This window comes from Sinohyriopsis cumingii, chromosome 13 (genome assembly GCF_028554795.1).
Source record: "Sinohyriopsis cumingii isolate HCF-2022 chromosome 13, ASM2855479v2, whole genome shotgun sequence".
NCBI classification, from domain to species: Eukaryota; Metazoa; Mollusca; class Bivalvia; order Unionida; family Unionidae; genus Sinohyriopsis; species Sinohyriopsis cumingii.
In genome coordinates, this window is record NC_142973.1 from 36,633,617 (window position 1) to 36,694,564 (window position 60,948).

General features: G+C 34.4%; 1 protein-coding gene across 2 annotated transcripts; it reads right to left on the minus strand.

The window, feature by feature from the left end:
* Positions 1-8,072: 8,072 nt before the first annotated feature.
* On the minus strand, positions 8,073-56,017 carry LOC149785214 (uncharacterized). 2 transcript variants are annotated; one of them, XM_089979026.1, is made up of 6 exons: positions 55,928-56,017; positions 47,904-48,103; positions 43,795-44,244; positions 41,671-42,915; positions 14,105-15,016; positions 8,073-13,068 (listed from the first exon to the last, which is right to left on the minus strand). In XM_089979026.1, exons 2-6 carry the CDS (start codon positions 48,021-48,023, stop codon positions 12,634-12,636), a joined length of 3,162 nt encoding a protein of 1,053 aa, XP_089835152.1. In that variant the 5' UTR covers positions 48,024-48,103; positions 55,928-56,017; the 3' UTR covers positions 8,073-12,633. The 2 variants fall into 2 exon arrangements, with proteins under 2 accessions (XP_089835152.1, XP_089835151.1); XM_089979025.1 differs by having other exon boundaries at positions 55,683-56,016.
* Between the last annotated feature and the right edge of the window lie 4,931 nt (positions 56,018-60,948).

Consider the following 60,948-nt stretch of genomic DNA (forward strand, 5'->3'; position numbering starts at 1 on the left):
GAGTCTGTGAAAAGCATCTTTTAATTTTTAATATAGTATGTGGAAGTTCATCATTTGTCACATCAAACCCACCCACTCACAAATAAAAAACTGAGACAAAGGCTACAACATTTTGATCAAAAGAGTTTGTAAAGTACCACTTCTGACAGTAAGTATAATTTACCTAAGAAATTAGCAACTTCAATTTTGTTATAAAAGATATAATCGATGACATTACATTTCATGGATCTGAATCTTATATTCATGAACAATTATAAAACTGGAATGGCAAAAGTCCACATTACGACACACTTATGCACAGTCTGCAGAGATTTTGCATCCCATATGTATTTACGGTATCACATAATTTTGCTGATATTATCGACAAAAAAGCACATGGGTCTCTAGTGAAAATAAAGAGTTTCAGTTTTGCAGTGCTAAAGACGCTTGAAATCCAAATGTTCATTTGGATGAGAATATAACTTTGTCATACTAAATTTAGGACTGTAGCAAATTCCTTGAGCAGGAAACAGTTGTGTCCTTATCCAGTTAATAATGTTAGCAATACAATTATTAAATGTTAAAGAGAAAAATACTAGTTTGGTAGAACCACACCGTACAAGGAAATTCCTTGAGCAGGAAACAGTTGTGTCCTTATCCAGTTAATAATGTTAGCAATACAATTATTAAATGTTAAAGAGAAAAATACTAGTTTGGTAGAACCACACCGTACAAGGTAATGGAACAGCTAAACTAAACATGGTTCCACTTATCAAGTATGATCCCTAAGATTTATGTGATCTTTCTGACCACATTTTCTTTACATAACATTCAATCTAAGACTGAATTAATCTGTACAACTTCACCACTATTAGATTCATCAATATTAATTTTCTAATAGCAAAAACATTGCCATCAGACAAATCCAGCCCAATAAAATAATTGGAATCTTCACATGAGGAATCCCACATATGTAACAATCTGCATGGAAATTACTTCCCTACTCCATCTCCTCTCTGTACACTTTCATCCAAATGGAGGCCCTTAATCCAAATGAGGTAATGTTGATGTGTTTTTCTGCTTCCTTTCATGTGAAATGCATGACACTGTTTTCAGATTCATAAAATCAAAATAAATAACAGTACATACATGTCAGCTCCTCTGTTTCCTTTTTTTAATTTTTTTTCCTTATCCAAATGGGATAAAGCTCTGACGCTTTTCTACTTCCTTTCCTCTGAAAAGTAACTTCCCATCTGCACTTAATGAGAAAGAGTCCTTATGTCTCCAAAAGTGGACCAAAGCAGTTTTTTGTTCTTTTGTCCGTTCTTTGACAGGAACATTGAACTCACCTTTCAAAAGAGAAAGGAAAAGTGCATACCTTTCTTCAGACAAGGGCCGAAGACCTCTCTCATTACATCTTAGAAAACTCTGCATCTCGAAGAAAGGGCTTAGATACCATGGCTGAAAAAGAAAAGGTATTGAAATGTTTGGACTGAAATTCAAATACAAGAACAAGACTTTAAACTCCAAAATCAATCTTAGGAGATCACAGATTTCAAAGCTTGCAGAAATACTTTTAGAAAGGTGGATCAGCATTGCAATGATGAATTTCAATACATGTAGTTACTCTGCCTGGCAATATTGTATCACAATACAAACTCATTGATGAAGAATTTCAGTAGTTACTCAGCCTGGCAATATTGTTGTCCCAATACAAACTCACTGATGAAGAATTTCAGTAGTTACTCAGCCTGGCAATATTGCTGTCCCAATACAAACTCACTGATGGAGGATTTCAGTAGTTACTCAGCCTGGCAATATTGTGTCCCAATACAAACTTATTGATGAAGAATTTCAGTAGTTACTCAGCTTGGCAATATTGTTGTCCCAATACAAACTCACTGATGAAGGATTTCAGTAGTTACTCAGCCTGGCAATATTGTGTCCCAATATAAACACACTGATGAAGAATTTCAGTAGTTACTCAGCCTGGCAATATTGAGTTCATAATATAAGCTCAAATCATGAATTTCAACAGTTACTCTGCCTGGCAATAGTGTGTCACAATATAAAAATGATAAATTTCAATAGTTACTCTGTCTTAAAAAAGTGTCACAATACAAACTCAATTATGAATTTCAATAATTACTCAGCCTGACAATAGTGTGTTAAAAAAACCTCATACTAATGATTCAGGATGATAGTACAAGGCAAAACGCAAAATGATACAAAATGTCCAAAAAATAAAAAATTTCTTGCCATCATTCTATATCTTTGAGTAGGCAAAGAAGGCTGATTTTTCAAAACCAGTATCCTTGAAAATATTATATCTACCTGATTAAATGGTATGTACACTTCTTAATTCAAAGCATCTGGATATATCACAAGATGGCAATTATCTGAAATATTTATCAAATATAGCCTATGTATATTTTGATTAATTCTGGTAAGTATTTGCTCCACTGAAGCATTGTCTGCATCTGAATACTTACTAATAGGCTGATTATTAATCTTCTGCCTTTCAAGTCTATATTATACTCTCATCATATAAATGCGTTCCTATTAACTATAAGCAAGTGTCTACTTTTGACATACTGGTACATATATTAAATAAAGGAACTCAATCAACAAAGTACAATTTATATCTTTTAGCTTTGCAATTTTACATTCAAGCTATCCATGGATATACACATTCAAAACAAAGCAAATCATGACTATGCAGGTGCCAAGCATACTTGACCCTTTGCAATTCTACTCAATACATACGCATGTTTTGGGCAGGAAAATGACATAAGCAGTCCCTGAGCATAAATGATGCTTCTATGTTTGTCTTAATTGGTCCACATCAACAACTTAGAAATGAAAAGTATATGTACCCAAAATTGCAATTAAAGAGAACATGCTGTCGCTATTAACATTTTAAACTGAGACAACCTCATCACGTACTGTCCGGTGCCATGTGCATATATTGGGCAGAATATAAGAATTGTCAAGTAACAAAATCATTTTAGTGTATGTGATCATTGTTAAGTGAAAATTTCTGTAAACAAATCATACAAATGGAAAATGTTTTTGTCAATAGAATTGAGCATATCTTATATTGGATTTATTCAATGATACAAATGATGCATCGTTTACAACATGGACTCACTTGAATATTTTTCAGTTTATTAATGTAATTTAATACTATCTTGATATATATTGAATATAACAAATTATCCTTATACAACATGGCATGCAATACACATCCATATCAAAGACAATTATCTTTATACAACATGGCTCAAAATACACAGCCATATCAAAGACAATATCCTTATACAATATGGCTTGCAATACACAGCCATATCAAAGACAATTATCCTTATACAACATGGTTTGCAATACACATCCATATCAAATACAATTATCCTTATACAACATGGCTTGAAATACACAGCCATAAAAAAGACAATTATCCTTATACAACATGGCCTGCAGTACAACATGGCTTGCAATAAACTGCCATGTCAAAGACAATTATCCTTATACAACATGGCTTGCAATACACAGCCATATCAAAGAAAATTATACTTAAACAAAATGGCTTCCAATACACAGCCATATCAAGGACAATTATCCTTATACAATATGGCATGCAGTACAAGATGGCTTGCAATACACAGCCATATCAAAGACAATTATCCTATTACAACATTGCTTGCAAGAAACAGTCATATCAAAGACAATTATCCTTATACAAAATTGCCTGCAGTACAACATGGCTTGCAATACACAGCCATGTCAAAGACAATTATCATTATACAACATGTCTTGCAATACACAGCTATATCAATGAGAATTATCCTTATACAATAAGGCTTTCAATACACAACCATATCAAAGACAATTATCCTTTTACAACAAGGCCTGCAGTACAACATGGCTTGCAATACACAGTCATATCAAAGACAATTATCCTATTACCACATTGCAATAAACAGTCATATCAAAGACAGTTATCTCTATACATCATGGCTTGCAATACACAGCCATATCAAAGACAATTACTGCAATATGTAGTGTGATACATGGTTGGTGAAATCAATCAATATCAAAGACAATTATCATAAAAGGCACTGTGACATAAAATGGCTGCTGATACCATGCCATATTAAAGACAATTATCACATCAGGTACAATGATACTCATGTCTTGTGGTACCCAGCCATTTCAAAGCCAATTGTCATTATATATGTATTGTGATAGAACATGAATCTCAAGAAGGTATTGCACAGCTTAAATAACTTTAGAATCTTTCAATTTGTGGTGAAATTTGATCTTGATTATGCAGTACAAAGCACACCATAAACTTCAATTTAATTAAACACTTTGTTAATTGAATGTTTATCACATGATATTTCACTCTACTGCATTGATACTTCAGTATTTCAGATTGGACAGTTTTGGGTGAATCTGGATATGACGACAGGTCTCAACTGACACCTAAGATAATTTTTAAAATATTAACGACAATGAAACCATTACAGTATATGTTGTTTATATCCCTGTCTAAATTTTAGAAAAATTCAATGAAACCATTACAGTATATGTTGTTTATATCCCTGTCTAAATTTTAGAACGACAATGAAACCATTACAGTATATGTTGTTTATATCCCTGTCTAAATTTCAGAACGACAATGAAACCATTTCAGTATATGTTGTTTATATCCCTGTCTAAATTTCAGAACGACAATGAAACCATTACAGTATATGTTGTTTATATCCATCTAAATTTTAGAAGAACAATGAAACCATTACAGTATATGTTGTTTATATCCCTGTCTAAATGTTAGAACATCAATGAAACCATTACAAAATTAGTATATGTTGTTTATATCCCTGTCTAAATTTCAGAACGACAATGAAACCATTACAAAATTAGTATATGTTGTTTATATCCCTGAAGATCTTAAGCTTACTGTACTGTCACTTGTTTCTGTTTCCTTTAAAAAAAGAACTATTGACGATGTCCAATCCCCTTATTGTATGTCATATTTTGTCTTTAAAATTGTATGTCATATTTTGTCTTTATTGCTGAATTTGTTGTTGTTTTGGGGTTTAACACCAATTTTCAGCACAATATAGGCTATACATGGCCGCCAGTATTAATGGTGGTGGAAGAACCCAGGAAAACCCCAGAAAAAAACACCGACCCACGAGAAGCTACCGGCAAGCTTTCTCACATACCCACATAGGCTGAACCCGAGACTCAAACCCATGCAGACAGAGGTGAGATGGCAGTGATCCATAACAGTGAGCGCTTTAGACCACTCGGGGCAACATATTTTGTCTTTAAAACTGTGACATGTTTTGTCTTTAAAATCGTATGTCATATTTTGTCTTTAAAATTGTGTCACATTTTGTCTTTAAAAGTGTATGTCATATTTTGTCTTTAAAATTGTGTCAAATTTTGTCTTTAAAATTGTGTATCATATTTTGCCTTTAAAACTGTATGTCATATTTTGTCTTTAAAATTGTATGTCATATTTTGTCTTTGTCATGTCTTGTCTTTAAACTTGTATATCATATTTTGTCTTTAAAATTATGTCATATTTTGTCTTTAAAATTGTATGTCATATTTTGTCTCATGTTTTGTTTTCAAACTTGTATATCATATTTTGTCTTTAAAACTGTGTCATATTTTGTCTTTAAAATTGCTATCCAGCATGGTGCAATAATTACCCTCCTTATTATCATCATTATCAAAAATCATCAGTCATCATCACTACCGCCATCGTCAAAAATCATCAGTCATCATCAAATATGTATTTTATTTCTATATGTGTATTTAAATAAACTGTTGTTGCTGCATATACTGCTTTATTGCTATTGTTTTTTTGTATTCATTGCTGTGTTGTATTTTATTCTTGTTCTTACATCTTACTAAGGTTGTTGTGTATTCTGTAATTTCTTCCAAAATTCATGTCTGTGCAAAGGTAAATATGTTCAATTCTTGAAGTGTGAATTTGGATACCATGTGCTTCTTGTAGTAACCACTACAGGATGCAATTTGCATAACATCTTGTACTGTTAACCTGTGCACATGATGCTATCAGTGGGTGTAAAGACAGGTGCTTGATTGCCTAAGTGTTAATTCAGTAATCATAAGTGCATGCATGATGACTGACATACACATCTAGACTGATACCAAACACTGAGATAGCAAGATGTATTTCCTCATGGTTTTAAGCAAACATTGCACAAGTGGAAAGAGAAAGTTGATAAATTAATAAAAAATGACAACATTCAACCAATCAAAGATATGATGACAGCTTAAAAGTGTCCATTTTCCCCCACTGGTCTGAGATGACCCTACCCTGCTCTATATATAAATGTATCAAACAAAATGTTATATTTTTACAATTAAGAAGATGTAAGGGTGCAAATTTTATTCAAAGGTTATTCAGCTGTGACAGGTTTCAGTGTTATTTTGACAGACTTTAAAAATCTACAGAGACAAATAGTCTAATTACAGTATAATGAACAAAGTTTGAGTCATTATAAATTGATATGTCATTGCAGTTGACCCACATAAAGCCATAATAAATGAATGTCATTGAGTTTACTCCCATAAATCCATTATAAACAGATGTGCCATTGCTACTGGCTTCAAAAAAGCCATGATAAATGGACGTGTCATTGCTACTATCTTCAATAAAACAATGATAAATGGATTATTTGTGCAGCTAACTACTACAAAGCCATAATAAATAGCTGTGTCATTGCAGTAGACTCTCATAAAGTCATGATAAATGGACATGTCATTGCAATTGACTCCCATAAAGCCATAATAAATGGCTGTGTCATTGCAGTAGGCTCTCATAATGTCATGATAAATGGACATGTCATTGCAATTGACTCCCATAAAGCCATAATAAATAGCTGTGTCATTGCAATTGACTCGCATAAAGCCATAATAAATGGCTGTGTCATTGCAGTAGACTCGCATAAAGTCAAGATAAATAGACGTGTCATTGCAATTGACTCCCATAAAGCCATCATAAATGGATGTGTCATTGCTGTTAACCAACATAAAGCAGAATAAAGTTATTTGGTAGGTTTTTAAATGTACTTTTAACACATTACTTGCTACAGGTATATAAGAGCAAGGAAACAGGAGCCAAATGACTTTCCCAAGGAACTACCAAGGCAGCCGACCTAGGTAAGCCTGGGTGGGTAAAGAACTCATGACAAAAAATGCAAACCTGATGCTCTTCCAACGAAGCTACTGCAGTTCCTCTGAAAGATTATTATATGGAAACAGTCTGAATCGAAAGGCAGATGGACAACTTGACCACTGTAGGTTACCATCAATTTCTGAGTGGGGATTTAAAAGGGGCTGATACTCTACGTATAGTCTTTATATGTTTAGTATAAACCATTGAGAATGATTACCAACATGCTGTATTAATTATGTCCCATTGGTCGTTAGCTTTTAAAAGAGTTACCTCACATCAAAACTCTTTCTACAGGAAAGCAGAGATGGTCTACTGCATCCAATATAAACAGTGAAGGGTGTTTATGCAGCTGTGAATAGCCAGTGAATATGGAGAGGCTACTATCATGACATAAAACAATCAGTCTGATTACTGAAAGAGTGGCCTTATATTGTAGAATCTTTTGAATTTAACCAATCACATTCCTGGAAAGCTTTAAAGAGGAAAATCTCAGCATAAAACTTGTGTTCCCAGTGCTTCCAGTTTAACCTCTTTCCACATCTCAAATTTGTGTCATATTTTAAAAATGTAAGATAAACAAAATCAAAATAAATAGAAAAGAAAATTGTCAAATAAATGTAATCTTATCTTATTAAGATGGATGGGAGGGGAATATGCTCTATTACTTTATCAATAATCCTCTCATTATTTATCAGAGAAAAGTTATAAAACTGTTGATATTAAGAAATGTTGCTCAGTGAGGACAAATACTTTGTAGAGTGGAGCCCTAATAACATTATCAATTTTTCCACATAAAACAGAAAAGTGCATACCAAAAACTCAAACAAATGGGTAAAAAAAATATACTTGAACAGTAACAACAAGGACATGATAATGTAAAAAACAATATCTTTTATTTTTTCTTAGAGCATTGATACAGTATGCATACAATTTATTTCTATATAATTATCAACAAAGAAAATGCTCTAATATACAAGCATAGTAAAAAATTTCTCTATCATTTCCAGTTACTGCTGAATGAATAAAAATACAATCAGTAAAAGAAAATTCTTTTACAACAAAATTTGTCATAGCTTATGGTGTTCCCTTCAGTACACGACATCTACAAGTATTAACATAAAACTCTGCAACACATAAATCAGGCATACCAATGAACCATTACACAAACAAGTTTATTCCTAATTAAAAAAAATTCTTCCAAAAGTTGAAAAACAAAAATTCAGCCAATTACATCATCATGGACAACCGAGAGTAATGTATTTGTACTTTACTTGAATCTAGCAAATAAAAATAAAAGTTGTTGTTGTTGTTATTGCAGGGTTTAATGCCATTTTTCAGCACACGACAGGCTATACATGGCAAAGGAAGAACAAGGGGAAAACCCCCTGAAAGAACCACCGACCCATGAAAAATACATTAAAATCAGAAAAACATTAACTTAGATATCTTTATCACCCCTCTGGAAAATTCAGGATAATGAAATATTGTGAGAAAGAATTTAGAGCGAATAGCAAATGGGTGAATTGAACAGCCCCCCCCCCCATTTGCTTGGCAGGGTCTTAAACACAGAACCCTGTGTTATGGAAACCTAGGTTTGGACATGAGCAACCAATGGTCATAATTCAAGGTCTCATCAATAGATATGTGCATGATGAATTTGGCTGAAATTCATTGTACCTCAGTAAAGCTATGCTGTCGTAACCAAAGCTACAATGATGGTTGATCAGCAGCCAAAACACTTCTAAAGGATAATGCAGAGTGCTGAACACATACAAGGGTCTAGTCAAGATAGAGCTGCATGCCAAATTTGGTTGAAATCAAACAATCCTTTGTAAACTAATGCTGATAACAGACAATCAGGGCCATACCACCCGTAAATGATGATGTTGTGGAATGTTTTATATCAGTGATTAAATAAACATAAAAGTGCATGCTGACTGAAATCTAAACATCTTTGGTAAAGCTACACTGCAGACACCAAAGTTATGAGGACTGAAAATTCAACAGGACTAGACAACCTCTCTCAGCCCTTCTGGCAAAAAGGAAATTTATGCTAAATTCAAGGTCTGAACACATGTACTGAAGTTACACTTAATATGTGAAATGACATGCTCTGAAAATTGTCATTTAAGATGGAATACAATGGAACTTTTGAAAGCTGTAATGTAATTAAAACCACATCCTGCAGTTTTATTAGCAATGCAAATAATTCGCGATTTATATGTATGTCACCCAAGGAATAACATTCATAACTTTTATCATTAAAGTTAACCTCAATAAATATGTATATTGACAAAAAAGTTTGAAGATTTTTTTATTGCAAAAATGAAAGAAATAAACCTACAGTACAAAAACAACGGTTTCCCAAGATTTTTCATTGATTCTTATGGCTATCCATGTAGACTTAAACCATGTAGCAACGAATAAAATGTCATCTACAATATACTAAAAAAATTCATGATATTTAAATTACTGAGAATTCATCAATGGGGAAAACTAATTATGCATAAAGAAATCTGAAATTAGTAAACTCCTGAATGTTCAAAATTGGCCTGTTTAATATTTACATTCTAACCTTACCGTTATATCTATAAAAAAAATTAGCTCCTGGTACATGATTTTATCTAATTTGTAATTTTTATTATTCATGGCTGCAAATTGTACAGAATAACATCAGTTAGATTTTCCTATGTGACTGGTGACTGTTTTAGGACTATTAAGAGTGTAAAATTACATGAGATCTATAAAAAGATGCCTGCATATGTTTTGACAATTACTGACAATAATCTTAATAATAAGACTTAATGGTGCCTTTGGATTCATTTCTCATTGGCTGATGGGGTTTGGATGGTACTAGAAGAATTCAGGAACTTTCCATTGCCTGGGCTTGGTCTGATGAATAGGCATTTTGGAATAAATTTAGTAGTGTAATCTGTCACTTAGGGTATGTTGTGGAATATAGTCGTAAAAGATGGTGAATATAAGGAGTGAACTGGGCAATCATATTCATTCTTATTTGGGGTCTTCCTCAAGTCTGAAGATATGGTTTAAGTTGTACTTAGATATTATTAGAGAGAAAAAACATTTATTTGGACTGTGCAGCAGATAGAAAGTGCTCATTATTTGGACTTTGTGAATTATTCAAAGGAGTCTGAGGACAACACCATGTTGAAAATGTCATGATTCTTGGCAACCAGTACATTTTTGATTTTGAAATTTATATGGAATGTTTCATTCTTTTGGACTTTTCTAGAACTTTATCAGAATTAATTATTTTGGATTCGCTTCATAATACTGTTCCTCTCACATTTTCATTTATAACTCTTACAAAACTTGTTGGTTTTGCTTCTTTTTGTTACTTAGTTTGTGACCCATAGATTTGTAACAACTCAAGTAAAAATTTTTAAAAAATTAAGAAATTCTCAGCATGCAAAACATTTCTCCTATACAAAAAAACTTGAACATCAATCATGCAAATTCATCCATATGACCTGTTTCATGAATGAGTTGCAGTGTAAGTCTTATCTGTAACTTAGAAAGACTAGAAACAAAATGAAATCTGCAAACCCTAAAATTAACTGTGTCAAATGATGTTGTACAATGGCTGACAAGAGTAGCTTTATCACATAATGCATAAAATATAAGTTCCCATTTAATCTGTTGATTTAGGCATTCCCAAGATTTTTTTAAAAATGAAAATTTGACATAAAAGACATACACAAAATTGAGCAAATTTAAAACTTTTGTTGTTGTTGTAGGGTTTAATGCCATTTTCAGCACACGACAGGCTATACATGGCAGCCAGTATTAATGGTGGAGGAAGAACACGGGAAGCTACTGGCAAACTTTCTCACATACCCACACTGGCTGAATCCGAGACCTGAACTGGTGCAGACAGAGGTGAGATGGCAATGATCCGTAACGGAGAGTGCTTTAGACCACTCGGCCACTTGGGGCCCCAAAATTTCAAACTATCTTGTCAGAAAAAAAGATGACATATGTAAGGTAAGGTGATCTATCAATTCTTTACATAAGCACACCCAGCATTCCAAAATCCCTAAAAATATTAAAGCTAGGGTCGACAACACTGAAGTAAGTCCATAGTACCAACCTTTAACACAACTGAAGATAAAACTACATGTACAATGTACAATGCAAAATTAATCCTTTTGAAATATGCAATATCTTTTGACAAATATATTTTTTTATTACTGATACTGTGGTGACAGTTTATTTTTACTCTAATGATACTGCAGTCATACTTTTATTTTACACTAATGATACCACAGTCATAAATTTATTTTACTCTAATGATACCAGTCATAATTTTATTTTACTCTAATGATACTGCAGCAGTCATACTTTTATTTTTCGCTAATGATACCACAGTCATAATTTTATTTTACACTAATGGATAATGTGGTCTGTGGTCTTTCAGCTATTGTTCATCACCAACATTGACAGTTTCAGCAGGGTGTGATAAGTGACCTGCTCTGGGATGTTCATGACGTGTACAAATTATTGATACAACAAAATATCAAGAAACAACAGATGATCAAACAAACAAAATTAACACCAATGCAAAAAATAGGAGAACTATGTTACCATGCAATATAATTTTATATCGTTTGTTGCATTGCTATGATAAACTCATGTGTGTGAAGTAATGGTAGACATTTCACCAAATAAACAACCCACATTATTGGACTAAAACACGAGTTATTGTGATGATGTTAAACGTAAATAAGTTCTTTTATGTCTAGCATTAAGACATCAGGTGTCAGTTCTGTCCATACTGTATTAAATGTCAATAAGTTCTTTTATGCCTAGCGTTAAGATATCAAGTCTCAGTTCTGTCCATGCTGTATTAAACATTATATCATTTCCATCATTACTCCCAATGGTCATTTGTCCTGTGTATCTGTTAATTAGTTGTTGATCTTTGTCTGCCTAACTTAACACTGATTGTGCTCTGGGACAGGTTTTCTAGATGACGTTTGAATTTCACATGCCCTTTTTAAATTGTATTTACTAACTAACCTGTTCCACTGCCATAAGAAAAAAGAACCACTGTTATTGAATTTCTATACTTCTATCTATAGGAAATTTTTGACTTTGCATTAATATTTCTCTTTTGAGCTTTGGGCATATAATACAGTTAAAATGATTACATGTAACTGTTGCATCCTCTTTCTCCAAGTTGAATATCAATCAAGATGGAATAAACAAACGGAAACTCTTCCACAGAAGTTCGAGCTTGTTTGATAATGCGTAACCAAACTCACCACCCTATTTTGGCATTCCCTTAAAGATTAATCAAGATGCTTGTTCACAAACAGTGGTCAACCAGTCAAAACTCTTCTCTGGCATTCTACACTGTTAAACTGTACATTCATTGATTTTCAATAAACTTGTCAAAGATTTGCTTGTTGTCAGTTTTTCTCTTCCTCCTCTTCATCCGTGCCTTCAGAGGAGTCAGTTGGTTCCCAGGCACTGTCAAAATCTGAAAGTATCAACATTTCCTCTTCTTTCTCAAACTGCATTTTCCTGGCTTTTGCTTCATCAGCTGTCGATTCATTCTCATCATCAGATAATTCAGATGACAGTTCATCCCCTACCAAGCTATTGTCAAATTTCTTTGGCTTAAATTGCCTGCCAAAACGGCTCACTTTTTTAGAGTCTTTATGTGGACGACTGTACACCTCACTCATACCACCAACATCTCCCGACTCAGATTCTGTTTTTGATTCGGATTCCAAATCTTTCTGAATAATTTTTCTGTATTCTGAAGGTCGCACACCACTACTCTCTGGTGAAGGCTTCCCAACATCCTTTGACTTGCAAGAGGATGTCCCTTTAGTTTTGCTCTAAAAAGAAAATAACAGATCAGAATAAAACGTAACATAGATTTCCCTAGCAGACTAACTTTTAAAATTATAGTCCAAGAAGTTCTTGAAAAATGTTTCATCCAAAAGATGTGTAAACCGAAAACTGCGATACAATATACATTCAGGAACTTGAAGAGGAAATCTTGCCAATAATGTGTGTGTGTGTTTTTGTGTGTGTGGCAATTTATTAAAAAAAGCAATACCAAACTGCCACTTTACTCTAGATCACCATATCAACATCATGAAAAATGTAAAAATGGCACCAAAGAACACTGTAAAATGGCCTCAATGAACTTCATTCAGATAGCTATATTAAGAAGCCAAATAAAATCAGTTAGTACAGTAAAAAAACACATTAATAATGAAGTTACAGTTAGTACATGTATGAACTTCACTGTATGCTGCAATCCAGGGACTTGTGGGTATTTTTTATACTTAAAATATGATTATGATGTATATAAATAAGACCTAAGAGTTTTATTGTAATTATTGTTTTGAAATTGCTGAAAAATTTCATGGTGATGAAATATACTTTGACACAAATGACTGTTACGCATTACTTGATTCTCCTCCTTGGGTATTGTAATCATTATTTAAATCACTACAGGCTAACAACCCTAAAGTCCCATAACCTTAAAGAAAAACAATACAGTACTGATCCAAGGATTTTGTTGAAGTCTTCTGCCTTAAAAATCAACAGGCCCTCCAATGATTTAAATTAATTATTTAATAATGACTTTGGAAAATTTAAATAGCCATGCTGGCCTGTGCATGTCAGTACAAACTCACACTCATAAAAACCCACAGGCCCTGAACTAGCAGGCCAGTTATTAAACTGACCCCTGATTGTACAAGGGCACACCGTGTTTGCTTATCTGGGTTGATCTGATGATGGGTATTGAACCCACCTACTTCTGGTCATAAATCACTGTGCAACCACAGCTCCACATGCCCTCCAGAAATCTGATATACAATGTCTCAAACTGCTAACACCAGTGAAACAAACAAGACTCACCTCTTCAGATGTGCTATCCTGCTTTTTCTGTCTCAGTGACTCCAGATCAATCTTATGTCGCCTTATGAAAGCAGAGTACCAATTGGATCTTCCGCGGAATGAATCCACCCCCATCAGAACAGCAAATTCACAAGCCTTCTTTCTGATCTCCACTGTAGTAAGCTTTCTTGTCGTATTTTTTTGATTCAGCACAACCCAGTCCCTGACTTTTTGCTCCAGCTCAACATACTCTGGTTTACCTTCACGGCACCTCTTTAAATGCTGATCCATCTTTTCAAGTTTACTTTTACGCTTTATCCAATCTCGTATAGTTGATTCACTAACACCAAACTTTCTCTCTGCCTTGTAATTACGATGTTTTTCTGCATATTCAATCACTTCAAGTTTGAAATCTCTTGTGTAACTTTTGCGATTAAACCCTTTATCATTGCTCATTGGGCGTTTTAGTGTAATGAATGTTTCAAGTTCTGCCTTAAATTTCCCATAAAAGTTTCGAAACCAGGACTGGCTGGCTGAAAAATGCTGAATCCCACATTCTTTTGCAACTTCTACGGCCTTTGAACAGATCTCATCTCTGTTTATTTTCTCTCCTTTTGACTTGTACTCCTCAGCTATCCATTTTTTCATCACACTGTCCAGTGATATGAGCTTTGGCGGTCTTGACCTGTTCCGTTTCATAGATTTTTTTGATAATTCAAGAAGTTCATCCTTCTTGTTTCTCCACCCACGAATTGTTGATTCTCTAACTTTAAACTTTTTCTCTGTGGCTGCCAATCCTATCTGTTCAAGACTTTCCAGAATTTTAAGTTTGACTTCAGCTGGCAAATTTCTCCTTGGAATAGACCTTCTTGTTCTGGCTTTCTTTTGCCCATCTAAGTCTTCTACCCGGATATGTTCAGGATCAAGTGAAATCTGTATAAAAATAAAAATAACACTGACCAAGAACAGACCATAAACTACATGTATTGAATTTATCTTAAACAATCAACACCAGATTTTCTGATGTGACATTAAAGGTAATGTGTGTATTAGCCTATTTTTATACAGGTAATATTGTGAATTAACTCATTCAGCCCCAAAGGTTCTTGTTGTTTTCGCCTGAAATGCACGTAGGAAAGACATTTGGGGGGCTAATTCTGAATACATCGTAATACATTGGCTTTCAACAGATTTTCCATGAGACTAATGCCTAGTTGTATTAGAAACATCATTTTCCATTGGTTATTTTGCTTGCCTAATGGACCCATCATTTTCGTATGGAGACCGCTCTTTATTCCAAAGGCCCACCTTATCCTAGTTTTTGCAAAGGATCACCTGTCTGTGTGTGCAGTTCAGACCAGTCTGTCTTAGATCTGAGGCGAAAAGGCCTAAAATCCAGACACAAAATCACATTCCAACCACGAGCAAATTTTGGGTGAAAAAAAACCAGGTCCCAAAAATGATTATTTGGTACAGTAAAACCTGTCTTGAGAGACCACTGCTATGAGAGACCACCTGTCCTGAGAGACCAGGTTCTCCATGTACAGATTTAGAGATTATATAGTGTTATAACCTGTTATGAGAGACCACCTGTCATGAGAGACCATTATGTTTTGGCAGAAGAGGTGGTCTTTCAAGACAGGTTCCACTGTATCATTTTAGAGCTATATCTGTCTGCCTTTTTGTAATACCACCCATGTTGGTGTATTTTAAATGACCTTGATGCTGCAGAGCTCGGAAATAGGGTACAGCCTCATCATGCCCACAGATGGGATTGGGGCCAAATCAGTTAAGTTATAAATCTTCATGTAGATACAATTTTGTGATCTGGGTGTAGACAATTTTGTGGGAATAAACTTTTGACAGTTCACACTATCTGCATTAACCCCCAGTCTTAATAAACACTTTCTGTGTAATGATTTCATGTTATGGATATTCATTACTCTACAAAACAAAAATAATTAACCTTCCCAAATATTAATGATTTTACAGTATTATCCAGGCTAATTTCTCTGCAGTCTGGCAAAATATTCTGTATGATTTTATAATTTTATTCACAAAAACATTCTTCAATTGGCACTGATCCAAATGCCAATCATGACTTTTTGGTTCACAATTACCCAATTAGAGTGAGAATAGTTTAGCGAAAACATAGTAAATAGACTGGAAACAAGTTACAAAACTTACAAGTTACTCCAAGTTACAACTGCAGTCATAATATACTTTATACAGCATGAGTTCATTCCAAATTAAAAGGACTTTGAATGGACTTGACTTATCCACAATTTGTATATGTACAAAATACAGGAAGACACCACTATAATATAATCCTTCATAACACAAATTCAGACACAAGTCACAGCATGACTCCCAAAATTTTAGTGTCAAAGTAAATCAGTTTGATTTATTAATTTGGCAAGAAATGTTGTAATCTTGAAAAGCAAAATGTCTTATCACTGCTTCTTTCTATAAATAAAGTTGATAAAACATTTCGATATCTGTACAGCTTTATTTGCTTTTTAAAACATTTGACAAAATTAAATTCACAGATATCATAAGTAAAAAATAATTTACTTAGACAAATTAAAATAAGTCCAATATATTTAACCGGCTTTTGTTTACACACACAATAATTTTTTTAATATCATTTATCATTTGTCAGCATATTAAGAAGATGGCACTTATGGACTCCAACTACCACATTATATCAGTCAGTCCCAACCCTATCCAATTACCACGAGGCCATATTACAATGTTCACAGGATACAGGATCATCAACTGATGCAAACCTCAATAGGGTGTAAAGCTGACCCCTCTCATGGGGAGGGCATGATTCACTATCTCAACGATGAAAATGGAGCATCTCCTCCTCAATGGGAGGTACAAACACACTAGGAGAATGGTACATCTTCTCCATGGGAGGCAGCAACATGTTATGATACAAGCAGTGCATCTCCTAAATGAACAGCAACACATTATAAGCAATGCATCTCCACAACAGAAGGCAGCAAGATGTTATGATACAAGCATTGCATCTCCTCCTAAATGGACAGCAACACATTATGAGCAGTTCATCTTCACAACAGAAGGCAGCAACATGTTATGATACAAGCAGTTCATCTCCACAACAGAAGGCAGCAACATGTTATGATACAAGCAGTGCATCTCCTAAATGGACAGCACCATATGTACAGTGTATCTCCACAACAGGAGGCAGCAACATACTATGGGATGATGAATGGTGATCTCCATATTGAGAGGAAGCAGCATGCTAAGAGATAGATGGTGAACCTTTTACACATTGGGATATATCAACACACTAAAGGTGAGCAGTGCATTTTTTCCATGTGCGACCAACTCGTATGAAACATGGTTCACTGAACTGACAAATTCCATGTCACTAATTGCTGAGTATAGCTGACTGGACTGGCTGGTCAGCAGGCAGAACACCATTGTAAGTGTAAATTGATGGAAAAATGTCACACCACATGCTCCTGGACATACAGGCCCTAAAGCCAGGTTCACATATGCTGGAGGACTTATGCCCATAATCTCCAAGTCATCATTGAGGAAAAAATGACGGGTAGCAGTGAATACATTTTCCCAAGGCCAGCAACTGCATTGTTGCCTCTTGTACTAGTCACTGCATCTGCAACTCCAACATTGCCTGTGGAGGAAATGTGGGTAACAACTCCCCAACCACTTAATTTTCCATTCTGCAGCTGACTCAATACAACCAATGTGGGCAATGGCCATATCCCTTTCGATGGGGGCAAAGACAGATAATGTGGGCAATGGACTCATCACTTTTGATGGGGGAAAGACAGATGATGTGAGCAATGGACACATCACTTTTGATGGAAGAAAGACAGGTGATGTGTGCAATGAACACATCACTTTTGATGGGGGAAAGACAGATGATGTGGGCAATGGACACATCCCTTTTGATGGGGGAAAGACAGGTGATGTGTGCAATGAACACATCACTTTTGATAGGGGCAAGACAGATGATATGGATAATGGCAACTTTTCATGTGTTCCCCACTATAATAGCCAGTGATGATGTGTAAGTAAACTTGGTACATATGTCGCAGTCATTCTCTATGAATTTGCAGCATCTCTCTGCATTAGTCCAAGATGGTGTCTGATGATGATGTGCAAATACTGCATACAGCTGTGAATAAACACACAAGGTAGGTCATATGCATATCCTCAATTGCTCCTTACATTCTTTGAATTTTGCACATTTTCTGGAAATAACCTAAACTGTTCACCACCACAAAGAATCAATGCTTGTCACTAAAGAAGCAAATAAATATCTGCAGTGTGCATGAAAACAACCAACAAGTGGTACCAACGATAACTTGTTAGAGCACAAGATCAGAACCCCCACCCAACCACAAACTGCAAGAGATTACAAACAAATATAGGTACACAGATCCTGAAGTGGCTAAACTGTACGTTTGCATCCAGATATTTGTAACCCTAATTACAAAGTTTATTTGTCTATCTACACAAACCCCCAGAAGTTTGGACATAACCATATTGGGTTGAGGTGAAACAAACAAAATGCTAATTATAAATGCAAATAGTTTAACAAAATAGGCCTTGTACAGTCTAACTGGTCCAAGTACCAGTAAAATCGGCCCTGTACATTCTAAGTGGTCCATGTATCAGTAAAATCAGCCTTGTACATTCTAACTAGTCCAAGTACCAGTAAAACTGACCTTGTACAGTCTAACTGGTCCATGTACCAGTAACATCAGCCTTGTGCATTCTAACTGGTCCAAGTACCAGTAGTTGTGCAACCCTTGCAGAATCCCTGATAAAAGCGTAGCACTATGTGTTAGCAGTATGAATATTATTAGAGTCATTACACTAATTACTAGCAAACTTTTATTGCAATTTTCTCAATGAAAGGTTATGTAAATGGGTACAAGTAATAAAAAGAATTGCTGAAAATTTGTTTTTTTTTCAAAAGAAAAGAGTACTGTTAATTGTATACATTTTGCAAGCTTCATCTCAAAAGTTTTGGATAATGGTGATAAAGTACATTATTGTTTCTAATGATGATTAAACGACATTTGATGAGACAGATCAAAATTTATTATGGTATAAACTGATATTAGATGGAGTTCTTGCATGTCTGATAAAATGCACTGCCAACATCTCACAACCCTGTTCAGTGCTGCATAAGATATAATAATATAACATGTATATTTTGATTTATTCTATAAATATTTTTGTTTGATGCAAGCAGAACTGCTCTCACTGACATTATTATCGGCATTGTTTACCAATGATATTGCACACAGTAGACACTTTATTTCAGATTGTTTTTTCTGAATGGGGCATGCATCTTAGACCACTCAGAGCCCCAAAAATAAAAACAGACTGATATCAAGGATTACCCAGAAAAGAACACATAATGTAACATGTAAAATATGACTAGAACTAAGAATGAATATCAGTTTTTACTTGAATGTCCATTTTATCAGGACCTGAGATTAAAGTAATTGACTAAATTTGACTGTTCATGGCTGAATAAGAAAAGTTTATCATAATTACATTAGAAAACTCTCGAAGAATTTTTACATTTTGCAGATCAAAAAAGGATTTTAATTTTTTATTTAAAACAATTATTCCAATACCCTCTGTATACTTAAATATATTTTTGATTTATTCATGTATTTTGGTTTTAATATTAGTCCTCTGTAAATAACACAACTTTCATTTATAAACTGCAATGTACTATTTAATGCTGAACAGGGTTAGTTTGGTTCTGTTCACTAGAACTTGTGCTTCTATGTCTAAACCAGCCACAAAAATGGTAGACCTACAAATTCACATTCCTGCATTCTGTGATGCAAGAGGATGTACGTGTTTATTCACCACCATTTCTAAACCATAATGACCGATGGAAAAGGTCATTTTTTGTAATTTGCTGATGTCTTTTAGCAGCATTTCCATCTTCTTAAGTAGCAAGCCAAGTTCCACTTCATTCAACACTGATGTAGAACAAAGTGGTTCAATGTCATGGTGATGACTGGCTAGTGAAGAAACATTTCCATGGTCTACAATGACTTACATTTTACAAAATCCATATACAGTACTAAAGCTAACTGGGCAATATGACACAGATGGATACAAGGTATGACATGTTCAGTGGAAGAGCAAATTAATGTAAGCATGAATGAAAAATGTAAAAAGTTATACATCAAGTTTTTGTATTTTTCTGCTTAGATGAATTATGCTTGTTTTTCTCTCTGTCATGCGTAAATATCCATTAAGTGTGTGTGTGTGTGTGTTTCTTTCATACTGGCTTTACACAGCAAGTTATACATCAAGACAAATTTTGTATTTTTCTGCTTAGATGAATAAGAATTATACTTGCTTTTCTCTCTTTCTCTCATGCATACACATCCAATTCAGTGTGTGTGTGTGTGTGTGTGTGTGTGTGTGTGTGTCTTTCATATTCACTTTGCCCCCACCCTGGAAAATTCCTGCAGATGCCAATTAACTCCTGCAACTCTCCATGGAATGTGAGGAAACTTGGCAGACTATGCTGACAAAAGGTAAGCACCTGCATTTGGTTATGTTAACAGTCTCTGATGCATCATATCAAAGTTAAGGCCTTTTTTGATGTTGAATATATGCACTATATTTTACTTATGCATGCCACTGGTACCATAACATTAGATTATCTGCCCTGAAAATCTGCACACATTTTTGCCATGAAGTAGAAATCTTTATGAGCTTTTGTTTTCATTCTAACACAATTTTCCAGAGTTGTGTCCCTTTTTGCCATGAAAGCAGACATCATTCTTATTTGCAAAAAGCAACAAGCTACACAAATTAAAGTTTGGTACATTAGGTGAAAAATACTGCAATGGTGAATTATTTACTCTTATAAGCACAACAAGGCATCAAATATCGCAAAAGTCTTTCCTTATGATTATTAATATAGATCTTATGATGAAAAGAAGAAAGAAAAAAAATTCATTTTACAAAACAAAATCAGACAAATAAATTACCACAGTGCATGTCCTCCCCCAAAGTTTTAACTTCCATTTCACACCTCTAAAGAGTCCCTTTTATTGTCACAATCTGAATCAGGAATAGCTGAAGCATCCCGCTGTTGACAAGACATATTTTTCCACTCATCTTTTACCACCTTTTGCAGCCCAGAAACTACTGGATACCAGACAAAGGGAAACTTCTCAATGACCGGAGCCCAGAAACTGCAAAACTCCAGCATCAACTTTACAGGAACATTACCATTCATTAGTGGTAATCATTTGGCTTGTACTGGATAGTGAAAGAATTTCTGAATTGCAAAGACTGGATATTTACTTGAATTTGATCTGGAAACTCCAAGCATGCCATCACTTCTTAGTTCCATACTTATGTGACATGTTCTCTGATACAGCTTGGAGTCTTATTTAACTTGATAGATGACCTTGGTGATGTTATACAGGTAATATGCCTTGAGCTTTGGGAAATTATCAAGTTCAGTTTTGGATGCATCCATCTTGAAATAGACATTCTGCTTATTCAGCAAGTTATTTTTCCATAGCAAGGATCTAAACTGTGTTTGGCACCTTCCACTTTTCAAGCATCCTTCTTAACATTTCAATTCTTGATGGAACCATGCTGGCAAACAGCAGTCAAAATGTATTAATTAATGAACAAATAATGCAAATAACATTCCCAATTTAAGGTACCACTGTATCTGGCACTGTTCTGTAAATAAAACTTAAGTTTTCTCTAGCATGGACACTTTCCAATGTACTTTTTTCACCAGTCTAGAAATGTCCGCATCTTCTGTTGAGTTGCCCCTGTACTTCTTGAAGGAAAACTTTCCACTTTAAATCCAGGAAACTGAAGAGTTATGGAACCTTCTGTCTATGACAAAAACAGTACACTCCTGTTACCAACTACTGTCCTCAGCATTGTACTTAACATGTATTGAGTGATGTCTGCACATTCTTATAATGTTCAATAGGTTCCCACAATGATCATGAGCTTTACAACAGATAATGTTTATGTAAACTGATGGTACATCTTGGGTAGTTATAGTTGCAACTCTCTTGTGTATGTGTGTCACTATGGACAAAAACTGCCTTTCTGCTTTCTAAGCCAAGAACTCCCTTGCATTCAGAATGGTGTGCTGGGAAACGAGAGCATCATGTGTCATGCATTGAAAATCCAAGTATTGGCCAATCAATTCAACAATAAGGGATTCTTGTATCTGTTTGAATTAGGCTTTTTATTTGTGATCTTGTCTGATTTAAAGCTGTGGATAAAATAATGTTCTGAAGGACTTTTCACAATTTGCTCAAAGAAACATGTACATGGAGATCTCCAAGGAATATGATACAGTAACTTCAAGAAGGAGAACACTACCAGTAACTGACTGGTTATGGTACTAGTCAGGACACAACAAGGAGATTGCAATGCTTATGCAGTCTTTCACATACATGTCTGTCAGCTCTAAGGATTGATGGTACCTGAAGTTTGATAAATTGCAGGATTGCTATGGTGGTACATGTTTTTGAAAAGTTTGAAAGCTGAAAATCTGACCATGTTGGGGACTGGATTTATTCAGGAACTGACAGTATTCTGTAATATTTTCTACAGTAGCTGTAGCAAATAACATCATCTTGTCTTGCAGGCCTTTGCAACAATTCTTCTGTAAGTTTTTGTAGAGTTTCTAAGTATTGGTCTTCTGGCATGTGGTTTAGCCCTCCTTAAGCATTCAAATTAATATTTTGATAAAAATTTGCATTTTCATATAGGCCAAGAAATAAATATAACACTGATATTAATATATAGAAATAAATATAACACCGATGTTAACATATAGAAATAAGCAAGAATCAGTAGGTCATTCTTACACAGCTACATAAGGTGGAGTATATGACTCCATGACATCCTTCCACCATTTTTAGTTCACGCACAATGGATTTATTATTAGATCATGCATGTGTCATATAAGAAGTAACATTTCTTATTAAATTTGCACTTTGTATGGATATTTCTAATTACCTGTAATCAGGTTAGCATTATTCTTGTCTGCCCATATGCACCTAAGCTTGGTTTACCCCGCTGAGAGATAGAAGTCGTATTTTTAGTATGTTTAACATTAAGGTGTACAGAACATTGGAAGGAAGGTCTTAAAGTTAAATTTTTGTCTTGCCTGTGAATAATAGTCGAGATACCAGTATTAATTATCTGATGTTGCTGTTACTGGCATAGGCATTCATGTCGAGTTTTGCATTCAGTTTTTTTCTCAAATGCTGTTTAATGGCAATCACGAAAACTGCTCGATTCACATCATTAGGTCAGTCATCAACACAGCAAAAAAATGTCAGTGGCTCTATCATCTATATTTTGCAGTGAGCTCCATTTCTATGACATTCTTCATTTGGAAGTGTGTGTGTGTGTGTGTGTGATTTGGATTTTTAACGTAGCTTTAACAATTTTTCAGTCATATCGCTATGATGTCTGCAGTGTGGTAGTTTAAAGTGACATCCAGCACTGGGGCATCATGCTGCAGACATGTAGCATGATGTCCCACCCAGACACATTATCCTGACACCAGGCTGACCAGTCCTAACACTAACCTCTTAATGCTGAGTGTCAAGTGAGGCAGCTGTTAGTACAATTTTTATAAGTATTTGGTTTGACTTGGCTGGGAATCAAACCCTGGACCTCCCACATCCGAGGCAGATGCTCTAGCCACAAGGCCACTGGAGCAGTGTTGAAACTTCATACCAACATTAATTTTGAGACCTGAAATCAGGGTTTCTGCATCAAAATGACTTATTTTCCAGGATATTTTAAAGAGAAAATGACAAATTTCAAGACTTATGTTTAAAGTCTGATACTTTAATTAAAGACAAAATACTGCAGCTGAAGGCACATGTGTACAAATCTCTTAGTTACCAAACTCAATCATGGCTACCAATGTAATATGACAATAGTTGCAAAATCATTCAATGCGAAGTTGCAGTGGAAAAATAATGTATTTTCTCTTTAAAATTTTTTACTTTAGCTTTTTAATATCAAATTCCAGAACATGTTATGAAGAAAAAAATTTCACTAAGGTTTCCAGCATATATCTGTTTCATTCAAATTCCAGCTGGAATCCAGCATCTCCTTAAAAATCAGGAGGGTGACGGAACCCTGTGGAATTCACATTTATGAAAAACAGCTCACAGTGACACACTTCTGCTTTTGTAATGATAGATTTTTATATTCTATCTTAGCAAAGTAGGCAGAATAAAGCATTGTGCTAGAATTATTAAACTTCATCAGTTGCAAAAAAAGGTATGTATGTGTTTCCAGTTGGCTGACTGTCCCTGTTTTTCATTGCTGACCCTAGCACTTCCCCCACTAATAAAAAAAAAATCACATTTAATATATAGCATGTTTAAAAAGACAATAAAATATGTATAATGTTTAACATAAAATGCAACCTGCCTGCCCTAATTTTAAAACCAGTGCAATAGGAAACACATTTTTGGGGGCCATAGTACCATATCCTTGCAATATGAAGTTATCTGGACCAACATTTCAAATTTGACTACTTGGGGTCAAATTTCAGCATTTTTGCTCATGACTGCATATGCTTTTCCATGCTATATACAAGTCAACCTACATAATATCATGAAAGATGGTACAGGATCAATGCAAATGTATGTCACTATGGCCCATATTTAACATTTTCATTACTCTGCTTAAATTTTGGTTTAGAAAATAATTCCTCAGGCACTCTTCATGGCAGAATAATTAAACTTGATGAATTCCTCTTAGTAAAACACTCTTACAACAAAAGATAGTGTGACCTATATTTCAAATTTTACTGGCTTTTTGTTATGTTTTTGTGTTAGCTCACAACGGCAATAGGTTTTCTGGAATCTCCTCACCAAGTTTTATGCCAGCCAACTAATCATTCCAAAAAAATGTATCTGTGACCTAAATTTCATGCTTCACCATTGTTCATTTCTTGTGAGTGAGTGACCTAGATTTTTAACGTAGCTTTTAAATTTTTTTAGTCATATTGCTACGATGTCTGCAGTGTGAGAGTTTATAGTGATGTCTAGCACTGGGGCATCATGCCGCAGACATGTAGCATGATGTTCCACCCAGTCACATCATCTTGACACCAGGCTGACCAGTTCTAACACTAACCTCTTAATGCTGAGCACAAAGTGAGGCAACTGTAAGCACCATTTTTTAAAGTCTTTGGTATGACTTGGCCAGGGATCAAACCCACAACCTACCACATCTTAGACGGATGCTCTAACCACTAGGCCACCGGAGCAGTTGTTCATTTCTTGAATACTATTCATGTAAATCATGAAATTGGACAATTGGATGCATCTCTATCAAATACTATACCCGTACAACCATTTTTCCTCATTATAAACAAATTTAACATCCATAAGCTTTGTTTGATTTTAATGCCCCTCATTATAACATGTGTTATGAATCTATGCTCTTAAAATAAGTAACAGAAAAGAGTGAAGACAACAAGCTTTGTAAAATATAACAAATTATTTATTTTCTTAGACTACAAAGCAATAAAAAATAAGAAAAAAGAACTTGTGGTATTGCAAATTAAATCCAAATATTAAAACACAAGTCCAATCAATGAAAAGATCAAAGTTAATCACAGTTCAAATCCCAATGAAAATCCAAGATGGAAGGCGATGCCATATGCAATAGTCAGTGCTATACTGATGTGTCAACAGTCTCTTGTTGAATCACAGAAAATATTATTCCAGTTTTTGAATTCCATATAAATTCCAGTAAATGTCTTTGTCAAAGAAGTAATTTAAAGCACTTTTGTATTTCCAAGGAAAACAATTAGTTGAATTCAACAATTTGAAGAAAATAAAAATTCAGCCCCAAACTGGACACAACATAAAACAACTTGACTTCTCAATTGTTAAGGCAAAACTGATAGAATTCTTATCATAACATCAGTTATAAGACTAACTAAAATGCAAAACAGATTCCTGGATGGGGGTCAAGAGTTCATCGTTCTGGAAATAATATTTGTTTGTTTATTAATTAACACATGCCTCATGTCATGTAGTTCAGGTATGACTTTGACTCAATGATTCTTACTTTGAGAAAGAATTTTTTTTTAAAGTTGTCTACAGATTCCGGGATGGGAGTCATGAGTTCATCCTTCTGGAAAAAATAGAAGTTTACATGCCTCACATCATGTAGTCCAGGTATGATGAAAGAATACAAAAAATAAAAAAATAAAACAAGTTTACAAAACTGTCACTGATTTTAAGGTCAGCAACTAGACACAATGTTTCTATTATTAGGTAGTTACATCAATAAAATAAATATTTAAAAAATCAATTAAGTCAAACAGAACTGAACTTAATTTCTATAAAAAAATCAAGTCCAGTAAACAATATTATATTACATTAACATGTAATGGAATAAAAAATATTTAAAAACTAACCAACAAATTAATTTAAATATACATAACACTTCCCCCATAAAAGAAAACGAAAGTTTGATACAATAAAGCCTTTTTTTATACCATAGGTCAATTATACATGTGGTTTACAAAAAAAAAATAAGAATAAATTTTATGAATGATACAAAGTATACATGAAATAATATATTTCTTTAAATGGGAAAGTGCATCTGCTATTAATCTGTCTTTTCCCTTGATGAGCCTGATGTCAATATTATATTCCTGTAACAAACTCCACCTTAACAATCTCTGTTTTTATCTTTCCAATGAAAGTAAGGGGTTTGTGATCACTAAACACAATAAATGGAGAAGGAGCTGAACTAATGTAAACTTCAAAGTGTTGTAATCCCAATATCAAAGCCAAACATTCCTACTCAATTGCTGAATAATTTCTTTGGTGCTTATTTAATTTCTAAGAAAAATAGCACACCGGATGATCAACGCCATTTTTGTCTTCTTGAATCAATACTGCTCCAACCCCAATATCACCTGCATCTTCAGACAAGTTAAATGATTGGCTGAAATTTGGAGCTGTAAGAACTGGCACATTTTTAAGTATGGCTTTTAACTTATCAAAAGCCTCCTGATATTCTTCAGTCCAAAGAAACTTATTTTTCTTGCTCAATAAATTTGTCAGGGGTTCAGTAATTATGAAAAAATTGGAACAAAATTTCCAATGGTATCGAGCCATGCCCAAAAATTGCATCAGCTGCTTTTTATTGTTAGGCACAGGGAGTTCAGAGATAGTCTTGACCTTAGCATCTATAGCATTAACTTGTCCATGTAACGATATGTCCTAGAAATGTTACACAAGCAGGGCAAAACTCGCTTTTGGATAAATTGATTGTCAAACTTGCATCATTGAGTCTGTCAAAGAATTTCTGAATTGTCACTAAATGTTCTTTCCAGGTGTCATTGCAGATGATGACATCATCAATGTAAGCATCACAGTTATCTAGACCAGATGTAATCATGTTCTTTAAACATTGAAAAGTACTTGGTGAACCCTTCATCCCAAATGACATCACTTTATATTGATACATATAATCTGGAGTCATGAATGCAGAAATTTCCTTTGCCCTTTCCATCAGCTGAATTTGTCAAAATCCATTCAGAAGGTCAAATCTGTTGATATACTTTGTATTTCCAATTTTATCAATGCAGTCATCGATTCTTGGTAATGGAAATGAATCTGTTTTAGTCACACTTTTCATGTTCCTATGATCAGTGCACATACTGATAGTTTTATCTGGAACATCATATATACATGGTGAACTACAGTCACTTTTACTCGGCTCTATGAAATCATTCTCCAGCAAATACTGAATTTCCTTTTTCAAGTATTCCTGTTTGAGAGGGTTCATCCTGTATGGGTGTTGTTTCACAGGTTTGGAATTTACAATTTTAACATCATGGAAAATTGTCTTGTAGGAACATGACATGATTTTGGTATCCCACAAAAAACCTGAAAATTTAAAAGGAGGATTTGGGGGTCTTGAGGGGCAGTGACCCTCGATCTGGGGATCCAAGATATCAAAGGCCCCTGGACAAAAATGCATTTTACAATCATAAAAAACTGCTCCTGGAGCAACTTATGATCATAATATATAACAAAATAATCATTTGAAAAACTAACAAACTTACCAAAAGCTTTCAACTTGGCTTGAATAATTTCACAATATTTATTGTCACATGAATTTGTTCTCCAATACTATTGGTGCTTAAGTTATTTCATGTTCATGTCAGTGTTCACAATAATTTCTCAGTTTTGCAGCAACTGTATTATACTTCTCTCTTTTCATAGAAAATCTGTAAAATAAACACCCAAGTACATCAACTATATATAAATAATCCCATACATTCACTTCTCTTTTTCTCCAATAGACACAACCTGTTGATATGCCAATCAAGCTCTTTTTTGCGAATTGGCAAAGATTTCTTTAGCCTTCCTTTTTGACAGACTTTTTTGGCTCAATGTGCAATCGTTTTTTTTCCTTCTCAATGAGAGCCTTTTTCCTTTCAAGCTGATGCTTGTATTGGCAATATGCAGTGCATGTATTCTAACAGAGAGCTACATCTGTTCTCTCATGCAAGAAATCTTTCTTCTTATAGTAATTAATTTACTTTTTCCAGATGCCTTCTGAGCTTCAATTTTTCCGTATACAGCTTCTTTTGTAGGTGCCGTTCCAAGCTCTTCCAACAGCGATTACTGTAGAGCAGAGGTCACAAAATGCCAGTCCTCTAGCATTCAGTTTTCTTATAAACTGACCAAATAAATTTCCGTTGACTCTTCGCTCCAGCCATTCCCATTTCCATATGTTTTTTAAACCTTTATCTAAACTTCTCATGTCATTATCTCTCTCAACAACTTGGGATGCCATTTTTTGCAAGCACGCTTTTTCTTTCCATTGCCATCAGTTTACATTACATGAATTACATTGGATGAATTTAAACTTCTGACCAATCAAAATACTCTTTACAAGAGTCATGGTTTAACTAATATATGGAACAAATACGTAACAAGGGTCATTGCAGAATAGGACCAAACAGACCGTTTTTAAAAAACCAGATCAAAGATGATTAAAAGAAACAGACTATATCAAGAAAAATCAGATTCAATTCAGAAGAAAACAGAATTCTGCTTTAACATGGAGAAAAATCATCTAAAATAAGTGCTCATATTCAAGTAACAACTGTTTAAGTTCATTCCTTTCTTGTTGTTCCAAATGTGAAAGTTTCTGGTCCAAATTATTCATAATTTCTAAATTCTGAAGATTCATCACTCCAAAATCAATAGTCTCATTGTACTCCTCTGCTTAAATTCTCAGTGAGTGGGACAGGTACAACTAAAGTAATTGCATGATTAATCTGGCTATCTCTCTCAACATACTCCTTTAACATATTTATATATTTATATGGCAAAGTTGTTTTTGTTTTCGACTCCAATGACTATTTATGACATAATTTAGATCATTTACTTTCTTTTCAACTGCTGGATCCTCAATAATCCCATTTTTCAGCACAGGATAGGCTATACATTGTGGCCAGTATTAATGGTGGAGGAAGAACCTGGGAAAACCCCGGAAAGAACCACCGACCCACGAGAAGCTACTGGCAAGCTTTCTCACATAGCCTCATAGGCTGAACCTCAGATTGAACCCACACATGCAGAGGTGAGATGGCAGTGATCCGTAACGGTGAGCGTTTTAGACCACTCGGGGCCCCAATCCCAGATGATGCTACACAGATGATGATACATGTAGCTCTGTATCAACATACAATTCAAAAATGAAAGCAAGGTTTTATCAGTGCTATCAGACTCAAATGTCTCTATAAGATTGGAAACCTCCTCAAATGTTGAATCTCCTGATAATTTTTCTGATGTGGAGACTAGCAGTAAAGAAGATGCAAATTATTCATCAGGAAGAAACAGCAATGATGAAGTGAAAAAGATACAACCACAGTCTCTATCAGAAAATGAACTGCAAGCTTTAAAAATTCTTTCTCTCTTTCAAAGACATAATTTAACAACCAGTGCCTGTAAAGACATTCTTTAAACTGTGAAAAGTGTGTTCCCTAACTCCAAATGTGTTGATGTCCTAGACTTGGAGTATATATACTCTTTAGTTGATATCACCTAAATAAAGAAGTACATTACTGTGACACACGTGACAAGGTATTTCCAAACAATTTGGATGAATTTAGATGTAGCTTGGAAAATTGTGGAGGCTTTCTTTACAAAGAAGATTGTTGGATCAACAAAAAAAGGATCGACAACCGAGGAAAAGTTTTATACTGATACCAAAAAACTGTTGAAACATCTACTTGAGACACCAGGTATAGATAAGTTTATGGTTGTATATTTAGAATCCTTAACTGAGGGACTGTGTATACTTTTACATAGTTAATGGGAAAATTTGTTGAGGAGGATTGCATGTTTCTTGTTTGATAGTGCAATATCATGAATTGTTTGCACTTAATACCTTAAAAAGGTTAATACCTACTAAACTAATTAAGTAAATCTTGTATATATATATATATATATATATATATATATATATATATATATATATATATATATATATATATATATATATATATATATATATATATGTATGTTCAAATAAGGCATATATACTAAATCTAGCTCTATTCTGTTCAAGAATGAACTCCTGTAAATATAATCTTCAACTGAAGTAACTTTGTTCTATTTCTCGTCTTTTCCAGGTATTCTGAAAGATATTGAAAATTGTAAAGCAGCACTTGAGGACAGGAAAAGCTCTAGAATTTTGACCGACATAACTGATGGGTTTGCATACAGAGAAATGCTAAATGAAGATGGTTTTCTACATATTCTATACAACTTAAGTGCCATCATCAATACAGATCGAGTAATCTGTATTCATCCTCGAAAATAGAATTGTGGCCAATTTTTATGGCTATAAATGAGTCGAGTCCCAAAGCAAGATTTTCAAAGGATAACGTTATTGGTTGACATATGGCAAGCAAAGTCAAAACACCCTTTTAAACAGTATAGTTTCAGTGAAGAAATGAATAGTTTGTACAATGAAGGGGTTTAAGTTATATGGGACAACAAATTAATTGTTGCAAAAGTTGCTGTTATTGTGCTGTATTTGATCTACCTGCTAAAGCAGGTATTCTAAATATGACACATTTTAATGAGACTGAGGCATGCATTACATGTGAACAGCCTGGTATTGTTGTAAAACAAGGAAAAGGAAACTCGCGATGTTATCCTCACTGGAATGTTGAAACACAGTATTGATTACAAAATAGGAAGTTTTACAAAACATGCAAAATGAAACAAACAAACAAAAAGTTTAAAGGCTTTATGGGCTTGTCTGGTCTTGCATTTCTTCAGTCCTCTGACCTGGTTAAAGGTGTAGTGCCAGATTACATGCATGGAATTTTATTAGGTATAACAAATACATTATTGAGCAAATGGTTCTCCCCAACACAAAGTGGTAAGAATTATTTTATTGGAAAACATATTAAAACTGTTTCCAAAAGACTTTAAAATATTCAACCTCCAATCAGTACTGAGATATTACCCTGTGATTTGGGAAAACATTATGCAAACCTCAAAGCTACAGAATTGCAAGCATGGTTGTTGTTTTATGCACTCCCATGTTTAGATGGAATACTACCAGAAGTTTATCTGAAACATTTTTCATATCTATCAGAAGCTGTGTATATTCTTCTTTAAGACAATATATTGCCAGGACAATTGGACGGAGCAGCTGTTCTTTTTGACTTCTCTTTTGCTGATTTATATGGCCAAGGATCAAGTGGTCTCAATGTCCATTATGCTTGTATTCATTTGGTTTGGTATGTAAAGCTGTGGGGACCAATGTGGGCATGGAGCTATTTCCCATTTGAGGATAATAATGCAATGTTTCTACAGCCTGTACATGGAACGGGTAATGTTATGAAGCAAGTAATGAAGTACAAACAAGCAGTGTCAGGTATGCGCATCGACAGCACTCTGGAAAAAGACTGCTGAGGCTGCAACTTCTGATAAATCGGGGAAGGTGAAATATTTTAGAGATGGTGAAGTGACAGATGAAGTTTTGGATAGATTTAGACTGTCATAAGGATTTGAGAAAGGTTGACATAATTTGCATAAGTACAAACAATTCTGCTCTTCACAGTACTTGAGAATGCAGATAAGAGTCTGTAGTGTTGTGCTATATAACCAAAGCAAAATTGGATGTGTTACATATTTTGTTTACAATACATCAAATAAGACTGTACATGCAGTTTTGAAAAAATACGATCCTGCAGAAACAAAACTTTCACAACTACCAGCCGGAAAACACCAGTTAGCAGTTAAAGCTATGTTGACAGTAGATGTGGTGCCTGCTGAAGAGTTGATAGACACTTTAGTTTACATACATGTCAGTCCCTCTTCATCACCTAAAGCAGAAGCATAAGTTGCAGCAATGCCAAGCTGTCATGGACATGACATTTTCAAATGATTCTAGCATCAGTAATGTTGACTGAGTATACATATACATAGAATGTGATGCAAATATTGTCAACACTTTAAAGGTGTTGTACTGGTTACTTTTATGTAAAAAGATAATTTTTTTACGATTATTTTCTCACATCAAACTTAGAATCCATAGCGTTACTGAATAGATTCTTATGCATCCTCTTTAGCATGTCTGAATGATAGACTACAGTACAAAAGAACACCATACATTTTAGACTTCTTGTCATCGAGGAACAGCACAGACTAACTTGGAATTTTACGCACCTTGTCCCCACCTTTACAACAATTCTAATTGAAGTTTTTTTTTACTTTTGGAGGGAAATAAAAGGTCTTAATTGCAATTTTTGCCCAAAAGGAACAAAACTTCACTTAAAATGAGATGCACACAACTCCAAAACTTGTCTGGGCTGTTCCTCGACAACAACAAGTCTAAAAAGTATATATTCAATAATTAGGTGATGTATTGAAATATGAATATATTTAGAATAATACATAATATATTTAAGAATATTGTACAATGTACTTTCAATGTGTTTATTTGGACATTATTTGTTGTGAAATAGGATGATGTATGTAGGCAACTGACTAGCATGTACTGCTGATCTTCAATCACATTTACGTTCAACAGATTAAATCCCATTTTACAACCCATTTTGCAGATATTTTCAATTCTTGGAACTTAACAAATTATGAGGTTAATTTTAAATATTTTGTTCATCACCGACTGTATGAAAATGCTATAAAAATTCTCAAATTTAATTCTTCATAAACTGGATTGCTTCAAGGACAGTTGATGAACTACAAGTATGCATAAGAAGTTTATAAAATTGTAATTTGTTTGCCCATTAGGTTCAGTACTTAAAAGTTCATGAACTTATAAAAGTTCATGAATTTCATGAATTGATGTTCATAAACACATTTGACTTTTCATAACCCGTTCATGAACAGTTCATGAACTTACGAATTTTTTTTCACTGAAGTAAAGACCATAATACTTGGCCTGAAGAGAATTTTGTGATATGGGGAAGAGAGCCAAAATTCTATCACCAGGCTGAAAACTCCTTTCCCTTGCATTTTTATCATACCTTAATTTCATTTTTGACTGAGTAGAGTGCAGATTAGTTCTTGCAACCTCACAAACCTTTGACAACTTATACTTAAAATTGGAAATATAATCAAGAAGATTAATTTCAGTATCTTCATTAGAAAGAAGTTTCTCTTTTAACAAATTCAATGGTCCACAAACAGTATGTCCAAAACTAGTTCAAAGGGACTGAATCCTAAAGATTCTTGAACTGATTCCCTAAAAGCAAACAAAAGTAAATGAATGCCTTCATCCCAATTTTTACCTGTGTCAAAACAATATGACCGAATCATATTTTTCAAAGTTTGGCAAAATCTTTCTAAAGCCCCTGGCTCTCAGGGTGACAAGATCTGAATTGTTGGATGCCTAGTCTGTACATAACTTGCTGGAAAATTCAAGGCATAAAATGTGACCCTTGATTAGACTGGACATATTTGGGAAGGTCAAATTGAGTATATATAAGAACTTTAGTAAAGCTTTTATTATTGTTTTAGAATAAGCAAGAGAGACAGAACTCTATTACCAGACACAAAAATTCTCTCCACTGAAGCTCTATCGAACCATAATTTCACTTCTGACTTGAATTGCTGGATGCCAAAATTCATGCATAATTTGGCTGGGAAATTCAAGACCTAAAATTTTTACCTTTGATCAGATTGGATAGATTTAGGAAGGCCAAATTGAGTAAACAAACTTCATCAAAGTTTTTACTATTGTTTTAGATTTTATATTCCTCAAGGGAATTGCCTCTGGATACCTTTTTGACATACATATAATGGTCAACAGGTATTGGTTACCTGACATGGTCTTAGGTAAGGAACCAACACAATCTACCATACTTCTACTGAATGGTTCATCAAAGTCAGAAATAGGTTGTAGATGAGCCTTGGGAATTTTCTGATTTGGTTTTCCTATCATTTGACAGGTATGACAAGATCTACAGTATTTACCAACATCACTTCTGAGTTTTGGCCAATAGAAATGAGTTAAGATCTTGTGATGTTTTATCAATCCCTAAATGACCAACCAATAGAATTTCATGGACCAAACTAAGTATTTCCTGTCTGTAAGGTTTTGGAACTACAATTTGATAGTTCACTGACCATTCGTCATCAGCATGTACCTCAGGAGGTCTCCATTTTCTCATAAGAATTTCATTTTTAATGAAATAACAGACAGGAACTTCAGTAGCTTCAGTTTCACTAATGGCCTTCTGAAACAAACAGGAGATCTCAGGATCTTTTTCCTGTTCGATGACAAGTGATTATCGTTTATCACCCTGATTAGAATAAAGAGAATGAGTCGTTAAAAGAGGATCACTGTGATTAATACCTTCAGATTGATCCAAACAAGGAGTGAAAGTGACCTCATCAAAAGCCTAACCAATACATGTGTCAGCTAAAGGAACACTTTCCTTATCAACATTATTCTCAAGGGCTTTCTTTGTCATAGCTCTAGTAACTGCAAATACTGGGTATAAATCAGGGAATTCTTTTTCAATAGGATCGACTTTCTGATCCAAGCAAGGCTTGCAGTTACAACTGGATTAACCACAATCTTATCTCCAGCTATGTCATTGCCTGGTAATAGAGGAATGCCACACCCTACTCCCTGATTAAGAACACTCTCATTAGAAGAAGACTTCTCAGTAAAAGGCAAAGTACCTGACAATAAAAGACTGATACACTCCTGTGTCCCTTAAAATTTTAATAGGGATGGGATTGGCTGAATCACCCATGAGTGATATAGAACCCTTTGACAAGAATGGTTCATAATTCTCCAAAATAAAATCAGACTGGGGTTTATTAGACCCAACAAATAAATTGCTTTCAATACATGACCATGACCATGACCTCTTAGTAATAAGAGCATTTGGAATATGTCTGTCTTAATTCTGTTGTTTAATTTTCAATTTGTCAATCAGAAATAACGTGTCCTTTCTTCTTGCAATATGTAAACATAGGAAGAGATAAGGATTTCTGATCAGTCTTATTAGAAACTTGATTTCTAACTTGTTCCAGATCAAAATTTAGAAGGGTTTGCTTTAGGCTAAAATAATTTTCTACCAGAAGACTGCTGAGTGGAAGACTTGCTTACAAAAGAAACTTTATGAGCTAAGGTATATACTCATCAGTAGAACAAGCGGCATTTTCCAAGTTTTTGACTTTATGCTCATCAAGATAAGTCTTAATGTCATGATGGACACAGTTCTTGAACTAATTCTCTATCATCCAAAAAGAATTTTCAGGAATTCAATCTAAGGCCATTTTTATCTTTTTAACTGCAGCGTGTTGAAACCATTTCTGATATTCATGAGTGACAAGATTTTGCCAGCCATACTGAATGAAAGACCATTTCATTATGAAAAAGTACACACATATTGATATAAATCATTCGAGATAAGATTTTCCCATATGTTCATTATGGCAGCGATACCTGAGGTCACATTAGCAGCATTTTCATACAGGACAAACTTTACATCATAAGAAAAAAATTCATGGTGAAGACCCTTTTCATCTTATCAGATTGGAACAAATTTTATTTAAGACCAACTAGACACCATACTATGTATTAATGAAAACTCCATGCTGATGTGACTTTTTATTCAGGAGTAGCAATAAGATTTTCACTATGGCTGCTGTGGTGGCCATACTGGCTGCCAGATCAGCATTATTTTCATCTGAGTCCAACTAGACATCATAAGAAAGAATATGATCATCCACTGAGGATAAATGCGTGTAAAAAATTTCACAGCAATTTAGGAGTAGCGATAACAAACCTGTGTCAATAGTCTGACAGTTGTTGGAAGATGGACAAGGGACAAGAGACCACCCCATAAATTCTTCTGGTCTATAACCAGTAAATCTAACAATGAGCTATCTGAAATTTAAAAGTTATATCCAACTTCCGACTTAATGAACTAAATGATGATATCAAGATTTTTTTATTCCAATTAAATATTTTTCAAAATAATGAAGACAAAAAATGGAGTAGATAAAAATAGCTTTAAAAATCTTTATTTCATAATTATGAAATAAATAACATTTTATATTCTCTTACATAAAAACTGGTTCAATGCAGATGCTAAAGACAAGTGATTGTCATTGATTAAAAAGACAAGTTCAATTATGCCCATGCCCTTCTTAATGGTTAAGTACCTTTGTTTACTTTACTGCAACTATTGTGAGCTGGTTATCATCTACAGCAGTTACTGAGTAATTTGTTCCACTTAAACACATATACATGGGGTGCACATGCACTTAGAGTGAGCAAGTAAAGAAGAAAGAGTGAAAATCTGGAGTATTTTCATGCATTTATGTACAATGCAACTGCACTACCTATATTGGAGCAGGTTGTTTTTTTTTCATGAGACCAAGACAAATCATTAGTTTATTGTATTACTGAATGAATTATTTTGTTCCAAACACATAGAACTTGTCTTGATGACATCATCTCTCAATTCAAATTTTACTTTATTGTGCCTGCCTTGGCAGAAGTTCAACAACTTTATCACTTTAGCATCTATCCTTCCACAACCTAAACAAATTTACTTTGGGGAGCACAAATGAATGAGTCTTCAATTGTTTAGGAAGTCAAGGAAATATATAAACTGAGAAAACTTTTACATGTAATTTCAGTCAAAAGCCAGGGAAATTTATAAGCTGAGAAAACTTTTACATTTAATTTCAGTCAAAAGCCAAGAAAATTTTAAGACAGACAAGTGCATAGGAAAATGTAATACATAATGGCCATGTGTAGAACACTTTTTTATCTATGATTTCGAATTTACTATGGCATATAATGTCTTTAGTAAATTTATTTATGGGTTGTGATGCTGCTTTTTCACAACCCTGTAGACTTTGTTTAATGAAAATTTTCTGGGGGTAATAGCTTAACATATGACACTACTTTCCAAATATAGTAATTTTACTAATTTGCTAAAGTGGGGTCAGGTGGGATGGTAGTCTTATCAAACACAGAAATATGGGGGTAATTCTTATTCAATTTACATATTTAACAATGGAAAGGAAAATTTGCTGTCTGCAAGTTAAAAATCAAGGAAAAGACAGAATTTTTAATATTTTGATTCCACTAACTGTGGGAACCCACCGTCTCTTCTTCGGGCAGTTTCGTGTTGGAATCAACGTTCCCTCTAAGGCATGTACACTAGTGAGCGCCGAGCAAAGGCCACTGGACAGACTGCAAAACCTACTGAGCAAATCTTTTTACGGAAATTGTATCCTCAGGCAGGGTATGTCAAAGTGTATCATTATAGATTTAATGCCATTAAATCAAACATCTGGAATTTTAATCTCAACCATGTCAAGACTGAAAATATTTTGAACAACGAACAACTGTAATCAATTAGAAGAAATTGTGTTCACGAGAAATCAAAAGAATTATCTCTGTGCACAAACTACATTTAGCTGCGCTAAGACATCAAACAAGCCACTCGCACGCACATGCGGAGCTTAGCGGGAACATTGGTTGGAATGTATCTAAATTTATGATTTAAAGTAGAATTTTTCTGGGCGGCCATTGAGCGTCTTCTAACAATTCATTCTTAACAACGCACACACTTACACACATAGTTATGAGTTGGATCCAACTGTATAATTCAGAACTAGATTGCATAATGTGCCAATAAATATGGGTCTATACAGTATGTTAGGACTAATTAGTGGAAAAAAAGTATAGCTTCTCATCAACCAGTGCATTATGGGATGACAGATCAGGATTCATGTTGTTTGTAAAGACTACTGGTAATTAGTAGAAGAAACAACACAGACTCTGTTCTACTAGTGTGTTATGGAATGGCAGTCCAGGGTCTATACCTTTTGCAGCTGAAACGAACTTATAAGCAAGTAAACTTGTATATGATACAAATTTTGCAGCATAATTATGAGACAATATTTACTTGACACTGCTTACACTACCATCATTTTGGGGACAAACTGTCTGATTTTAAATGGCCAGCTAAATGTAAATGTTCTTATACATATTTGTTAAGCCATAAATCGGTGATCAGCATTTTTAGAGATCATATACAGGTACAATTTTTCATGTGTGTATATAGCCTGTGTTATAATTAACATATGATGTACTTTATACTAACAAAGAATGTACTATATACTAATATAATTGTATTACCATAGGATATACTGTATATTAACATTCACAGAGTACCAAATTTTATGGATTTTGTTTAGTAGAGTCTCAACCAACATTAACTTTAATAGGATCCCACCCACATTTCCCATCAGAAGAACTTCTACAAATATTTACTTCATTTGAAAATGCAATGATTTGCAAACCAAAGGCACTCACATAAATAAATTAATCCATATAGTGATTGTTTAAATTATTTATGAAGGATTTTTTTTTTGAAACCTCAGAAATCTGTAAATCTTTGCTTCTAACCTGTAAATAGCAACTGATGGAGATCGGATACATTTATGTGTCTCATCAAAGAAGATTAGCTAAGAAAATAAAATCACTGGGTTAGAATAAAACCAGAATCTCTTGCATGGCAGGCAGACACTTTACCACTGGCAGAAAGTGTAGACTGCATATGTACATTTGCTTACAATCTCTAACCTGCTGCTGACATTACAGTGTTTAACAATCTTTTATTCACAACCAATGCATAAGCTTATATTTTATTGTACAAAAAAAAAATAATTCTTTTATTATGTACTCAAAGCACAAACCCATATTTTTTGTAAACACTGTAAAACTCTCATGAAAGCCCAAATAAATAAATGTTCTTAAATACACCTTCGCTGTTAATCCTTACCTCTGAATAATAATAAGTTTTAATTCATGATTAATGCATGTATGTCAATGTGTGTATGGAAATGCACTATAAAATCGTACATCATTAATTTCTCACACATGGACAGGTTAAGTCTCATAATGGACTTGAACATAAAAACATGAAATTCTCTGTAAACAATGATATATCTACTTACCTTCCTAATAGCTACGGCATCCTTTCTGTGATAAATGGCGCGCCAAACAAAAGGATGAATGTTAAACAAAATTATACTGATGCCTCTCAGTCTGTTCACTATTGTTGAATCCATGCTGGCATGTGTCCCAAAAATTGAGTAATGCACACATGATATGTAAAATTTAGAATGGATAAGGAAAGAAATGAATGAATATGACGGTTTAAAAACTTGTAACTGTTGGGTTTTTTTGGGGTTGTTTTAAAGTACAATATTAACAGCAATAAAAAAGAATGCAGTTCTATTTCTATACATGCAGTGATACTGAGGTTGAGTCTCTGTAACAAAAAAAACCCGCCAATTTTACACAAAGAAAACTTGTGACTTTTTAGGTACCAGTCCAACATTGCACCACAGTGATATTTTTGAATGCAAGGTTGTTCATAAGAAATACACAACCTTTTAAATATCTGTGTAAAGCAAGCCTGCAAATCTAATTTGAAGTTTAAAGCTGCTAAATGGAACATTTATTCTGCAATTTCCAAAACCACCCCAGGTTCAAAGGTCATTTATTGATATAAAATATAAATCTAAAAACAGTCGTAAGTGTAATCTAATTTTCAGTCATGTTAATTTATACTGGTTATGACAAATTTTAAAAAATCAGATGGCAGCTTTGTGGCCTACAAGAAAAAAAATTCTTGTAATCCATCAAGAATTTAACAGTCAAGAAAAGGTACGTGAAATATGAAACTGTTAGCTTTCTGGCATCTCCTTTCCTTGTTGTGAGTAGTCAATAATTAATCACCTTTACTCTTTTATTGCTGTGTTTTAAAAACAATATGAATAAATAAATATAGTAGTGGATTTCTCCTTTACCCTAGAGTCCTGACTGACAGAAATGGTTAAAAATCAAGTTGGGCATTCACACATCTACACTATAAAATATGTTCTCTTGAGTGTACATGCACACGTGCGTGTGTAGCATCAACACTCAGTGCTAACATTTAGAGAAAAACCACCAAGTAATTAAAGGGCACAGATTCAATATTTGGAAGATCCTGGTTGTATCTCACATTACTATACAACAGGTTCTGAAGTCACAAAACATCTGAAGGACAATTTTTAAAAAACTTAAATCTATGTTTCAGGCACCAAATCTTAGACTCACAATGTTAAAATTGTTAAATATGTGAAGCATCATAACGATAGAAATATCAAGTGCAGAGCCACAAACTCTAGCTTTCGGATTGATCTTTGGTCGATCAGGTGCACTTTCCCCGAGTCGATCATCATGACTGGCTCTATGGTGGCCAGAAATCTCACCAACAAGGTGACCTCCAGCTCGTTAGTAAAGTTACAACACGAACTGGGTGTGCCCACAGAAGGACAGACGGACCATGCATCTCACTGACTCAAATCATCTGCATGCGCTCAACTGTGGTGGAATGATTGCGGTAATCTCCTAACTGGTATAGTGAAACTGAAAGCTCCCAATGTTGCTGATTTAAGATCTACGGATCTTGTTTTTAGTGATTCAAAGTTTTATGAAGGCACAGACAAAATTTTGGTTTCTAATTTTGAAATCTTGACACAAGAGTTGATCTGTTTTCTTTTTATTCCACATTTTTTTCAACATATACTTTTTTTAGTGCTCATTTAGTTTTGTGACCACAGGGCCTGATTTCACCATGCATTATACATCAAGGCTGGAAAAATCTGACAATTATCTCTTTGCCAGAATTTACATTATTATAAAACTAAACACACTTTCCTTTGGATGCCAAAAATTAAAATGAACAATAAATTAACATTTAAGATTTGTTTGAATTTTGAAGAGAGCAATCATTTCTGAAGGATGAAGCTAATTTCTTGAATTTTTCATTCATACCTGATCAAAGACTTTAAGCAATATCTTAAAAAATTTCACTTGTCCAGCAATTTGTATTTTTTCAAATAATGTAAGAGACATGCTGATTTTTCCAGCATTTTACACGCAAACATCAAAATTACAACAAAATATCCTACCTTAGCCTTCTTGGCAGCAGGTGGCCCTTCAACATCTGCTTGGTCTTGTGCATTTTGTTTGGACATTAGCACTGTTGTCTTCTGAATTTGTGATGGACCAGGAAGTGGTAAAGAAACTGAACTGTTGAAGACAGATCTTGACTCCTCCAACCTTTGAGTTCCTGAGTGGGCAGGGAGCTCTTTGTTTGATAATGACCGAGATTCTAGCCTTGGGACAGCGTGGGTTCCTTGAAGATCTTTGTGTGTCATTACCTTTATTCTTTTTGATGGTGGAGGACTTTGACTGTCTATTAGTTCCATCATTATCTGTTCAGCATTTTGCATGACTGTCTGAAGTTCAGAAGCTCCAGAAACTGGCGAAGATAACTGACTGGTTGAGATATAATGTGGTTCAATGGCAGGAATTATTATGTGTGAAGGCACTTGATTGTCTGAGAATTTGTGGGATCTTAGCCCAGGCTCTACCGTGCGTTCCTGTGGATTGCTATGTACAAAAGTTTCATTATCATTTTTATGTTCATTATTTGCAGGATCAATATTGTCATTAATTTCTGATTCAATATTGTCAACTGAAGACACAATATGGTCACTATTTAGACATTCTTGTGAGTAGATTGGAACTGTGACAGTGTCTTTACTGGAGCCCTTGTTTTGATTCGGTGTTGCTGATAACTGTTCGCGAACTGTTTCTCCTTGTATAGTCCAACCCTTGTTCTGCAGTGACACCTTTGTAAGAACTTGTTTCTGTGAGCTTCCTGTTGTTTGCGACATTTCTCGTACACCATGACTGGCATTGCTGAAACTGTGCTCTTTAGAAATCTTGGCAATGCCTGGAGAGAACACTGACATGATTGTTTCAACTGTGGGTGACACTAATGTATTATTATCACTGCTATTAATACTTTGCTCATGTGATGATCTTGCACCCACTGAAGGCCTTGAAATGATATTTGACTGCAGATTAGGACTAGAAACAGTTGATGAAAATGATCTTGAAATACCAGGCATCCCTATAATGTTAGAAGTGGCAGCACTGTTCTCCACTGAAAAATCCGAGACATTAACAAGGTTTGCATCATTGTTTGAATGCATATTTAAACTAGGGCACACCAAGTTTGTGGGAACTAAACCTTTCAACCTTGTGGGCTGCTGAGGAAGTGATACAACAACAATCTTTGAGTTCCTGAATGGGGAAGTATTCTCAGTGGGTGATTCTGTAGGTTCACTTTTGATCACAACTGCTGTCTGGAAAGGGAAATAACTGTAAAAATTATCCATATGAATATTACTTTATCAGATGATTTTATTTATATTTTATTTATATGACATTTATGAAAACTGAATTCAGTATTTTATAGTGTAAATATATTCATGGATTTTGTCTTTTCTGTAACAAAATTAAAGCCACAACAACAAGATCTCATGTAGAATCAACAAATTCAATTTGCAATAAAAATGTCACCTTTTGCAAGAGCTCTAAAAATCATGAAAATAACTCAATTCCATGTAATATTCCTTAAATATTATTTGTGTAAATTAACACTATAACACTCACATTAAAAAGTATAATCTACAATGTGCATGATTACATTAAATAACCTTAAATCAAAGAAAATCACACCCAAGTCACCTAAAAGCAGTGTAATAAAAAATAAAAAGTATTCTATTATAATATATCTCATAGCAAATTTTTTAAACTTTATTGAAGCAAGAAAGTCACGACTTACATGACGAGCCCAACTCTGATGTGTTGACATAATGATTGTTCAAAACTACTCATTTTTTTACAGTTTACTGCGGTAAAACTAGCTGAATGAGTTTATTACAGCATGAACTGTCTTTCCTACCTAATTAGGCATCCTAGATAAGAACAGATTAATAAGGGAGATGTAGGAAATATGATCAAAAAGCATTTGCAAGATGAAGATCAATTATGAACTAGACATATGTGAACTCAAAAGGCATTATTCTTGAAGATCTTTTTCATGGAAAACAAATGTCCTAAAATGGACAAGTGAATTTTCAACCATCTTTTTTAATGCATATTGTTAAAGCTTATGCCTGACATTTAAGAGAGGTACAAAAATGCAAACTGTACAAAATGGTGTCAAAGGATCACTTTACCTGTGGAATTTTTGGGTTTCTCTGGGAAAGATTAAGCTGAGAACTGTTTGAAACTCCACTCTCTTCCTTAACCCTATTCTGACCATCTCCTCCTATACCTCCACAAGTTGTACTATCTGGAACCTCTGCAGAAGCAGTAGCCTCCCCTTGCTCTTGAGCTCGGTCTGAACACTGATTCTGTGCACCATTCTTTGCAGCCATTAATGATCTAAACTCTCTACAATACTGAATGAGTTGACTGATCTGCAGAAGTTCTGACAATTTTTCCACACCACCAATATTGCCCTCTTTTAGTTGGATAGCACCGTCATAAAAATATCCCAGAATGGCCTGGACAGCAAAATGTTCCACATCTCGGGGTAAATAAAAGTCAAATAAGTTGCCCTCCTCTGTATGTGCAAGAATCATCAGGATATCAGGGCAGGCTGCCATCAGCACCAGTTTATGAAGCTGGAACAAAAAAAAGGTGTTATTAAAGCAGTCCCTCACTTTAATGCTGTTCAGGATTCCATCAATGTGATCTATGTCAGGTCACCTTATATTGAGGTACATTCTATAGAAAATAAAATTTAACCAAACAAATGGGAATCTAGGACTATACCCTTGTTATCTCAGAGACCATGTTATATGGAGGTGCCTTTTCAACAAGGGACTGCTGCATAATGTTTATAGGTCATAACAGAGCTCTCAAAGATCTGATGTCATGTGATAAAAGTAATACTTTCCAAAGGTCTTCAGTTTTTCTTATCTGAATGAAGTGCAGTATTGGGCTAGCATGAATAGAAGGAACTGACGGTCATCTAGCCTGAATGGTCACTTTGGTTGTCTTGTGAAAGCACACACATGAGGTGTCATTTGCATGCAGGTTAACTGAGTATGCATGTAAGCAGAAATAGTACAAGATTGGAGGGTTCTCTCAGTATGGCACCTACTATTGCTTTTGACTCACCTTTCAATTTTAAAAAAGCAAAGAGAAATAAATACTAAATTAAAATTTAGTGTCTGTGCATGGATGTTACTTTTCACCTGCCTGCTATACAAACACAAAATAAATTGATAATACAAATTTCTGCCAAACAAATAAGTAAGGAAAAAATGTAACAATCAAGAATCTCCTATGCCATTGTGTTTGCATTCTCAAGATAACATGTAGCCAAGTGATGAGTGCTGCATGATATAGACCAGAGGAAAATAAACAAAATAAGCAAATATTGACATAATCTAAGCAGTAACATGGGTATGATGAAATGTGTCATTATTTGATTACGATACAATTACTGAAAGTTTTATTGGAAAAGAACCAGAAACTTTTGAAAGACCTCAAAATCAATAGACTTCATCCTTACCTGTGTGAAAATCATCCATAAAGTATGGTCCAGGTCTATGATGTACATGTAAAGCTAATGTTATTGTGCAAAAACCATTTGTCATCTTTCAGTCATAATGTCCATAACCTTGTAACTTTTGCCCCTGAAATCAACAGTTCTGTCAGCCACAAAGTTTGGTGGCTGTTGATGGTGTACACTTAGAGCTATTTTGTGGAAATGATGTTGGTACAGATATATAGAAGGACAGATGAAACTAATATACTTCACCTTATGGTGGGCATGTGAAAATGTAGTTTTCTGGAGGGCAAAAATAATTTTAATTATACTATACTTACCCCTCACTACTGTGTAGCCAAAAAACCGCCATCCATTTGATATGAATACATCCTCTCCCAGAGTGGAGAAATGTCAGCATGAGATGCAAACCACTCAACCACTGGTTTGGGGCATGCACAGAATTGTCTCCCTTTTCACAGGCAACAATTCCGCCAGAGTATCAGAGCAGGGTGAAATGGCATTCGCCAATAGCAATGAGTAAGTGTTGCATAATTAAAATTAGTTTCACCCAAATAACAGCAGCAATACATTACCCATTGCTATTGTGTGACTGAATTTGTCAGTTAAGGCTGGTAGGCTGACGCTCCCATGATCGATCAAAAATCAAGAAAAATTGAATGTTCTCACCTTTGAGGGATAGGTCCATGTTATAGAATATTAGTGTCTCTGGGCCACATATTCATGCCACAACGATAAGTCCCAGAAGAAAAAATTCCTGTGTTTGATCTGTGGGTTGTGTGGGTTCACCACCTCCATAATGGGAAGGAGCAGAACACTGCTCAGAACATGAGGTGACAGGTACACTGCCTCTCTTTCAGGAAGAACATGCTGCTCTGAACATAAAGAGTGAGCAACATCTCCCTACAAGGGGAGGTGATCAACTCCTAATACATTCAGTCTCTCCTTGGGTCCACATAGATCCAAAGATGCTAATGACCAGAGGTAATAGGAGAAGGGCAGTGTGGGAATGCCAAAATGCTGCTGTTAATAAGTCCTCGAAGATGGAGTTATTCAGGCAGGCCCATAAAACTTGAACCTTTCAATCAAACTGGATTCAGCCTGTCTCAACTCATAAAACATTCAGTCCTTCCTAGGGTCCCCACAGATCCAAAGATGCTAATGATGCTGGAAACAGCCTGTCTCAACTCCTAAAACAAGGCATGAATCTCACTACGAAACAGCCTGTCTCAACTCCTAAAACAAGGCATGAATCTCACTACATCTTCTGCCAATGCTTGAGCAAGAATTTTTCCTGGGAAAAGAATTATTATTTCCACAAAATAGAATTTCAGCTCAAACTCGTCACAATAAAACACCTTTAAGTGTCAATGGTTCATTGCCCAACTCACTAAATTTTCTAAAGAAAATAGTTATACACCAATTTAAGACACAAAACAGTCACATGATTATGTTTCTTGAACAAGATGGAAAACAGAGTCATATGATCACATTTCTAGAACAAGACAGAAGCTTTTTACATGTATAACATCACTTACTCCCAGTATGGCCTCGACTAAAACCAATGATTTTTACTCTGGTAAAGAATTTTTCAAAAATATTTTTTTTAAAGTTGTTTACTTCAACTCACTGATTTCTGAATCAAGGTCAGGAACTAGGTCAGCATTAGATACAAAGCTTCTACTAAAAAAGTCAGGTCAAACTAATTTCTGGAAAATGTGAAATCCAGTAAATAAAGCTACATTACAATAAGATGTACTGGTTTTCAACACAAAAAAATCAAAACTAACAAATTAAATCAAATATAAATTACATTTACAGAGTTATGGCACATTTGTGAGGATTGGCAGGTTTGCCATATCCCAAGTGAATTCTGTAACCAAACTATTGTCTTTTGTTTTATAGTGTTGTATTCCTTTTGAGACCAGCAGGCCAGCAGAAATATTGCATGCTGATCACAAGTAAGTCAAAATCCCATGATGATATGACCATCCATGTAGCAATAACAATATTTTCAAGGCTGCTGTGGCAGCCATACTGGATCTCACATCAGTATCATTTTCATCATCCATTTTCACCAACCAGACATCATAAGAAGCCTTTTAGTGAGAACCGCATGTTACTATGACCATCCATTCTGGAAGAGTACCAATAACAAGATTTTCATGAAGGCTGCAGTGGCAACTGTATTGGATATCAGTTCAGCATGATTTTAATTTAGGATCAACTAGACATTACATGGTCTTTAAGTGAAAACCCCATGCTCATATGACTGTCCATGTAGGAAAAGTAACAAAATTTCCAATTTGGCCACTGTAATGGCCATATTGTACATCAGATCTGCACAATTTTCATATGAGACAAATTAGATGGACATCATAAGAAGTCTTTCAGTGAAAACTCAGTGGTAACAACATTTTCAAGATGGCTACAGTGGTGGCCATATTGGATGTCTAAGTAGCACCATTTTCATTTAGGACCAACTAGACCATGGGATGAATGTGTTTGTAAAGTTTCATGGCAAATAGTTCATAAGCTCAAGCTATAAAAAAAACAATTTTTTAAGTGGCTTTATTCTTTGGGGCAAGATCAACTTTCCATTCAAATTGCCCTAGGCAAGATGACTTATAAAATTTGTAAAGCCCTGGGATAGAAGTCAGATTTCCATTAACAGAATAGTATTTCATGCTACTTCATAGCAGGTCAGGATTTCCATATATACATCCAAAAATCAAATGTATTTTCAATTAACAATCCATCGCATACCTTGTATTTGGCTCCAGTGAGATTCAGAGCAGCATCACAGAACTTTTCACGCCTCCATAACTCTGACATTTGTACCAGCAGCTGGCTGGAATGGTCTGGGTTCAGAAACACTCTCTCCATCTTAGGCTCTTAATGATGAAAACTTCACTGATGCTTAAACTTATCAGTCATGCGTTGATTTATTTCAATCGAAGTCAGAGCTACAAAAAAAAAAAATACAATGATATGAACAGCCACAAATAATCTGGCTAGTAGTGTGTGTGTGTGTGCCAGTCAACCTATATACTCCTTCAAGACATTTTTCTGAAGCAAAAAGAACCCCGTTTGAAGTGATGGCTCATGATTTATCAGTTGTTTTATTTCTTGACTGCCTATAAACAGCTGTGTAAATAAACATGCAGTCCACACTTCAAGAACTAAATGGGAGAACACTAGCACACAATTAGTAGATGACATGTTCACCCACTGTCCACTAAAAACTTTAAACACTTATGATTTTTAAAAATATAACAATAAAACGAAAGAAATGCATAAACTTTCGGTTAAGATATTTTCTTTTGTTTACATTTTCACAAAATTCAAGTACATGTGTATTCAGTGACACAGATAACAGTAAGGTCAAAATTTAAGCATATTCAAAGACATGAAAACAGATTAAAAAAAACCAAAGACATTCAAGGATATTCAAAATACATGTATGTTATTAATCCTGTAATCACAAGTGCTTGAGCAGGTAGGATTTGCAAACCTTTGATCTATTTTATCGCATTTACTTGATTTGACACAAAAGACATGCCTAATATAATAAAATAACAGCTCTCTTTTAATCAACTTTAAAACTTATCTTACAACTTTATGGTCTTAAATGAAGTAACAGAAAAGAGCAAAAACCAACAAGCTTTGCAAAACTCAACAAATGATTTATTTCCCAAGAATACAAATTGAAAATTTAAAAAGAACTTATAATATTGTGAAATAATTCCCAAGCAGTCATAAAAGTTCTATAAAAAATCCAAAGGTATAGAGTGTCCCAAATGTATTCCAATCTAGAATGTGCTGACGTACCAACAGCCTGGAACAGAGTTGGTGTGCTAACAATTTTGATATATCACAATGATACAATCTAAAATGTCTCAATGAATTCACAATAATTCCAAAGTAGCGATTTATTCTGGAAGTATTCCTGAGCACTTCCAATGAATACTTTTTTTTTAAAAAATCCTCTCAAATAAAAACTGAATGCAACTAAATGACTGATTCCACTACAGGTGTTAAGACAGAAATAAATAACTCTGATGTAAACATCCTTAATATAAATATCTATGACACAATATGAGGACCTAAATGAGTGTCAACAGTTCATTTCCAGAACATTTTGAGTTGTAAACATCAGGTCCCTTGCAAAACTTTTAGTAAAGAACATGGCAAACATTAGGTAGACCAGGAATTCATAAGGGTAAAACCAATGTCCTGAACTCAAATCCAAACAAACATGTTTACTTATAAGTAATAAATAAATTATCTTAAAATAGAATCTACAATCATAGACAAAAATTAGCTATGAAATATGTTGAGTACAAAATGACCATTACAATATATAATCGTGGATAAAAGCCAAACAGTCAACAAGAAAACTTAAGCTGGAAAATCTTTTAAGTTTTCTTGTTGACTACCTTGTCCCATGGATAAGCTGACCTTCCTTTTTGTTTCTGTCCATCCAGCATTTATATCAGACTTGTATTCAACATCATATTTGGGTTTAAAAATCACAATGTGGCATTTCCAATAACAGTCTCCTAGCTCTAAAAGTCTGATATGTTTCAAAATTTTTAAAATCATTGTCATCAGCCAGTCTTTGCCAAACAAAGTCACCATCTGTAGATGAACCATGTTGGGAGTCAGCCAGTTTGGGTTTTCAAGGTGGATTGTATTTTAAACAAGCATTTGCAAAACTTCCTTCATCCAAGGTTCAAACTACAACATAAAGCGTGTTCCAGGGCCCAATATGCCAGTGAAATATAGTTAAGCAACCATTAATGTTAAGTTTAAGTACCTAAATGTGTAAACAGTTGCCGACCTGAAAACAAGACAATGTCATGACAATCAATATTTACTAAGGGTTTATGACATGTCAAGAACTTTAAGGGTCAACAATTAAAAAAAAAATTGTATTCTGTGCAGAATACATTTTTAAATCAGGGTTATGCTAACAGGAAAAGTGGGTGGCTGAGCCAACTAAAAAAATGTGAACTTCACTTTCTTCTGTTGGGAAAGCAAAAATGACTTAGCCTTGTGGTTTGCAGGATGTACAATGAATGATAGTAGTTTATGATTTTTGAGATGCTCCCAAATCCTAGCCAGGTAGTTCTGAGAGTGTTGTGCTGTAGCTCTAGCCAAATGTATTCTCTGTGGTGTTGATACCATCTGACCATTACCTTTTCCCCAAGCAAGTTATCACTACCCCATTTTTGCAAGTTAACATTTGATGTTGAAACTATACCAACTTCTCTTTCATAACTTAAATATCAGTATGTAAATAAATTTTTGTATTTTAAGAATAGAATTTCTGAAGGGCACTATTTAAGTTAAACAAAAGAATGATGATTTTAACTGCTGTGTTCAGGGCCTCCCTTGGAAATATATTTCTTTGCGCCATGAAATTTACCAAATTTAAAAATTTGGACCCACTTTTCAGCCATAGGAGCCATGTTATGCCATGATGCAAGGACTTGCATCTTTGCATAATATTATATTGGCCCTATTTTTATTCTAGATAAACATGACAATAAAACAGTTTTTACATGTTCTTATTACATTTCAAAGCACAAGAATAATTATTAATAAATAGAATACCATTGTATACATGTGAATTTCAATGTACAGCATGTGAAAAGCAAGAATGAATAAGAATGTTTCTTTATAACTGATAATAAAAAATACTGCTAAGTCTTTATGAACAATGTCACTGACACTTCATCAATATCTGCCTCAATTTTTCACAGACATTCTCTTAAATATCTTCCTGAAATACAAATTCTCAACACTTAGCCCATCAATAGAAATTCTCATTTAATTTTTCAGAGTAGACATACCCATAGAATTTTGTAAGTTTGGTTTTATCAGATTCTGGCAACTGACCCCCCTCTCACAGTCTACAGTAGAAATAGGGGCAACAAGTAACCTGGTAGCTGCCTCTGATGCAGCTGGATATAAATCTTGATAAAGACTTACCCCTATTTTATAAAGTAATTTCTTAATTGTTCATTGATGTAAGTGACTTGGGTCATTTACAGTTGATGACTGGCATCTTTGTAGCAGCATCCTGTGTTACTCGGTAAAGTTCAGACCCCAAAAACAGGTTATCAAAGTAAATAATCCCTAAAACACTAAGCAGTCCCAAGTGCGTCTCATACTCAGTTTGCAATAAATATAAATTAACAAGTGCAAATGACAACAAACCCTTTTGCTGACCTGTTGAACCATAGAGTTTATCCCCCAGTCATTCCTTATTTAATACTCACTAACCACATTTAATTGCTTCTCAAAACTGACTGACAGCATACACTCAGCTGCAATTGTGTTCAAATAACGTCTTATTCATCTTCTACCGATATAATCCAGTGACTTTCTCAGTTAGTGCAAACAGGCATTAAGTGATCCGAGTCACTTATATCAATGAAAAATTAAACATTTATTTAGTAACAATTTGTCGCCAGCAACTTTAATTTACTGACATCACCAATTACGTTTGTGAAAGAACTAAAAAAGCAGTAAAGCAAACATTATTTAACTAATGTATGACATTACTACAAGTATGTAAGCAAATAATAAAACCATAAATTGGCAATCTTGTCAACAGATTGCTGTAACAAAGCTAGAGAGTGGTGATATTATGAAAATTCCTCTTTCTAAACAAAAGGCACACGTAGCATGCATGGTGACATATTTGTTTATGGTTTATATATTCGGTGAAAAAGAAGGATCTTATCTGTTTCATTCACGTCAAGTTTAATGCTTATGTGTGTTGTCTATATACAGTAACGGTAATGTTTAGCCCTTGGTGGGATTTTAAAATAAGACTTGAAAATATTAAGCACAATGTTCATGCATTTGGCTAATTTTATTGCAGTTTGTTAAAATGATATGAATTCCACCGCTACGTATCCTAAAAAGGATCCTGTTAATTATTATTTTTTAACTATTTGTAACTATAAGAATTAAAGTCATGAAGCTTGAAAATGGATGACACAATATGCTTTAATGGCCTTTACTCAACTAGTCATACATTCAGTCTGTAACCAATTTTCAAGCTTCATGAATGCTGTAAAATATGAAGTTAAATTCTTAAAAGGTTTTCATGCACATAATTACATGTTATATGAACAGAATGGACAAAGGCATCTGAGCCAAAAAACTAATACCAAATAACTGGACAAACTGACAACCACTTTTCATTTGTATATTCATTAAAACTGAAATTATACACCATTTTAAAATATTTCTGTTCAAGATGGAAGCCCATTTATGGCCCTGAAGGACTCTTTGTATCTCTAATGCCATTAGTCTAAGTCAAAATCCCAGCCAATCTGTATATTCCAGATACCATGTGGACCTTTTTATGTACTGACCAAATACATGTTCAAATTTTCAGGATGGATTTATTGAACACTGAAATTTATTATATTGTCATTTTTTTCTCCGTTAACTTTACATTGTCAAAATCGTGCAGTATTACCCGATACTGAACAGGCATGCAAATACACATATTGCATTCACGTGCATAAGGGAACTACTTTCTATTGTAAACAAACAATGGATGCAGACACCAGCACTTTTGATTTGTAAACAAATCATGTACACTTGTGTAGTAGGTGCTTTACGTTGTGGTTGTTTAAATTTGTTTCTGAATGAAGTAAAGCAGATGTTTCGTGGACTGCCACATTCCACGTTAACTTTTTTGAATGTTTTGGATTTTGGCTAGCTATACAAAAGACGCAAGAAAGGGTCCTTACAAATAACATACAAGTGACAAGGCATATACTGTCTTTTTAGCTGGTGATAAGAATGGCAAAAAAATATACTTGCAGTTTGACATCCGGAACTGCCTCAAAATGTACTTTCTTAGTTCTGCAGATCCAAATTACACGAGCCATGTCATAGGTTCTCAATCTTGATTACACATTTCAAAACTGTACTGTAATTTCGAATATAAGTGCATTTACATCCTACTTACTGCACTCAAAATGAAATAAGCATTAAATTCCATAGCGTCTTTTTGATAATTGTAATTGAAAGACTTCACATTTTTCCCCACATTATGATTATGATTTCAAACATTCAGTGACAGAAACAGAAACACATTTGCAGATGTCAACATGCTTCTCCCTTGCTTCTTCAATCTGATTATTTCATGTGGAATTGTCACATATAAATCCAGTCCATAAGCATAGCTGCCAACCCTACAGGCTCACAATTAGTGAAAACTGGGATACAAATTAGTGAATTTTGATGTTTTCATGAAGCGATCTTTGAGTCTGGGAATATTTGTCGGAACAAATGTTTTGCATGGTCTTCAGCTGATAAAGGTAGATTGTGTTCAACAAGAAAACTCACAAATAATGCTTCAGCGTTGGTAGCTTGCAGGACTTCCGTCAATGGCTTCAAATATTCCAGAGCTAATATCTGCTACGAGTTCTTAATTTTCCGAACCTATATGTTCTTTTTGCTACCAATGTACATCCTCACATCATCTCTGCCACCATGTCCAATGCTAAAATTTGTGGCACACTGTGTGCAAAAAGCATGATGTATATCAGTGTTAATGACTGACTGCACTGCCAATTTTTGGTATATTCCAAACTAAACTTCACTTTTTGTGCAATACATTTCTTTTTCATTGGTGGTGAAGACATTTTCAAGATGCGATGCCGAATGGTAATTCAAATCAGAGTCGGCGACACATGCACAGAGCAAAATTCCGGTTAGGCCCCAGTTTCCCTCAAAATCATTTTGTAAAACTATTCTTATACATATAGAATAAAATATGCTAAAATGCTTGCTACTGGGCTAACTGTACCAATCAGCTATAGTTCTACTAATATTGTGACCAGCAGTACCGGACCATTTCGGTAACTGCCGATATTACAACTAGCGCTTGACAGGAAATCGGTTATTTTATTAAAGATTTAAAATAATTGAGAATTGGGGAATTTGTGATATTTTTTGCATGTGGCATGATTCCGTGAATCGCTGAAAAAGTTGTCAAATTTACGCCAAGATCATGAGGGTTGGCAGCTATGCATAAGCACAAAATTTTGTAGAATCAAACAAAATACCAAAATCTATTCATTCCAGATCAAATGGAAAAGTTGTTGCAATGTGCATTCATTCACATTATGACTCCAAATTTCAGTTTTAACTAGACACGCCATTTTATTTTGAAAGTTATGTCGAGCGGGCAACAAAGTTCAAATTTATCTGGGCAGAGTTGTGTGCGAAGTAATAATGTTATTGTGTAATGATGAATATGAGCTTGTGGATTTAGTCTGGAATATAGCATACAGTCGCTTACTTTGTTTCTTGAAATGTATTTTGTTAATATAATTAAGCATTAGGTAGAAATAAAAAAAATGAGCATATAATAAAAAGGTTACTGCATTTGTATGGGAAAATTTGAACTTGTTTTGTCGGATGGATATAGTGCACTCCCAAGGTTGTGCAGTATTTCCATTCGAAAAAGTCATTCATATCTGCCCATACAGATGCAGCAGCCTATAAATATTTACCTGATTTTATTATTCAAAATCAATATAAGTTCACCAAAAAAGATCAGGTCATTCCCCACACTAGATATGGCACTAATCAATAAAATCATAAAATGCCCTAAGACTAATATTAGTACCCCCACTTCATGGACAGGGTATTAACGTAAGCCTATGTGTATCAAAACAAACAAAGAGGTGTGATTCACTCTGGCCTTTTTTTAACCTACAATAAAAAAATTTGAACATGTTCCTCTCATATGAAAAGACATTAAATAATCATCTTATTTGATACCAGAATTGCTGCATATTATTGTAGAAATACATGTAAATATCATTTACCTTTTTTATCCATTATTTTCTTTTGAACCGTAAGCCACTTTAGTTCAACTGGTAACTACTTCCATTTTCTGCCTCATTTTTTATTTTATTTGCCACTTAGGACATTGTGGCCTTATTTGGAAACATAAACAGATTATAGTAAATATAGCATGCATTGAATAACATATCGCAGAATATCCAAACATGGAACAACCAGCCTTATTCGGAAAATGAATTAATGTTGTGTTATCTGCCATGGTGGACAAGGTACGGTTAGTGTAAAGTTCAATATAATTTACCCAATATAGATTTAATAACTTTATCATTAGCCAAACTTAATAAAAAGCATAAGTCTACCTAGGTAGTAGACTTCAATTACGCTACAGTCATATTATTGTCTTGGATAATAGTTTTATTAACTTGCAGGATCAGAGTGTAGTTTCAACCACATTGTGGCAATGAAATCATTGCTCAAAGCCCATTTATGCTGTAATTTTCAATAAGCATGTTAAAACTTAATTTGGTGCTTTGGACTAAGCAAATAGAGAAAAAACAAGACATAACAAAATTAACACTGCTTTTTTTCTTCCATACGAGCTAAATTAGCCAGTCAATATTTGTGCTCACACCGGGTATATTTGCTAAATTAAATTTTTATCAGATTTCTTCGTAAAAATATATATATATATATACATACCTGACCTTAATTCTTTTTTCAACATCTTATACACAGAACCTTTTCAAAACGTGGCGCGTAAGGACAGAAATGACGTAAAGGAATCCCACGTCGAAAGAATTGTCATGAACTGGCGTTTATCATTATGAACTTGATTCCTCGAATAAGGCTATTACCCATGCACACAAGGTTCTGTGCATAAAATACACATTAACCATAATTATTCTTAATGAAACTTGGCATATGTTTTGAGTAAATGCATATACCTTTAAAGACACATTTAAAACGCAGAATTTCCTATCGTGTATTCGCTTATTGTATCATTCTGTACATTTTCTTAGTGTGGATAATTAAACCGGTGGCCAGAAACAATCTTTACTTCCGGACACTTTTCACGTGTAGTCGCAAATAACACCGATAAACAGTTACATCAGCACCGACATTTGCTTAGAAAAGCTTGGATGTGTGAGTAACCTTTCCAGGCTCTGTATAAAATGCCAGTAAACAAGAAGTTAATTTGTGATCTAAGTGAAAACAAACAACTTGATGATGAATGAAAGCAATTTTAATTCAGTTTTAAATACTAGTAAGAAAAGCTATTTAGACACAAATAAGTATTAAAAAGTGGCTTCTGATATAAAATATTGTTTTTGACTGAAAAAGTATGTGATGTGTGTCTCCTATTTCACTAATTTTAAATTAGGTTAGGCGTGTTTTGATTTTTTGTGATTTTTTTTTTTTTTTTACATTATCTATAAATCATATAATATTTCCAGCACGTCAAGGTACTGGGCAAAACCGGCTCAATTATAGTCTGACTATACCAACCCGTACAGTCGGGCATTTTTAGTATGTTTGTTTGTAAAGTCCGTTAGGCATGAAAGGTGTAGGGGATGCCAGTATTAGTGCCATTCTGGTCAGTTAGGTTAGAAAATATAAATCAGTGATTCAGCTGACTTAGTTCTGTGCACTTCTTTTTATCACATTAAACGTTTTCGTTATTGAAATGGGGGGTGGGGGTACGAACAAACGGGGACGTATAGTCAGACTATAGATACACAAATCAATTTCGGCAATGTGATTTTTTTTTATAAAAAAAATAATTTTATACCATTGGGGAAAATGTCGAAGGTCGGCAATGAGAAACAAGGACATACTGCCAACTGGAAACACATTTTTTAAATTTATTTATTATTGATTTGCCAAATCAATTTTGACTTGACTTCCTACAGTTAAATCTTCAAGCAGCAGAGAGGGTGAACAGACCTTTTGCTGGAGCGTCATTTTTGGAAAAATAAGGCTGCCTGCGAAAATGAAAATACAAGGTCAATAACGCCAAACCAAGGCGTCTAACTAACCGAGAGTTTCTCTAACTGGTTTTTTATTTTACTTTATTGTTGTCGTTAGTGTTTTTTAAAAAGTATGCGCGCGTGTTTACCCACCGTGACGCTTCACTGAGGTCGCACCCTCTTTGAAACTGTAATTAAATCAGTATTTCATTCAAAAATGTTATCAAGGTCTATATGATATCGTGATCGAGGATAATGTAAATTTATCTTTATAAATCCGTGCGGAGTTGACTGTGCTCGCGAAAAGAAGTTTTTAAATTTAATTTATGTCTCCGCTACACCTAGTACTAATATTAGTACCCTTACTCCTACCTCAACCACAACAAATCAAGTTGAGGCTACAACATCGTAGCTACGCTACACCAAGTCTGATGAATACTTCGCAGAGTATGTGTATCAACTCCATTAAATACAACTAAAATATTACAGTTATCTCTGATCACTTTAGATATTTGTGTATATCGCTCAGTAACATAAATCACTTCTGTGTTTTTATGCCTGCCTCTGGAAAATATTCTAGCTAGATTTTATTGTTTGTCCAGCATTACGTCGTCATATACTACTAAATTATTTATAAATCCATCGAGGTCATCTACAGTTCGGGCTTCATCAATATCAGTTATATATTCGATAATATCATTGCCGTCCTCGTCTAATAAATTTGCATTTTCGTTAAAATCTTTAAGTCTTCCTATTATCGCTGATCATCAGCTGACGGAGCTATTAAATACAACTTATCACATTTGATCCATCTATTATCAAATTAAGTTGCAATTTTATTTTACCAGACCCAGATGGACCTGTCATAATTACTCTGATAGAATTTGGTAACGTTGGATGATGTTTGACTGGTTCTTGCTTTCATGTCGCTGAGAAATCAATTACATCCACATACTTATGATATGAATCCACACTGTATTCGATATAGAGCACCCCCTCCCCCCCAAGTGGATTAACAACAATAATAACAAAAATAAAAACCGTGCGCTTACAGGTAAGTGTGTACGATGTGGTACAAATAAATATAAAGTTATCTCCCTGTCACAGTCAGGACAAAAGTGTCTGGTGGTGATATCGCTACTTCGTTAGGAAAATTACCAGGAACTCCATGAGCTAAATACCCAGGATAAAAACATCTTCCTTTGTATAATTACCGTGGTCCTGGTACCCGACTTGATATTCGACTTGATAACCAAGATCAACCAAACCTGGAAAGTATCCAATAAAAGCTATTGATAAAGCATGTCATATTCATGATGTAGTTCATAAAAGTAAAGATCTTCAGCAACGACATATTGCAGATGTGAAATTAATGCACTCGTTAAATTTTATTTTTAAAATTTTTTCAGAGAATCATTAGGTAATTGGTTGGTAAGATCTGCGATGAAAGATCAATTATTATTCGGAGCCGGTAATTAATCAACCGATTATTGAAATAATGGAATCGATTTATTATACCCAAAGAGGACTGTTACGTGTTTAGGCTCGAATAAACAGTAACAGAGAAAGAGTGAAAACAACAAACTTTTTAAAATTTAACAAATAATTTATTTTCCTGGAAAAATTCTGTAAAAATGAAGAAAGGAGAAGAACTTACGGTTTCAAGAATCAAAACCCAAAAAACTAAGAATAATCCACGAATTATTTTGCAAAAGTCCTAGTAACAAATGTTCTAATAATTTCACGTTCGAATCCTGATGGAAAATATGGATGACGATGACGTATGCTGTAGTCAGTACTGTGCTTATCGACAGTTCCTTGTAGAAATACAAATAATGACAATCCGGTGTGGAAAATCCAAATTAAAATTTGGATTTCAATATCTTTCCAAAATTTATGTGTGAGCACTCCTCAAAATATTTCCAGAGAAAAAGGAAGTAATCCTTTTGAAATCGAACTGATCTGAAGAAAATTAGAACTATAAATCTGGCTACAACAAAATAACTTGACATCAGTGTAAAAAGCCCAAAAACTGAGAAATCTCTCTCAAAGCATCTCTATTAAAACTAACAAATGCACGTAATGGAAAAACCGGAATTGCGAAATCGAAAGGGTGGGGGGTCAAATGATCGTGTTTATGTCACTTACATCAAAAATGACCCTGACGACAACCAATCATTTTACTCCATGAAATAAAAAAAAAACATCTTAAATCATGTAGTCCCATCATGACCTTGGAAACAACCAATCATTTTAAAATAAAACAGAATTTGTTTATGAAAGTAGCTACAAGTTCTGAAACAAGGTCAGAATTTAAATCAACACCTGGTGTTTACAAATTAACCGTCAAGGTCAAACAATTTTCTGACAAAAGATATCTTCAGCGAATAAATTTACATTATAATAGCATATAATAGAATTAAAAAAGTTAAAACTGACAAACAATTAAATTAAAATAAATATGAATTTAATCAGATATACACAACAGGATATTGGATGGGTAGAGCAGCGATTAGTAAACTCGCTGCTGCAGTAAATGTAACACGTTCTAATGCTGCAAATTGGTTAGCACGATAGGCAATATAGCAAATTTAGCTACCACCACCTAAAATTATTCCGCATCCACATTTTGATGTCAGCGTGCCAACTGAAGCTCATTAGGCGGATATACTATTTTTACCACACGATACTATTAACATTGGAAGACGTCAATTAACATACAAAAACGCATTAACCGTCGTTGAAGTTGCAAGTAGATATAAGGAAGTAGAACCGTTATCAACTAAAACAGCAACTGAAGTTTAATCTGCGCTTGAACGAATTTATCAACGAAGACCCTTACGATGGACACAGTTGCTACATGTTGATACTGGCAAAGAATTTCTTGGTGCAGTATCGTCGTTGATGAAGCAGCATAACGTAAAAATCAGACGAGGTCATATTGCAATTCATCGTGATCAGGCCATTGTTGAACGATTTAATCGAACACTTGCTGAGCGGTTATTTGGATATAAATATGAGATGGAAATAATTCAGAAAAATATAAGATCTCGCGAATGGGTTGCATGATTACCAAGTGTGATAGCTGCGTGAAAAAATGAAATTACTAGAACAGCTGCCATGAAACCTATTAATGCGATTACCAAAAAAAAAAAAAAAAAAAAAAAAAGATACCAATACAACGACATGACTTTTCAGAACAACCAGTATTACGTAATGTTTCTGTCAGGTATTTATATGAACTAGGTGAACCAGAAGGTGGTAAAAATAAGAGCGGCTGATCCTATTTGGAGTATTACGACACATACAATTTCTAGCCTGGTAAGATCAATGGGTACACCTGCAATCTACAGGTTAGATTCAATTGCTCCTCCACGTGGATTTGTACGCGAGCAATTACAAGTAATTCCTGAAGACACACAATTACCACCGCATTCACTTTTCTAAACTAGCACCTCGACGATTTATTCTTTGATTCGTACAAAATCTCTCCGGATATCGCTTTTATTATTATTGGGAATTTTAATTTCTTTCCTAATTCAGCAACATCATTTATTGTAGCTGCGGTACCCTCGACTGATTCAACCCATTTGTTTATTTTTTCGCGTCGCTGATCCATTAAACCATTTCAACGTATCGCGTTTGTAAAATGTTCCGTTACTCGTTCGGCTACACAATTTGCTTTTGATAATTTCATCGACGCAAGATCATCAACGTTGGGTTTATCATTCAGCGGATAAATGGCATAAATAACCGCTCGTTCATAATACGGTTTGTCCATACCAGTCAACATTCCTGGACTGGAATTTTTACTTAATATAGCGATTTTTTCATCATGAATGACAGGGTCATGTTTGTCACGGATAATCCAAGTATCATTGTCTGTTTCTGCTAATAAAATAAACTTTACTCTGAAAAAAATATCTTAATAATTTCTGAAACGTATTTCTGTAATAATGTAACGTAGCACATTGCTAGCGCGCAGAACTATCATGCTC

What these genes read in the sequence shown, in the direction of transcription:
- LOC149785214 (XM_089979026.1), bottom strand. Translation starts at nt 48,023, where the DNA reads ATGGAGAGAGTGTTTCTGAACCCAGACCATTCCAGCCAGCTGCTGGTA. An exon ending in TCACTGGAGCCAAATACAAG is followed by an intron (nt 44,245 to 47,903) that starts GTATGCGATGGA and finishes TTTTTGTTCCAG; the next exon opens with CTTCATAAACTGGTGCTGAT. An exon ending in CTGCTGCCAAGAAGGCTAAG is followed by an intron (nt 15,017 to 41,670) that starts GTAGGATATTTT and finishes ATTTTTATACAG; the next exon opens with ATTTCACTTGATCCTGAACA.